This window comes from Astatotilapia calliptera, chromosome 9, assembly GCF_900246225.1.
Source record: "Astatotilapia calliptera chromosome 9, fAstCal1.2, whole genome shotgun sequence".
NCBI classification, from domain to species: domain Eukaryota; kingdom Metazoa; phylum Chordata; class Actinopteri; order Cichliformes; family Cichlidae; genus Astatotilapia; species Astatotilapia calliptera.
In genome coordinates, this window is record NC_039310.1 from 996,918 (window position 1) to 1,069,006 (window position 72,089).

At 43.1% G+C, this 72,089-nt stretch overlaps 1 protein-coding gene and 1 long non-coding RNA gene across 2 annotated transcripts in view; both read left to right on the forward strand.

Annotated features, from left to right (window-relative positions):
• The first annotated feature begins 17,840 nt into the window (after window positions 1-17,840).
• LOC113028709 (uncharacterized) lies at window positions 17,841-19,846 on the forward strand. Its single transcript, XR_003273259.1, has 3 exons — window positions 17,841-17,962; window positions 18,046-18,520; window positions 19,817-19,846. It is a non-coding gene; the product is annotated as an uncharacterized LOC113028709 (long non-coding RNA).
• Window positions 19,847-71,353: 51,507 nt separating this feature from the next.
• LOC113028703 (uncharacterized) overlaps window positions 71,354-72,089 on the forward strand; it is a 4,461-nt gene continuing 3,725 nt past the window's right edge. Inside the window, exon 1 of the mRNA XM_026179086.1 lies at window positions 71,354-72,089. This exon is cut by the window's right edge and continues 3,725 nt beyond it. Within this exon, the coding sequence (XP_026034871.1) occupies window positions 71,603-72,089 (487 nt within the window). The 5' untranslated portion in view covers window positions 71,354-71,602.

The window sequence follows — 72,089 nt, forward strand, 5'->3', positions numbered from 1 at the left end:
ATGTTCAAAAACATTTACTAAATTATCTCCTCTGTGCAAACATCAGCGTGATGCAGGACTGAAATCATTACCATCTCTGGATCACAGTGAATCTGCATACTGGGTCAGTGACCTCCTGACCCAGTATGAACCTTCCAGATCCCTCAGGTCATCTGGATCCGGTCTTTTATCAGTTCCCAGAGTCAGAACCAGACACGGAGAAGCTGCATTCAGCTTTTATGCTCCTTATATCTGGAACAAACTCCCAGAAAGCCTCAGATCAGCTGAAACACTCAGTTTATTTAAATCCAGGTTGAAGACTCACCTGTTCTCAGCTGCATTTGAATAAAGCACCAAATCCACACTTTTAAGCTTAAATTTCAAAACTTACACTAACTACTGATCTTATCTATTTCTGATTTTATCTGTTTTGATTTTATATACTGTTTTGTTTGTTTTGTTTGTTTGTTAAGTGGGTTTAGAGCTCTGGGTAGCTCCCCAACTGGGTCTAGACTGGGTCTACAGAGTATTTTAAATTCAGGGAATTTAAAATAGAAAGTAGCTCGTCCACAGAAGGACTGGTAGCTCCCCTTACGATAAGGGTTCAGATCGCGCGAACAGGTGTGAAATGTGTGTGTTTACTTAGTTTGTTTGTTTGCTTGTTTTAATCCATTTTAAATCATGCTTTTTATTTGTTTTTGTTTCTAATGTCTCTGTAAAGCACTTTGAATCACCTTGTTGTTGAATTGTGCTATACAAATAAATTTGCCTTGCCTTGCCTTGCCTTGCAGAGACAGAAAGATCCTCTTCTGGTTTCAGGGTCAGACTTAAATCTTTGAGATCAGGCTCCACAGAGTTCAGGTGGAGTCTTCTGTAAAGATCTGATTAGGCACCTATGAAAATGTGCCTCTCGTTACATTTTAAGCTTTCTAAACTGTTCTACTGTAGTGTTTGTGTTGAGTGGTTAGCTTTGTTCCAGCAGTTTGATTAAGAAATCTGTTTCCTGTTATATTTTTATTGAATGCATTGATCCATGTGTTCTGCAGTTTTTTTTTTCAGCTTGTTTGTGTAATGAAATCCTGCAACAGTTAAACCAAAATTTTACATGTTAAATAAAGAAATGGTTTACTGACAAAGAGTTTGAGCCGTGATGTCATTTCCTGTATATCAGAGCAACACCTGAAGTGACCAGTGTTTAAAGTCAGAGTCAAATTTTGTGTCAGCATGACCTTGTCAAAACTGCTTGGCGATGCTTCACTATGTTATCTGCTAATTGTTGGGGCGTAGAATGACGAAACTCCCAGGGTGACCAGTGCCAGGAGCTTCCTGATGCAGAGAGTTGAGTGTGGGGGATATAAAAGAGAAGCTCCTGCATTTCAGTGGAGACTGTTTGTAAGATGGGAAGCTGGCTAAAATGAAAGCCATTTTTATTTTCAGCCATTTTCCATCATGAAGGTGTCGTGGAATTTTTCATAAAGTCTGCAAGACTTCCCCTTTCACATCCAAGGCCAGAGCTATTGCTACACTCATATGGAAAACGACTCCATTTACATTTGGGTCTGCGGTCCCCCCTGCACTTTGCTTTAGCTATGGAGCCACTAGCCGTTGCAATTAGTAACTGTGAAACCCATCATAACTTTATATGCAGATCATGTGGTACTAACATTGTCAGATGCCAGCCGTTCATTGCCTGCCCTGCTTCACCCCATCGACAAATTTGGGCATCACTAACCCCTCATATGGAAGCGAATAAGAGATGTGAGATGAACAAAATACAAGAAAAACTCATCCAAATGACTTCATTCTCAGTTAATGGCATGTGAAGAACAAACACATACAGTGGTTCCTTTCCTTCTTACTAGGATGGATGCAGAATTATATTATACAGCTGACACCACCTCAGCATTAAATACTGTTATTTTGTATTTTTTCACAGCCCAGTTAAAGGCTTTGGCTGAATTTACACTTCACACATTTTAATATCAAACTTAGTGTTTGTGTACACCTTGGTCATTATAACCTGACACTGATCAGTGCTGCTCTGACGATCACACTCACATCCATGTAATCATTTAACTCGGTGATCTGGGCCCTGTTTCAGGAAGCCGGTTTGGAAAACTCAGAGTGAAAAACGACACTCACGGTTGAGTAACCCCGAACTGTCCAACTCGGAATATTCCGTTTCAGAAAGGCTGATAACAATTAGTTCAGTCAACGCGGAGTTGCTTTAACCCCAAGTGAAGCGCGCGGACGAGGATACATAAAGCCCTGATAAGCGGAGCACAGATTAAGCGAGTCACCATGGAGACGGAGGGAAAGAAGGCGCGGTCAATGTATTTCACAGCGCTTGAGGCCGAAATTCTGATCGCAGCATATGCCGATAACATGCAAATTCCGCGGAAAAAAGTAACACAGCCACAGCTGCAAAAGCATGCATGGCAAAACAAAGCCGACAGAGTCAATGCGTGAGTGTTAATTTAAACATTGATCTAGGGATTTCCACCCATTTAACACGTTATTTTATCATATGTTATTTTATTTGTTATTTTATACATTTTATTTTGTGATGTGATGTGAGCGCAGGTGCAACCCGACAGGCCCCAAACGTTCCTGGCAGCAAGTAAAAATGAAATATAAAAATATAGTCCAAACAGGTAAGGTGTAATTGTATTATGAGCCATAGTGCTTGGTCTGTTTGTCCTATGTAAATCAATTGCAGTTAGAGGCTACATTAATTTTCTTTCTGTAAGCACTTATTGAAATTATCTGAGCACATTACAAGTACATATTTGCTTACTCTGTATGCTCAAATGTGGCCCGTTATAGCCAACAGAAAAAAAGCGGAGGCCCGAAAAACAGGTGGGGGTCCTCCACCACCACCACTCACAGAGGCTGAGCAGTTGGCCCTCAGCCAAAACAGTGGGCGCCCTGTGGCCGAAGGCATCTCTGCGGGGACATTCTCTGAGTCAATAACCCCGCAAGACACAAGGGCCTACATAGGGGGTAACTTCAAAATAATACATGATGTGCATACATCCTTTCTTCACAGTCACCTTTGCAGTGCTACTCATTCATTTGATAAACTCTTTACCATAATGAATTATTTTGTAGTGAAGTTATTTTCCTACTGATTTTGCCTTCCCTCAGTCTTGGTTGTCTTTGAGAGCATAATGACAATGAAGTGTAAGGTGATTGGTATGTTTGTTAATTGCCATTTGGTCCCTTGTAAGTTATAAGTGACCTGTATAAACCTCATATTCTATCAGTTGATGGTGATGGTGTACTGCATCTGGTGCAGCCTCCTGTTGAGCCAGACCAACATGCAGTTGTGAGTAATACTCCACAGATTATATGAGTTTACAGTAGAACAGCAATGTTGTTTATTTCTTTACTACAGGAAAATAATGAAGAAACATTGACAGCTGTTACAGAGGAGGAAGCAACAGAGACACTTTATGAGGTTTACATCTTTTAATACTTTGTGTACAGGAAATACAGGCGACCAATAAAGCCAGTTGAACAAAAAATCTGTTTATTCTTCTTTCAACATGTTGAGGTGATGGGTCAAAAGAAATGATTGTGACATATGGTGTCTCTGACTGCGCTTCCATCTTGTATGTCCGTGCGAGGGTCAGGATGTTCATGGTTTGGATCACTGCTGATGTTTGGTTCAGAAGAACAGTGTTCTCCTCTAATTGTGGCAATGTTGTGAAGAATCACACATGCCACAATAATGTCACATGCCCTTTCTGGGGTGACCCTGAGTCTTTGCAGGCACTGGAACCGGGCCTTAAGCATTCCGATAGTCATTTCAATTCTGGCTCTTGTCCTGCAATTAGCCAGATTATATCGCTGCTGTGGGCCCGGTTCAGGGTCAGGGTAAGGGGTAAGCAAATAGGGTAAACATGGATACCCCCTATCACCAAGCAAGTAGCCAGTGAACTCTCCTAAGACAGAAGGGTACACTTCAGTTCAAATGTCCCTGAAGCAATTGGTCTTTATATATTTTAAAGTATTCTCAACTCACCATGTCCAAATTTTGTGCTCAGTGTACATTCACGGAATATTTGTGAGTCATGGACAGAGCCTGGCCACTTGGCTTCCACATTTGTGATAATGTTGGCAGCATCACATATGATCTTCACAGTGCAGAGAACACAAATTAGCATCCATTACTATAATGAAATAATTTGTTAGTTTGAAATGCTACAGGGAACTATGTACCTGTACATTAATGCTGTGGAAAGACTTCCTGTTCACATAGTCTCCTTCATTTACTGAAGGAGCAATGATTGGAATGTGAGTGCCATCTATACAGCCAATCACGCCTGGGAACCCTGAAAATAAATGTGCAATTTAAGTAGTAGTCCAAGTATCACCACATCATGAATTAAGTTTCGTTCATCCTGATACCTGCAATTTTGTGGCATCCCTCTTTGATAAATCTTGTGGGTCTGTGACCGGGGAACACCACAGACGAGTACAGGAGACGTTTCAGTGCAACTGTAACATTCCTGACTGCCCGACAGACGGTAGCCTTGGAAACGTGCTCAGCGTCACCAATATTATACAGAAAGCTCCCGTTTGCAAGAAACCGAAGTGCAATACAAATAATATGCAATGAACTGAGAGCATGTCCGCGATGTGTCACATGCGTAATATATGGCCTGAGGATGTTATCCAAATAAATTATAGATTGTGCTGAGAAACGGTAACGTTCGCACAGGAAATCATCAGGAAATGATAAAATGTCCAAACGCGCTCTGATCACTCTCTCCCGGCGGAGAGCTCTGCGGAGAATTTGGGCTTCACGATCTACTGGCTCTTCAAGGAAGTGGCACGCCATGTCCGACACTTCCTACTGTCAGGTTTCCGACAAAGAGGCGGAGACAGTCAGGGTTAGTTGTAGTAAACCTGCTAGGGGGCAGGTTAGCTTCACGGAGTGTGTCGTCATAGTGACTCACTCAGGCTGCAGCTGAACTCGCTTTGTGAAACCGAAAACCCAGAGTTTTCGTTAACTCAGGGTATACTTACTCAGTTTTTCCACTAAACCGGCTTCCTGAAACAGGGCCCTGGATTTACTGCACAATGCTGAATGTGTCCTTACAGTACAGGGAATAACTCTCTCTGTGTTCCTGTAGAGAAACTCTGGGTTTGTGTGCTGACGAGCATCACTCACAGTACGACACAAAGACTCACTCATACCTTTCCACACATGTGACAAATTCAAAAAGCTGCTGAAACCTTTAGAACATCATAAACTACACATTGCTGTACTCTTTTAGGATGGAAAAGCTTTCAGATTTATTTAGTCTTAAAAGGTATACGTTGTTTTGCATTTAGGAGAATGTTTAAATAAGTCATACACACAGGAATTACAAAGTCTGAGGCACACCATTAACCTCAAATTTCACTAAACCTAACACTGAAACAATCTTCTGTATGTTGATGTGTGATTGTTATTGCAGTGTCAACTCCTCACGCTGAGTGTTCAGAGGCGAGTCCTCTCATTGTTCCTCAGTAACACAGTTTTCATCAAACAGAGCAGAAATGAACAGACATGAGCGTCTCTTTTCTCGGCTCTGTGTGCACAGCGAGGGACTTCTCTCTGCTGAATTTGTGACAAAGTGTTAGTGTGTTTAGTTTTTCAGTTGGGTTTTATTTCAATCATAACAACAGTCTCCTTCAAGTACTTTACATGGTAAGGTAGACCCTACAACAGGGATCCCCAATCCCCTGACTCTGGTCCAAATCTGGACCCCAAGAGGGTTTTGTCTGGGCAGCCAAACATTTTTTCATTTAGTATGTAGTTGGAGATTTTATTCCTTCCTGTAGTCTTGTTTTCTAATTCAAACGTGCTTTTACCATTAAAGACCCCCCCCCCCTTTTTTTTAAACCCATGTGTATATTTATAGCATCCTCCTTATGCATTTCATGCATGTGTTATTTTCAGACATATGGGGGTTATGTGACCCCCCTCCTCCTCATCAGTAATGATCTAGTCCGGTATTTACTTGGGCGTGAGCCAATTAACCAATACCTACCTATTATATGTCAGCTGACCTATCTATGAAGTTTTGACTGGTTAATTTGAAATTTTTTTCTGTTTCCTGTCTTGTATTTAAGCAATTTTTACAATGTTTTACTATGACCCTGATGAAGGCCACAAGCCGAAACGCGTTGGTCAATTATTCAAGTTGTTCATCTTCCCTCAAGTGTTGCTGGAGTTCCTGCTTTGTGAATTCGTTCATCCTCTCCATGCACCTTGGAAACAGGTGAAGTTGTGCCAGAAAATTTTTGCGGAGATTTTATTCCTGCCATCTGTGGGCAACTCTTGAACAGGCGTGATGCAGCCTGTAAAATAAATAAATAAAAATAAACATTTAAAAAAGTGATAAGCAGATTGAAATACACAGCGTAGGGTCATGTGTTAGTGGTGGGAACAGTCATACGGTTATTGTTCATGTGTCCAACAGCAGAGGGGAAGAAACTGTTCTTATGGCAAGAGGTTCTGGTGCGAATGGACCGGAGCCTCCTGCCTGAGGGGAGCAGGTCAAACAGACTGTGTCCAGGGTGAGAAAGGTCAGCTGAGATCCGAGCTGCATGCCCCAGTGCCTGGAGGTGTACAGGTCCTGCAGAGATGGGAGTCTGCAGCCAATCACCTTCTCAGCAGAGTGCACAAAACACTGCAGTCTCTGTTTGTAAGAGGTGGCGACTCCAGCGTACCACACGGTGATGGAGGAGGTGAGGATGGACTCGATGATTGCAGTGTAGAATTGCATCATCGTCCGTGTTGGCAGGTTGAATTTCTTCAGCTGCCTCAGGAAGTACATCCTCTGCTGGGCTTTCTTAATGACAGAGGTGATGGTGGGCTCCCACTTCAGATCCGGGTTGATGGTGGTATCCAGGAAGTGGAATGAGTCCACAGTGGTGATGAGGGTGTCAGTCAGGATGATGTGGGGGCTGTGTGCTTCCTGAAGTCCACAATAATTTCCACTGTCATTGTTTAGCACCAGGTTGTTGCGGCTGCACCAGGACACCAGACGTTCAACCTGCTGCTGGTTCAGTCAATTATGTTTGGAGAGTGACAAAACCTGCACCTTCAGAATCTAGCGCCAAAAAAGATGTAAACATAAGAGGCGGACCCGCCGACGCATCAGAATCAGTGAGCTGCCGGCTTTCAGCCCCGGCATCTTTGTTTACGTCTTTGTGCAGAATCCGTGTAACTGCTCTCATTTACTGTTTTAGCTGTTTGGTGGTTGTTGAAATTTTCTGAAGTTTAACCTGAGATTCTGGCGTTTCAGGCAAAATTTATTCATATTTAAAAATCGTTTCAGGATTTTAATGGATCAATATCACGTTATCCAACCTAGAATCGATTTTAATCAATAATCAAAACCCTCCCCCAGTGAAATGCAGTCGTGGAACAAACTGTCATTATTTTTCAACACAGTCTTCTTTGGTGACATCTGCTGGTCAAAATATGAAGCGCAGCTTGAATGGAAAACTATAATGAAGCGCTTCATTATGTTTAATATCATGTGACAGTTCTGTCTGATATCGGGCTGCTGTTGTGGTGCTTTGCACATGTATTTTTTGTGTGATTAAAAAAGTTTTGAAATTTGATGAATAAATAATTTTGATGAATATCCTTATGGTGGTAGACTTCCGCAGGCACAAGCATTCTCCACGGCAACCACTGAACATCCAAGGTATGGACATTGAGGCTGTGGACAGCTACAGGTACCTTGGTGTTCATCTGAACAACAGACTGGACTGGACTCATAACTCAGACGCCCTCTACAGGAAAGGGCAGAGCAGGCTGTACCTGCTGTGGAGACTCAGGTCATTTGGAGTGGAGGGCCCACTCCTGAAGACCTTCTATGACTCTGTGGTGGCCTCTGCTATCTTTTATGGTGTGGTCTGCTGGGGCGGCAGCATCTCTGCTGGGGACAGGAAGAGACTGAACAGGCTGATCTGAAGGGCCAGCTCTGTTCTAGGATGCCCCCTAGACCCAGTGGAGGTGGTGAGTGACAGTGGTGAGTGAGTGGCTAAGCTGTCATCCCTGTTGGACAACATCTCCCACCCCATGCAGGAGACTGTGACAGCACTGAGCAGCTCCTTCAGTGGGAGACTGCGGCACCCACGGTGTGGGACGGAGAGCTTTCGCAGGTCTTTCTTCCCCACTGCTGTCAGACTCCACAACAAAGACTTTAACTGATCAAACACACACATCCACTAATGTGCAATAACACTAATGTGCAATAATCCTTTCTGGCATCGTTGTATTTTTACTCAGTTGTATACAGCATTTGTATTCTATTTTTATCTTATTTTATATTTTATTCTATTTTATTCTACTGTATATAGTATTTTATTCTATTCTATTCTGTACAGTTGTGTACTGTATTTATTCTTATTGTATTCTAATTTTTGCTTCATAACTTTTGCACTGTCCACTTCCTGCTGCGACAAAACAAATTTCCCACGTGTGGGACTAATAAAGGTTATCTTATCTTATCTTATGTAAACATGTGCTATGGTGTGGTCTCCCTTTGCTTGTGACTTCTTGATGTTTGTAAACATAATAGATATAAAATAAAAACATAGCATACAATAAAATACAACACAGTCATATAACAGGTTGGGAGTATGAGAGTTTTAGACGTGACTGATTATTTGGTGAAACTGTGATATTTTCCTCACTGATAGGTTTATAGCTTGAACCCATCCGCTGGAACGTTGAGGACAATATAATTACACAGCAAAGCAAGACACGAGTAGGCAAAGTTCTTCATGTTACTCATGCATGAGGGAGTCCTGCCTGGAGCCAAGTGTCGTTCCACCACTTGACCTCCGTCAGACTCTCAGCCAGGTTCCCCATAGCACTCCTTTTATTGTGGTTACATGAATATGCATAGGGTCATTAACATATAACATCTTACATAGGTATACATGTGAACAAAGAATACTGTGTGTGTGTGTGTGTGTGTGTGTGTGTGTGTGTGTGTGTGTGTGTGTGTGTGTGTGTGTGTGTGTGGGCGTGGTGTTGTCTTCTCCCTCTCCTCCTCCTCCTTCGTTCTGGCCCCTCCCCTTGTCTCTCTCTGCCCCTGCCTTCTCCTTTAGGTCACACCTGCTGCTCATCTGCTCTCGTTACAACCAATTACCCTCAGGGGTGATATAAGCTGGAGTAGAGCAGTGTGGAGGAGGAGGGAGAGGTTTCTGGTGGATTTCCTCTGGGCTGGTCAGAGTGTGCTACTAGCCTAGGTGTGGAACAGCCTGCTGCGTGTGACCAGCCTGCTGCGTGTGACCAGCCTTCTGGGTGTGACCAGCCTTCTGGGCGTGACCAGCCTTCTGGTGTGTGACCAGCCTTCTGGTGTGTGGCTAGCCTTCTGGTGTGTGGCTCTTTGTGAGTAGTGTTTAACTGAGCAGTGATTGCCCATGAGTGACGGCAGCCTTCATTAGTTTGTGTGGCCTGCCTGGATATTGTTTGCTAGCAGCGTTGCTGTCTCTTTCTGTTGAAGCCTTATTGTTGCTTTCTTTGTTGAAGTGGTCATTACCACTTTGGGTTGACCTCCCTGATTTCTCATCAAAGCAGCGGTGCTGTCTCCTTTTGTTGTTGCCATTTGTATGATTATTGAGGTGTTTGCCTACAATAAAGATCTATTTTATGTTAAATACCTCTGCCTAGCGTTCTTTTCATTCCACCTGGATCTAACTGTTACTGTCCCCCACCCTCATCGCCTAGACTTTTAAGTGGGGACGTAACAAAGTGGGGGCTCGTCCCGGAACGGAATGAAAGAAATTGGGTTGATTGCAAGTGTGAACAGGTGTTTGTGTGCTGTGTGAAGGTCATTTGGCTAGCTGCTGCTCTCCCCGGCTAGCACAGGGGAGTGTCTAGCTGAGCATTTGCTCTTCCTTCGGACACTCGTTTTTTGTTTTGCCTTTTTTATTTTCGGAGCAAACCCGGGTGGGGATTAATTCTCTGTTGGGGGTAGGCTTGTCGGTGCCTGTGGCGCTTGATGATTTGCCTTTAAAGTGGCCTCGAGCCTGGTACGCTCCAGAAGCTAGGACAGGCTAGAGTCTGAGGAGGCAGGACTGGGGGGAGTGTGAGTAGGATTTTTCTTTAATGGTTGACTTGACACAACACATTTCTCTTTCGCCTGTGTGTGTAGTTCTATAGTGAAGGCGTTGTGTGTAGCACTTTAGTGATTTGCTTGTGTTTTGCAGGCCGTTTTGAGTTTTCATGGCCACTTTTGATATTGCTGGGTTTACGGCAGAGCCGTCGCTTGCCCTGCTGGATGTTTGTAGGAAGAGGGATCTGCATGAGCTGGCTACATATTACGGGATCAGTGTCTCCACTGGTCTACGCAAAGCCGAGCTGAAAGCCGCTCTGGTGTCCGGGTTGTTGGAGGAGAGGGTGGTTGTACTGCAGGAACCCCTGAGCACACCCGGTCCGGCTGGACCAAGTGTGGCGCCTCACGTTCCAGGCCAGGTTGTAGAACCATCAGTGTCTACACCTATGGACCAGGGGTTGCCCGAGGGGGGGCTAGTGACGCTGCTCCGTTTTGATCCACTCTCCATCCAGTCATCTGAGGGTTCTAAGCAGGATGCTAGGCTCAAAATCCGTCTGGCTCGTCTCCAGCTGGAGAAGGAGCAGCGTGAGAGAGAGTTCCAGCTGAAAAGGGAGCTAGAGCTTAGGCGTTTGGACGCGGAACTGGCTAGGGCTAGGGAGGTTGAGCTGATGAAGGTGGAGGCAGAGACGAAGGTCAAGCTGCGACAGCTAGAACTCCAGCAGGCCTCCTCCCCTCCTGTGGTGGCTTCGCTGTCACAGACAGACGTACAGTTTGATGTAGGACGGAATAGTCGTCTGGTCCCTGCATTTCGTGACACTGAGGTGGAGATTTATTTTGAATCGTTTGAGCAGATAGCAACAGCCTTGCGTTGGCCGCGGGATGCGTGGGCCATCCTGCTACAGTGCAAGCTGGTGGGCAAGGCACAGGAAGTTTGTTCCTCGTTGTCCGCTGACTGCAGCTTGGACTACGACAAACTGAAAAGTGCAATCCTGTTGGCCTATGAGCTAGTCCCCGAGGCTTACAGGCAGCGATTTCGGGGGCTGAAAAAGGTGCAGGGTCAATCCTTCCTGGATTTCGCAAGAGAAAAGAGTGTCCTCTTTGATTGGTGGTGTATGGCCTGTAAAGCTGCAGACCTAGCTTCGGTACGGGAATTAATTCTCATTGAGGAGTTCAAAAATTGCGTCACTGAGCGGATGGCGGTATACCTGAACGAGCAGAAGGTCTCTACGTTGCAGCAGACCGCGACCCTGGCTAACGAGTTTGCACTCGTCCATAAAACCAAATTAAATGGCTTCGGGGTTCCCATACGTTTGGATCGAGACCCCGGAGCTACCCAGAAATCGCAAGGAGGAGGGGTGTGTTTGTATATCAGAAATGGTGTAAAAATGTGACCGTTCGTAGACAAGTGTGTCTGCCTGACATTGAGCTCCTCTCTGTGTCTTTGAGGCCATTTTATCTGCCGAGGGAATTCCCACAGATCAACGTCACCGTCGTTTACTGTACATCCACCCCAAAGCGAATCCTAAGAATGCGACTGACACCATCTCCAATGCGATCCACTCTCTACAATCTCTCTCTCCTGAAGCCCCTAATATTGTTCTTGGGGACTTTAATCGCTGCGACTTGAAGAAAACACTGAGCAGTTTTTATCAGTATGTGCACTGTCCCACTCGCTTCAATAAGACTCTGGATTTATGTTATGGCTCCATAAAAGGTGCGTATACAACTGTGGCTGGCCCCGCCCTCGGATCCTCGGATCACAACACGGTGCATCTTCTGCCAGTCTATAAGACTGTACTGAGAAGAGAGAAAGTGAGGAAACACCGCATAAAGGTTTGGAGTGACGATGCCTCTTTAGCCCTGCAGGGCTGCTTTGACTGTACAGACTGGTCGGTGTTTACCGAATCATGTAGAGACATTAATGAACTCACTGACGTTGTCTGCGGATATATATCCTTTTGTAGAGACATGATTATTCCCTCAAAGGTTGTGAATTCTTTCCCTAATAACAAACCATGGTCCTCTAAAGTTCTTACGAGGCTGATTTACGAAAGGAATAAAGCTTTTACTGAAGGGAATACCTTGAAAGTCAGAGAAATTAGGAAGGAGATTAGATCAGAAATTAAAAAAGCTAAAATAAAATACAAGGATAAGGTAGAGGCGGAGATGGGTAGCAATAACTTAAGGGTGGCTTGGGCTGGCATGAAACACATGACTGGTCACTGTCTCAGTGACTGTAATAAGATAAGTCTCCCTGGTTTTAGTTCAGATTTTCAGTTAGCCAATGAGCTGAACAGATTTTATTCGAGATTTAATGATAACTATATTCCAAGGAATACACTTGATTCCTTAATAGAGAGCACCAGAGGCCCCCCAGTTTTGTTCTTTGATGAAAGAAGGGTGGGAAATCTTTTTAAAATGAGTAAGACTAATAAAAGTCCAGGTCCTGATAATATATGTGGCCAGGTGCTTAGAACATGCGCTGAGCAATTATGTGGTTTTTTTTTTTTATCACATCTTTCTTTTATCTCTTCAGCAACAGAAGGTTCCAGAGGTATGGAAAAAATCAATTATTTCTCCAGTTGCTAAGACCACAAAACCTACATCATTAAATGATTTTAGGCCTGTTGCTCTTACATCTTTAGTGATGAAGTCCTTCGAAAAACTTGTCAGGAAGGAGATCCTGCAGCAAGTAGAGAAGCTGATAGATCCACTACAATTTGCATACAGGCCTTGTAGAGGTGTTGATGATGCAGTGGTCACTCTGTTGAACTTCCTTTATCGCCATCTTGATGGCGCCAAAGCTCATGCTCGGCTTTTATTTATTGATTTTTCTTCTGCTTTTAATACTATCCAGCCACATCTTTTAGTGGACAAGCTTCTTAACCAATTTAAACTTAATTTTAATCTCGTTGGTTGGATCTTAGACTTCTTAACTGATAGATCACAGTGTGTGAGAATAAACGGCTGTTTTTCCAAACAGCTGAACTCTTCCACTGGCTCACCACAAGGTTGTTGTCTCTCTCCTCTTTTGTATATTTTGTACACTAATGACTGTCGCAGCACACAGGCCAATAGGCATTTAATCAAATACGCAAATGACACAGTCATTGTAAGCCTCCTTCATGGTGAAGAGGATTCCCATGGGCCTGTTGTGGAGGAGTTTGTTTCATGGTGTGATCAGTCCTTCTTAATGATTAACACCTTGAAAACCAAGGACATGGTTATAGATTTCAGGAAGTCATCCCCTCATCCTGCGCTTACAGTGGTAAATGGTGCAGCCATTGAAATGGTGGATAGTTACAAGTACTTGGGGGTTGTTCTTGATAAGACCCTGTCCTTTGAGTCACATCTTGCTGCTACAGTGAAAAAGGCCCAACAAAGACTGTACTTTTTAAGGAGGTTGAGAGGTTTTAATGTTTCATCTGAAATGATGACTCTCTTTTATAAAAGTTTTATTGAATCTGTTTTAACTTTCTGTATCATTGCTTGGTACGGTAGTATGTCCATGGATAATAAGACCAGACTTAACAATCTGGTTAAAGTGGCGGGCAAGATTTCAGGGAGGTCTCAGGTCCAGCTTGTGGACTTTTATAACAGGCAGGTGCTGAGGAAGGCCACCTCTCTCCTGTTGTGTTCAGATCATCCTCTCTTTAACGATTTTCAACTGCTTCCATCAGGTCGTCGTTATAAAATGACTGCAGTGAAGACAAAGCGACACAAATTGTCGTTTGTACCTAGTGCTATTATCTTAATTAACAACACTAAATTGTAAGTGTTGTTGCCATTGCACATTGCCCTTTTTTCGATGGAATATCTAGGTTGTTTTATCAGGCTTATATTATATTATAGTATTTTTTTTAATGAGTGTACGTGATGTGTTGGTTGTATGTTTGTTGTTTGTTTTGACATACTGCGAATCAATTTCCCATCAGGGACAATAAAGTTACCATTGACCATTGAGTGTTGTTAAGCATGAGCGACGCGACATACTAGCAAACGCTAGCGGTGCTAGTGGTGAGCAAGACACAAGGAGAGAGGTGCCTGTGCCTCGTCCCAGGTCAGACCGGAAATGTTTCTACTGTTTTAAATCCGGCCATTTAATAGCCGACTGCGAGGCCTACAGGCGGAGACAGCCAGTTTCAACACCACATAAACCAAAAGGGATAGGGCTGATTAAAAACGCTTCTCCTGGTAGCAGACCACTTAGCACTGAAACGCCTGACGAATGTTTTAAACCTTTCATTTTCAAAGGAGCGGTGTCACTCTCTGGTAAGCCTGGAGATGGGCGTACTGTGACCATTCTACGCGACACAGGTGGTTCACAGTCCCTCATACTGGCTAGTGCACTTGCCTTTGATGAAAAGACCGCCAGCGGCACTGATGTTATTGTTAGGGGCATTGGAATGACTTATGTGCCAGCCCCCCTCCATCAAATTTGGGTGCAGAGTGACCTAGTAAGTGGCATTTTTCCTGTAGCTGTGTGTCCTTGTTTCCCGATTGATGGTGTGGACTTCATAATGGGCAATGACATTGCAGGCGGGAAGGTTTATCCTGCCCCAGTGGTCACAAAGACCCCTGACCCAAGCCCCTTGCCAGATGTTTTAAACCGGCAGCACCCGGATGTATTTCCCGTAGGTGTTCTTACCCGGTCACAGGCCCATCGGCAGGGAGAAGTGGTTGACTTGCCAGGGTCAGTGGTCGGCTCTATGCTGGGGATGGATGTGATGCCCTCTGAGGAGGGGGAGGTGGGTCCTGATGCCAAGGAACTCGCTCAAGAAGTGGCTGAGCCTGCTCCTGAACCCGCAGCCCCCCCTCTCCTCACACGGGAGGCCATTATTATCGCTCAGAAAGCAGACCCATCGTTAACCAAATGTTTTGCTGCCGTGATGAGAGTGATCATCTGACAGGAGACAGGAAGCAGACATTTGTTGTATGTGATGGATTGCTAATGCGCAGGTGGACTTCAAAGCCAGGGGAGGACTGGAGTGTAGTCCAACAGATAGTGGTCCTGGCTAGTTTGCGTCAGCACGTGCTACAATTAGCCCATGACCATTCATGGTCAGGACATTTGTGGATAACTAAAACATATGACCGTATTCTGCAGCACTTCTTCTGGCCGGCGATGAAGGCAGATGTTGCGAAGTATTGTAATACTTGTCATACGTGTCAACTGGTGGGCAAACCAAATCAAACTGTGCCCCCCGCCCCACTATGTCCAATACCTGCTGTTGGTGAGCCATTCGAGCATGTTTTGGTCGATTGTGTTGGTCCGTTGCCAAGAACACGAGCAGGCAATCAGTTTTTGTTGACCATAATGTGTTTGTCCACGCGGTTCCCTGAAGCAATTCCTCTGCGGAGGGTCACCACTGCAAACATCACTAAGGCGCTAATCAAGTTTTTCACCACCTTTGTTCTTCCAAAAACAGTGCAAACAGACCAGGGAACTAATTTCTTATCTCGAGCATTTAAATAGACTTTAGCTTCCCTGGGCGTCTCTCATTCTGTGTCTAGTGCTTATCACCCAGAGTCGCAGGGTGCACTTGAGCGTTGGCACCAAACACTTAAGGCCATGCTAAAAAAGTACTGCCATGACACGGGCAGAAGCTGGGATGAGGGTGTCCCCTTTGTACTGTTCGCAATACGCAATGTTAAGCAGGAGTCCTTAGGGTTCAGCCCAGCTACACTTGTGTTTGGCCGCGAGGTGCGGGGCCCGCTAAAGATGTTGAAAGAGAGGTTCCTTAGTGGGGGTGTTCCAAAAACTAACGTGGCAGATTTTGTGAAGACATGTAAGGATTGTTGGCAACGTGCTACCTCATTAGCGAAAGAGGCCCTGTGTACTGCCCAGGCATGCATGAAGACGTGGCATGACAGAAAGCCTGTGAAAAGGCATTTTCAGGCTGGGGACAAGGTTTTAGTGTTGCTACCGGTGCCTGGTTCTGCTCTTACGGCCCGTTTTGCGGGACCGTACGTCATAGTGAGGAAAGTGTCTGAGACGGATTATGTTCTCAGTACCCCAGAGCGCAGGAGGAAAACACGCCTGTGCCACATCAACATGTTAAAACCCTACCATGATAGGGAAACCCATGAGACTGTTGCCAGTGTGGCAACCTCCAGCTCTGTCTCTGCCACCGTGCTGAGTGTAGAGGCCAGTGCTGACGACGGTCTGCATATACTTTCTGAGGGACAACAGTGTAGACGGTTGGCGAATTCAGCTTACTTAGCCGAAGTAACGGCCCACTTGTCTCATCTGTCCCCTTCACAATGCGAAGATGTGCTTAATCTACTGCACTCCTACCCCTTTCTCTTTGGTGATGTGCCCTCGCGTACTAATGTTTGTGAACATGATATCGATGTTGGGGACGCAACCCCAATCAAACGGCACGCGTACCGCTGCCCTATGGGAAAGCGCGAGGTGATGAGGAAGGAGGTCAGTTATCTAGCAGAGAATGGTTTGGTGAGACAGAGTCACAGCCCTTGGAGCTCTCCATGTTTACTTACGCCCCAATCTGGTGGCTGATGCACTCTCACGCAGTGCATAGTGATGAGTTTCTTCTGTGTTTTGTATAGTGTGGATATAGGGTGGGGGGAATGTTACATCCTGGGAGGCTGTGGGAGTGTGTGGGCGTGGTGTTGTCTTCTCCCTCTCCTCCTCCTCCTTCGTTCTGGCCACTCCCCTTGTCTCTCTCTGCCCCTGCCTTCTCCTTTAGGTCACACCTGCTGCTCATCTGCTCTCGTTACAACCAATTACCCTCAGGGGTGATATAAGCTGGAGTAGAGCAGTGTGGAGGAGGAGGGAGAGGTTTCTGGTGGATTTCCTCTGGGCTGGTCAGAGTGTGCTACTAGCCTAGGTGTGGAACAGCCTGCTGCATGTGACCAGCCTTCTGGTGTGTGGCTCTTTGTGAGTAGTGTTTAACTGAGCAGTGATTGCCCATGAGTGACGGCGGCCTTCATTAGTTTGTGTGGCCTGCCTGGATATTGTTTGCTAGCAGCGTTGCTGTCTCTTTCTGTTGAAGCCTTATTGTTGCTTTCTTTGTTGAAGTGGTCATTACCACTTTGGGTTGACCTCCCTGATTTCTCATTAAAGCAGCGGTGCTGTCTCCTTTTGTTGTTGCCATTTGTATGATTATTGAGGTGTTTGCCTACAATAAAGATCTATTTTATGTTAAATACCTCTGCCTGGCGTTCTTTTCATTCCACCTGGATCTAACTGTTACTGTCCCCCACCCTCATCGCCTAGACTTTTAAGTGGGGACGTAACACCACGTCAACGCGATAAAGCGGGCTAACCCGTGTTAGGATTTACTCGGTGTTAAAGCATTATTGTGGCTTAAACGTGTTAATGCCGACATCGCGACTAACGCGATTAACAATTAAACCAGCGCAGTCTGAGTCAAAATCCCTGATGTTGCTGTTAGCTAATTTTGGGCAATTTGTCCAATGTCTGTCCATTCTGCTGACAGCCCTAACATAAAAGCAAGGGGTATAAGTGTATTTAGTCATGTATTTATTTATATGCCTGAAGAAAAAACTTCTTACAGTTTTGATGCCCAAGCTTTCTCAGTACTTGTATCACTCTCTGCAGTCGCCATTACAGAAATGTCACATGTCGTCATTTTGAGTACTAGGCCTTTAACATTTTAAAAGAAGGCATAAATTAGGACTATGAATAAGTCAGCTGTGTTTATGCTGTAAACTACACTACTGCTAGTTCTGCTGCTACTGATGATGATGACAATGATGACGATAATCGTAATACTGTATATGCTTTGGTAATAAAGCCAATCAAAACGTACAGGAGAACATGCGAAGGAGACGCATTCCTCCACGGGAGGATGCAGTCTGTCATGTTTCTGCTGGAAGGGACAAACTGGGACTTGATATCCACTACATAAATGCCTTCAAAGGTAAGTTGGTCTTTAGTTTGGATTAGATTTGGAGTTTGTCACTTTGTCTTTTGTCACTCACTTGGTATGCCTATGCAATTCAGGTCGGGGCATTTTCACGACTGTTCCATTCCAAAAAGGAGACTTCCTTTTGGAATACAGAGGTAAACTCATAACAAAAGAAGAATGTGAGCGGAGACACAGAGTTTATCATGACAGCCTGAAGGTGTTCATGTTTGAATTCAAGTTAGATGGAAAACTCTGGTGGTGCGTATTATATCAGTGTAGTTTGATTAAGATTAAATTACACATTGCTTTTGATTTATGAAAAAAAAGCTTCCTAACAAAAACTAGTTAAGCTAATACTTTTTTGCCTAACCCCACAGTGTGGATGTATCTCAAGAAGATGGGTCATTAGGCAGACTTGTCAACGACAACCACATCAGTCCAAGTGCTAAGATGAAAATATTAAATATCAATGGAAAGCCCCATCTATGCTTATTTGCAAGCAGAGACATAAGTCCAGGCGAAGAAATAGACTATAATTATGGTGACTCGGATTGGCTCTGGAGATGCAAGGTATTTCTACAATTGTACTTTTTGGAACTGATAAATTGCATACCGTAAGCCATTTTTACATTTGTACCTACTCAAATTGGCTTAATGTGACTTAGGGCATCTAGTTTTTCACTGAAATTGAGTATCACCTACTGTGCCTGGGGTCCCTATAGCAATGCAGCCGAGCATCCAGTGATATAAATGCCACAGCAAGCATGGACGTCAAGGTGACAAAATGCCTGCTGCTCAGTCTATACTTTAGTGTTCAATTCAGGGATCACGCTGTTAATTTTGGTCGCTATTTCAAACATTTCAGAGTTTCAAAAATGATGGCTTGGATTTTCACGAAGGAGGCGCACTCATAACTTATCGAGTGACACCATTGACCAGCCACCTGGTGGCATTCAGTCTGTCTATGTCAAATTTTCTGATCACTTTGGATCACTTGGAACCTTGGTGCAGTAGTTACTGAAAAACTACATGGTACTATAACCTACTGGAAAAACAGGGGTAGGTACTAATGGAAAACAGGCAATTGTGATGGCTGCCACATCAAAGCCCTCTAAAAGCACTAAAAAAATATCAGCAGGTATGCAGAAATAAAAAAATGGCTTTCGGTTTCTAAATTTTAACAGTGATTGATGTTTAATGTGATTCTACACAGCAAAATCTCCAGTGTTAAATTAACACTGGAGAGTGTCTATAAGGGTCCACACCTCTGAGTGTTAAATACAACACTGTTGAGTGTTAAATTAACACTTTTGACAGTGTTATATGTTTAAAAGTAACCTAGTCAGTTTTGAAGATTAACAATGGCTAACACTGCACAGTGCTGATTTTCTAACACTGGAAAATAACTCAAAATGTTAGAAATATTCCAGTGTTAGAAAATCAGCACTGCTGACTAGGTTACTTTTAAACATTTAACACTGTCAAAAGTGTTAATTTAACACTCAACAGTGTTGTGTGGACCCATATAGACACTCTCTAGTGTTAATTTAACACTGGAGATTTTGCTGTGTAGCCTCTTTAGTTAGATTCATTTTAAATTTTGGCCCTCGAAGATAAATGGGCCCTAGTGACAGTTCGTTGCTGCTACAGGTGATTGTTTTACTCCTTTAGCAATGGCTTAAAAAATAAAGAAATCACACTGACTATTTGTCTCTTAATCATAGGGCCTTAAATTCTCTATACATGACAGTGAATATTTTAAAGACATTAGCTTGAAACTTATCTTTCTCATACAGTTTATTTAATGTTTCAAAAGCGTCTTCAAAAATGCACTGTATTTTCATTTTCTATCTGTTACACACGAAGACTGAGACCAGCCAGATTCAGAAGACTGTGAGCTGCCTAAAGCCGCAACCAAACAGCTTTCCAAACAATGATCTGGACCTGAAACATCCAGAGCCTGAAAGGGTAAATATAATCCAGTGTACCACTTAATGAACTAATAATTTAATCTATCATCATTCTTTATGGATGCTGTGTGTGTGTGTTTGGCAGTCACCTGGGTGTGATGTGATTTACATGGACCGTGGCTTGTAGGTCCTTTTCATTGTTTCAAAGTGCAAGTCTGGATAACATCTGAGTGTGTGTGTGTGTGTGTGTGTGTGTGTGTGTGTGTGTGTGTGTGTGTGTGTGTGTGTGTGTGTGTGTGTGTGTGTGTGTGTGTGTGTGTGTGTGTTAACCACCCAAATGTGACTTAGGAGGACCACACTGTTATTGGGGGACTCCGTCAAAGTTTGCTTCATGGTGACATCACTCTGGTTTTAGGAGGGGTCTTCTCGTATTTCTTGACAGTTTGACCTACAGCATGTAGAACTGACTGCATGTGCTTTGTTTCTATGTTGAAATTTTTTGAAACTCAGGCTTGAACATTAAGATAGATAGTACTATACAACTTCTTAACTTGTTTTAGGCACTTTTTACTGCTGTAGTGCATGGGTTCTCTCTGGCTGTGTACTCTGGCTTCTTCCCACAGTCCAAAGATGTAGCTTATGGGGTTAGGTTAACTGGTGATTCAAAACTGCCCTTTGGTGTGAATGCAAATGCTTGTCCTTCCATGTTAGACTGGTGATCTGTCCAGGTTGTACTGCCCTATGGTAGCTGGTATAGGCCCCAAACCTGCTACCCCACAATCCTGATAAGGATACGTGGAAGAGGATGGATGATTGCAAAGGAATCAGTTGTTAATTATTGTAGCCAGTATTTTTTTTGAGTGGAAAGCCCCCCCCCACACACACACACACACACATGCAAATTAAAAACAGAAGCACAGGCCTGCCCAGTACAGTTGCAAGAAGAGCACTTGGTCTAATCTTTGTGCCATCTTTTCTTTGTTGCAGGATCTTGATGAAGAAATGCCTCAGCAAGGCTCAGAAGCCATGCATTCTTCCTCAGTGCAAGATTTTGAAGAGGTAACATTGACCTAGGACAGATTTTAATGAATGTTTCTCATGCACGATGTGTACCTTACGCTATTTGCCGATAGTGAAATGGTTTATTCATCCTCTTGAGTGATGCATTTTTAGTAACTGTCAGATTACTGTTCTTTTGTCTTCATTTTCTATCTGTTACACACGAAGACTGAGACCAGCCAGATTCAGAAGACTGTGAGCTGCCTAAAGCCGCAGCCAAACAGCTTTCCAAACAATGATCTGGACCTGAAACATCCAGAGCCTGAAAGGGTAAATATAATCCAGTGTACCACTTAATGAACTAATAATTTAATCTATCATCATTCTTTATGGATGCTGTGTGTGTGTGTTTGGCAGTCACCTGGGTGTGATGTGATTTACATGGACGAAGTTTATTAGTTGATATCTGCAACTGAATTGAAAACACCTCACCTTTCCAACTGTCCAAAACAAATAAATGTTGCAATATTTTGCTAACAGTTTCACAATCATCGTCTGGTGTGCACAACAATATCATCTTTGGACAAGTGCATTCAGTGTGTGGGACCGGTTTCCTCCCTCAAGTGGCTTGGCTATAAGTGCAAAGGTGAGACATTTAGTGAATAGGTACAGTGTATAGTAAAAAGCATTAATAGAGTTCAACAAGTTAAGACTAGCTGAAATGAACACTGCTCCCTTTTTAATTAATGGGTGGTCACGTCTAATTAAAGAAATGTAGTATTACCTCATTGGTGCAGGACCTTGTAAAAATGGTATACTTGGGATTGTCCTCAATTCCCCATTCCATAACATAAACTGCTCAAAATAATAAAGGGAACACTTAAACAATGCGATGTTACTCCAAGTCAGTCACACTCCTTTGAAATCAAACTGTTCACTTAGGAAGTAACACTGACAACCAGTTTCACATGCTGTTTTGCAAATAGAGTAGACAACAAGTGGAAATTATAGTCAATTCACCATAATAAAGGACTGGTTCTGCAGGTGGTGACCACAGACCACTTCTCAGCACCTATGCTTTCTGGCTGATGTTATGGTCACTTTTGAATGCTGGCGGTGATTTCATTTTAGTGGTAGCATGAGACGGTCTACAACCCACACAAGTGGCTCAGGTAGTGCAGCTCATCTAGCGTAGCACATCAATGTGAGCTGTGGCAAGAAGGTTTGCTGTGTCTGTTAGTGTAGTGTCCAGAGCATGGAGGTGCTACCTGGATGTGGAGTAGGCCATAAGAGGGCAACAACCCAGCAGCAGGACCGCTACCTCCACCTTTGTGCAAGGAGGAACAAGAGGAGCCCTGCAAAATGACCTCAAACAGGCCACAAATGGTCAGAAACTGACTTCATGAGGGTGGCTTGAGGGTCCAGCGTCCACAGGTGGGGATTGAGCTTGCAGCCCAACACCATGCAGGATGCTTGGCATTTGCCAGAAAACACAAAGTTTGGCAACTTCGGCACGGGCACCCTATGCTCCTCACAGCTGAAAGGAGGTTCAAACTGAGCACGTGACAGTCTGGAGATGTCGTCGTGGGGAACGTTCTGCTGCCTGCAACATCCTCCAGCATGATCATATTGGCAGTGGGTCAGTAATGGTGAGGGGTGGCATTTCTGTACCTGCCAGAGAGCCTGACTGTCATTGGGTAACAAGATGAGGTCCTCGGACCCTTTGTGAGACCACATGCTGGTGCGTTTGGCCCTGGGGTCCACCTAATGCGAGACGACACTGGACCTCATGTGGCTGGAGTATGTCAGCAGTTCCTCCATGACAAAGGCATTGATGCTATGGACTGGCCCGCCTGTTCCCCAGACCTGAATCCAATTGAGCACATCTGGGACATCATGTCTCACTCCATCCACCACAAACTGTCCAGGGGTTGGCAGATGCTTTAGTCCAGGTCTTGGAGGAGATCCTTCAGGAGACCATCCGCCACCTCATCCCGAGCATGCCCAGGCATTGTAGGGAAGTCATACAGGCATCTGGAGGCCACACACATTCAACTACACACTTTCATGCCATTCAACTACCTAAAGAACAAAGTATTTAATAAGAATAATTCCTTCATTCACATCTGGGATGTCCTTTTTTTTGGGGGGGGGGGGGGATTAGCAGTGTATGTGTAGTCATTAAAATATCCTTAAGTGTGAACAGTTTGGGTTTTTTTTTTTCAGCATCTGACATAACTGCAATGCTTTGACAAAAAACTACTTCACTTAAATAGAACTGCAAAGCTAAATTAAGTCTATCAAAATGTGTTTCAGTTTGTTTAGGGGTCTGGCACAAATCTTGCCTTGCAAAATTGGCAAATCAGAATTGCCACCAGTCAACACAGGTGTGTATCCCATTCATATTTGGCTTGACTTTGTTTTTCAGTTTATTTTTTTACCTGTCTAAAGTATTGATCAATTAAAATAACTTTTGTTCTTACATTCCAGAAAGAAGAAATTTCTGAATATTCAGGGGAGGATGGATTGCCACATTCAGTTCTGGATCAAATATCAAGCGATGATGATGGCAACCACAGCATATCAGAAGAAGAATATGTGCCAGATTCAGAGTCATATGATGAAGATTCAGATGACGACATCTCATTATTGCCAAGCACATCAAAAGGTCTGCTATGCCAAAATGACATCTCCAGAGCGCATGAACAATCAGATTCAACGAATTTAATCCACAACTTGACAAAGGACAAGCCACAAGATAAAAGTGAGCTTTGCAAAACTGAATCAGAAAAAATGACTTTAAGTAAAAGATTACTGCTATTTTTGTGGCAAACCACAAGCTAAAATTTCCCGCCACCTGAAAACACACAAAACGGCTCCTGATGTTGTGCATGCATTTTCCCTGCCTAGAGACTCAAACGAGCGTAAAAGTCTGTTAGAGAAATTGAGAAATAAGGGAAATTTTAAGCATAATGCTGCAGTTTTGCATGGTGGAGTGGGACCACTGAAAGTGAAGAGAAGACCCAAGATTAAAGCAGTAGAGGGAAAGTTCGCTCATTGCTTTTATTGTCAAGGGATGTATGTTCGCAAGGATCTTTGGAGACATGTCCGCAGATGTCCGAACAAACCAAAAGATGACACGGATAAAGAACCTGGAAGAACCAAAGTACTCGGCCTGGCTTTAACTCTGGAGTCTCAGTGTTATCCGCAGGTGTCAAGTGGAGTCTGGAAGGTTCTTGCTGTTATGAAACAAGATGAGATTGCCTCAGCTGTGCGAAATGACTTTACTGTTATTCAGTTTGCCCAGTCCCTCTACAATAAACATGGACAAGACCCTACAAAGTATGATTATATACGACAGAAGCTTCGTGAAGCGGGACGTTTGTTGTTGTGTCTGCGCACAGAATTCTCAGTGCATAACATGGAAGAAGCTATTAAGCCTGCTAATTTCCAGAGAGTTGTGCAAGCAGTAAAGAAAGTTTCAGGTTTTGATGAAGAGACACTGTGATACAAAACTCCAAGCCTTGCGCTGAAACTGGGACATACACTGCATAAAATGTCTGACATTATCCATAATCGTGCCCTCATGACAGAGGATGAAGCCCTAATCAAGTCCACTGATGCGTTCAAGAAGTTGTATGTCTCCAAATGGTCCGAGATGGTGTCTCACCGTGCCTTGAACACATTGAGTGAGGCAAAGTTTAACAAGCCATCAACATTGCCCTTTACAGAAGATGTTCGGATTCTCCATCACTACCTTCAAAAATCTGCAGAAAGTGCCTTTTGCAGCTTGGAGAATGAAGCCACAGCTTAGAATTATGCCCAACTTGCACAAGTTACACTCTCACAAATCATTGTGTTCAACCGAAGACGTTCTGGAGAGGTTTCAAAGATGCGCCTCAAAAGTTTTCTTGAAAGAGACAAAACAGCACTCCACACAGATGTTGCCATGGGGCTCTCAGAAATGGAACAGAGACTCTGTAACTATTTCTGTAGAATAGAAATAATGGGAAAAAGGGACAGAAATGTTCCAGTTCTGCTAACACCAAGCATGCTGGATGCTCTGTCACTACTGGTTAGTAGGAGGCCTGACTGTGGTATTTGTGCCACTAATATCTACCTCTTTGCAAGACCCCGTTCAATGAGTCATTACAGAGGAATGGACTCCTTGCGTGTTCATGCACACCAGTGTGGAGCAAAGCAGCCTGAGTATCTAAGATCGACACAGCTCAGAAAACATGTTGACACACTCTCACAAGTCCTTAATTTGAAAAACAACGAACTTGATCAGGTTGCAGATTTCCTGGGTCATAATATACGCGTTCACTGCGAATTCTACAGATTACCAGTTCCCACAACACAGCTGGCCAAGATTTCCAAACTGCTTTTAACACTGGAAAAAGGACATCTTTCCCAGATCCAGGGGAAATCACTGGATGAGATCAAAATAGAAGGTTTGTATTGAAAGGAGCAAATATTAGGGCAGTAGTTGAATATTATGCTTTATCAACAGAATTAAAACCTAAAAGCACAGACCATTCTGTTAAATGTCCATGATTTAAGGTTCTTGAAGTCTATTGTTTCATCACTTTGCAACATATGGCAAACTGCAGAGTGGTGGCAAAAAGTCACTTGGATGAGTGACAAAATGTTTCTCCCACTGAAAACGCTACGTCCAGATTAACAGAATCAACGTTTTGGGATTTACTTACCTGGATGATTGAGCATGCATCAAGAGACTTTTATTCAACTTTTTATTCAGTCTTTTATTCACAGCGGAACACTAAATGTCTCATTTTAGAAATTTGATCAATTTTCAAAGAGAATTTTTGCTCGTTTTGATATTGATGGTAGCAACACATTTCAGAAGTTAGTACAGGGTAGCATCCATTCTTTTAGCAAGCAAATGTTTTTTGTTTTTTTTGTTTGGTTTTTTGTTTGTTTTAACTGCTACTACTTTATATATCTTCCAGAGAAAAATGCTGCTCAATCCCACAATTCCCGAAGAGCTCCCAAAAACATGTGGTCCAAGGCTGAGGTTGCTGCAGTGATGAGGCATTTTAAAGACCACATAAACGAAGGGAAACTAGCCACCAAAAATGAATGCAGTCATTGCAAATTGGTAGAAGATCCGGTGTTGGCAGGAAGAACAGTTCAAAACATAAGAGATTTCTTAAGAAACAGAGGATTAACTGCAAAAAGGCAGGAAAAAAATGAACTAAAATAACTGTTTAGCCAGATGTGGTTTTACATCTTGGTCAGATTGCCAATTGTTGTTAACACTGATGTTCTGTTTAAAGAAAAAAAAAGTTCTTGTTAATTACAGAAGTAGTTTGTATTTCATAATTTTTACATTTAATTTATTTAGGGTTTTTTTTTGACAGGTTATATTTAAAATAAAAAATTATAAATGCATATTTTCTCCCCTTAATATTTACCTTTAAACTATTAAAATTCATTTTAAATGTTTTTAATTTTTCTGTTTTCTATATTTTTATATTTCTGTGGGAAGCGTGGGCATTTTTGTCCATAGATTTCTTTTTTTTATTTATGGTTAAAATTAATGTTCAGATCCAAGAACACTAATAAAATGATGTTCCAGTAATCCTGTGTCCTGTCAGATGTGTATTCATGGTAATGATGAGCTATTTAAATATTACATCATTGTCCCTTTAAAGACCCAATATTGGTTTTTTTGGACCTCATAAAACACATTGTTGTCAAGTGGACAATGTCTCCAGAAAACACAATAGAGTCTGGTTGATGTATATCAGTGTATCTAGACTTCTATAGGGAGTGTATGAGGTCTGAAGTGACCCAAATTTTTTTCAGATTTTTTCGAACACTTTAACCTCGCTCCCTTGGCTCTAAGTCCTTTGAAAAGGGTAGTCCACTTAAACCACCACCGGGCGGATTGACGTAGGATAGTCCCTCCATACCACATAGACCCGTGTGTGTGTGTGTGTGTGTGTGTGTGTGTGTGTGTGTGTGTGTGTGATTTGTGTGAGGTCAAGATGTGACCCTGTGAAGACTCCCCAAAGGCTGGTGCCAGGAGTCTAGGGCTCCATCTGAACAAAAGGCTCTTATACTTAAAGAAATATACGTGTGTTTGCTAAACCATATATCAGCAAGAGAAGATACGACCTCTCCTAGGAGGTGTGTGATCTTATGCTACAGAGACTTGTTACAGGATGAGACATTCTTTCAATCTACAAATGATTATATACTTCTAAGCATATATGAGTAAATATTTCTAAGCATAAATGGCAATGAACAATACAAAACCTAACACTCACCTCCTGTGTTGAGCTCATTGTTTCCTCTGTAGTGACTCAGCTGAGTCCAGATGGCTGAAAATGTTCCTCTGCTCTTCTCCTCCTGTTGATCAGCTGGGACACAAAACAGATCTTTGTTACCTCCACACTGCACCGAAGAGTCAAAGTGTCTCATATGGTCATCTGACAACACAAAGTACAAATTTCACTCTGATTGGTTGTAGAAATCTTGTGAGACGTGTTGTGCTGCAAAGTGAGGAAACTCTCTCACTCACTTATACTTCAGGAGTAACTTTGTGACATTGGCTCTAATATTCTAAGCAGCCCTTTACTATGACAGGGCCAGAATGTCCTATTTGAAGGTTTGGGAGAAGGACCATGTTAAAGGTGGATTGGGGTTTATACACTTTGTTGTGATACAGGTAAAGCTGTAAGAGCCTGAGAAGGTGTCCTGAGTGAACCTCTAAAACCAGTTTTCAGCTAACGACTCTGCTTCAGTCTGGAAAACAGCAACTACAAGTTTAAAGACTCCATCAACAATTCACACCCAGCAACAGCCTGAACAGCTCCTCCTGTGGTTTCCACAAACAGGGACAGACCTGTTACTCCCCCACCCCACACTTTCAACTCCTTCAGCCCCCCACCATTCATAATAACAGGGGCCCATACCTGATCACCACTTCACAAGTCTCTCCAGCCCCCATGATGCCTCTCTCCAAACTCCACCATCCCCCAAAGTTTGATTCTGTTCATCTGGACGTTTTCAGTGGGAGAAATGTTCATCACTCATCCAGGTGACTTCTTCAGTCTCAGCTGACTCCAACCTTATAAACACTACATTTACATAATGACTGAAACTAGCACCACTGAAGGAACAATGGGCTGGGAGGTCAGTTCCTTCATCATTTATATGCAAATTCTCATGAACATTGATCAACAACCAGCTATTTGACAAATGCTGTGATTGCAGCCATTCCCCAAACTGTTCGTGAAAGATACTCATGGTCATTGATCAATGAGCTTTTATCAGTGAAAAGACTTTTCTGCTCCAACTTCTCCCAGCATGCTGAGCTAATGATTAGTTGGTGTTTTTCTCCAAACACTCTCTCACTCTTCTCTCAACGTGTTCACAATAAACTGTGAACAGACACCAAGGAGAGCAGCAGAAGACCTCATTCATACGGTGTACATTTTAGGACATCGTCAGGTCTCAAGAAAAAATTTGTCAGGTATCAGAAAAAAAAACTGTCAGGTCTCAGTTCTCAAGAAAAAAGTTGTGTTACACTCAAAACATGAAGAAGGAACTGATGAAAGTGCAAGAAGAACTTGCAGAAGAGAAAATTGAGGTGAAGGCATTCAAGAAAGACATGACTGGCTCTGCGGTGACCAAGAAAGACTGCAAAGACGCACTTAAAGAAATACGCAAGCACAAAAAGGAAGCTAAAGAGTTCCTCAAACACAAAGTGAAACTGGCCAAACAGCAGTTGAAAGAAAAATTTAAAGATGCCGTGGAGCAGCTCAACAAAACCTTAAAAGAACTGAAGGCAAAAGAAAAAGAAAAGCAAGCAGAGGACAGCAGGGAATTCTGGAGCAGACTGCTGAGAAAGAAGTGACCCAGCAGCATCGAGTTTGAGGACATCAATAGTTTCTTCCTCCTCTCTCCACCTTTCTTTCACCCCATCCTTCTTCTTGGGACATTTGTTTGTTTTTTAAAAACTCTAATCTAAATACATGTACTGAAATACATAAATAAAATTGCCATTACTTGACCTCATGTTGCCTGCTTCTTTTCTTGTGTGTCTGTGGATGTAAAACAGTAACACACTTTCTGCTCTGTGTCTTTAATTTTAAATAAATGCAATATGTTTTCATTTTAAAATGCAGTGCAAAAAACTTCTGCTCTAAATCTTTTTTTTTAGCAAAAAGCTTTTTTTTTTGCCTGTTGTGGAAGTTTTCCATTTAAATAAAGCCTGCAGACGAGTGGTGAGCGGTAGCTAACATTCTTTAATCAAAACACACAAAGAACAGACAACCAAGCATGATGAAGTCCCTGCATGACCGCGGGACAGACGGTCAGCAGAGTCTCCCTGAGCCTAGCATGGCTCTCAGTTAAATACCTTCTCCAGGAACAAAAGGCAGTACACAGCTGTTTCACACCTTAAGGTTCACACTAACTCCGCCATGGACGGTCCCAAGCCCGGCTGTGAAAGGAGGAGGGTGGTCGCCCTGCCAAGGCGACCAGAACCGATTAATTGGGGAAACTTGGCTCGAAACCAATGGAATCTCAACGATCAGCTTTATCAACCAATGCTACCGCATCCGGGGCAGCCGATGCGCCAGCGCTGGGGACCCAGGGCCATCAATTCCATCGTCTCACGCCCAAGACGCCGATCAACATTGGAGCATGGAATGTCAGAACTGGTCACCATGTTGGGCAGAAGGAGATCATCGCCCGTGAACTTTCAAAACTCAACATCTCGATAACGGCCCTATCTCCGTCTCCGTCGAAGTGTCGGCCATGGACAAAAAGATGACGTTGTATTACTCGGGCGGCGACAAAAGAGAAGCCGGAGTCGGCTTCATGGTACACCATCGGTTCTCTGCGAGCGTCGTGGCCTTCCAACCTATATCTGACCGTATCGCTGTTCTAACTGTCAACGGTACAATCAAGCTACATATCATCGCGGTCTATGCACCGACCGAAATGAACTCCGACGCAACAAAAGATGATTTCTATGATTGCCTGCAAGACGTCATGGACTCCCTACCTCAAACCGGCATGATCATGATCGCCGGCGACATGAACGCCCATGTCGGAGAAGACCGCACTGGCTGGGAATCGACGATGGGAAAGTTCGGCCATGCAAAAATGAACGACAATGGGCTACGATTGCTGTCATTCGCCGCCACCAACAAACTGGTCCTCTGGAACACGCTATTCCAACACTCGCTCAAGCACCGTCTGACATGGCGCAACCCAAGAGGAAACGACTTAGCGCTACTCGACTATGTGCTCATCAACACCCGGTTCCGATCATCCTTGCAAGATGTCCGGGCGATGCGCGGACCCGACTGCGGCTCTGATCACTATCTTGTCCATGCCAGAGTGCGCCTGAAGCTCCAACGAGCGAAGAGGCCGACACCCAAGCCGCCCAGGCTGGGCTAGCATCACCTTAACAACAATGACCGCCGTCAAGAATTCCAGATCACATTATCGAACCGCTTCGCCCTACTCCCCCTGAGCGACGATGCCAACAAAGAAGAGCAAACAATATCGGAAGCCATCTTGGACTGCGCCAAGCCGCTGTGCCCACCCGCCCAGCGTCGCACACAACCGTGGATCTCGGACGAGTGTCTCGACTTGGTCGTTGAACGCAAGAAGGCCAAGCTAACCAACTTTGAAAAGTATCGTCGGCTAAACCGTGAGGTGCGGCTGCAGATGAAAGCAGACCGTGAGGCGTACTGGAACAAAGTCACTGAGGAACTTGAAAATACAGCCGAACGACAAGACTACAGGGTGTTGTACCAGACCATACGTAGTCTCAGTGGCAAGTGCAAGATGATGAATGATAACATCAGGAAGGTGGATGGCTCGTTTGTAAAGTCAACTGCGGAGCGCCTGCAATGGTGGAAAGAATACTTCAATGAACTCTACAATCACGATCCGCCCCAAGGTCCGGCTGCAGCGCCGCCCATCATCGACCCTCCTACGGTGCCGATGTCTGATGCAGAACCAACGGTAGAAGAAGTCAAACTCGCAATACATTCGCTGGCCCTGATCATGTGGCAGCAGAAGCCCTCAAAGCTGGAGGAGAAGTCTTCGTCATACGTCTACACTCATTATTCAAACTGATCTGGACATCAAATGTGATACCAGCAAATTGGAAGAAGGCGGCTGTCATTCCTATCCTAAAGAAATGCGACAACCGAGAATGTAAAAACTACCGGGGCATCAGCTTACTGTCCATCGTCGGCAAGGTCCTTATGAAAACAATTCAATCACGCCTTCAAAAGCACTGTGAGATGACCAGCCGGGAAGAACAGGCCGGGTTCTGACCCGGACGAGGCTGCAGCAACCTGATCTTCACCCTACGTCGACTCATGGAGGAACGGATCAGATGCGGACGCCGAACAGTCATCATCTTCATTGATTTCAAGTCTGCGTTTGATTGCATCGACCGGCCAGCCTTGTGGAGGGCTTTGGCAGCCGAACACATACCCGTGAAGATCATCGAGCTACTACAAACCGCCTACGATGGCTCGACCAGCCAGGTACGTATTCATGACGAAGTGTCCGAAGAATTCCCCATCATGACAGGGGTCCGGCAGGGCGATGTGGTGTCACCGCTGTTGTTCAACATCGTCATCGATGCGATAATGCGCAAAGCATTCGAGGGCCGCCGCAGAGTCCAAGCCTCGACCGATCAATTTATCACCAATCTAATGTTCGCTGACGATAGCGCCATTTTTGCCGAAGACGACACCGAGGCAACTCACATCCTCTATGACATCGCCCGGCACTCCAAACTGTACGGTCTCAAGGTTAACGCCGAGAAGACCAAAGTCCTGACCCTGCGCTGGTGCGTCTGGAAGAAGAAGAACATCTCACTAGAAAGCGAAAATTTCTGAAGAAATTTTAAGTGTGCCTATGCCGCCGCTAATCAGTGTAGTTTGCCATTCAAACGGCTACAGAGAGCAAAACTCAGCAGAGCAGCCATTCTCCACCATGAACTATGGTAAAACCAAACACCGCTCGCGCCTCACAGATGACAGCTTACAGTTTTGTGTAAAGATGAAGTGACGTCGTACAGCCCCGATTTGTAGACGCTGTGTGCAGAGGTTCATAAGCAAACCCGACAATGTTTGCATGAACACGCTTTGAAGCATTACGTTATGGACCACTTTTCACACATAGTTGCTGTCTAATCTACTTGCTTTCATCTTACAGCCCGACACATACAAAAAAAAAAAAAAAAAGAAACAGCCGAGAGAGCACAGACTTTACACCTGAGAGGCGTGATTGCAGATGCCGTTGAGGTGGGTCCACCTCCCCTGCAGCGGCACTGCAGACCACGCCCTGCCACACACATCAAACACGTAAAATAAATATTTATGCACTTTTGCATTCACTTTTTGTTTTTTGTTATTTTTACACAGTGTTCTGAATGATTAACAATGGTCTACAGCCAATCTTGTGTATTATTATACAAACTTTGGTTGTAAGATTCAGATAACTATTTAATAAAAGCTAAATATTTTATATGAGAGTAAGAAAGAAAAGTATATATTTGTGTCCCCCTCTCCCTGTTAATGCCCTACCTGGCCCCCTGGCAAAAGCTGTGCTAGATCTGCCCCTGCACAGTTACCAGCTGTCAGCTACATAAAAAAGGAGCTTGGTGTTATTTGTCTCTCAGAAACAGTTCATAACTTCCCTTCAACTCATTCATGTCACCTAAAAGGTAAACCTGTTTCTCCATCACCAGTTCAGCTCTGATGACTCAGTAAGGACATCTCATGGTTAGGACCAGCCCTTTTTTTTCAGCTGTGGCTCCATCAAACATCAGCTGATACTAGAAATTAAAATCAAATGAATTCTAACAACAGCTGATCAAGCTTAAACTGCTGCTGTTGTTTAGCGCGATAAACAAACAAGAGAGAAAAGCCGATCATTGATCAGTTTCACGATTGAAGTTGCAACAGGCGAGAGAATGACAGGGGAGCCTGAGTAACGACAGAATAAATCCAGCTTTGTGTCTTCTTCCATTCTACCTGAAGTACGGGACAAACTGTGTTCCTTTTCAGCTCAATACGAAACGCGTAATATTTTCTCTGAATGCGGGATGATTTCGTTTGCACGGGGCGGTTGGCAACCCAATAACTAACCTTATGAATACAATAAAGTTCACCATCAGCACCCACCCAGCTGTACGACTTATTGGTCGTGTCCAAATTCATGGGCTGCATCCTCCTGAGGCCGCACTTGTAGACCGATTACGTCATGGCGCGGCCCAGCCAAACTCCAGTTTCCAGCAATGGCGGCCGCTACTAAGTTTTAAAATTACTCTTACTAATCTTTCTGGGTCACAAAATAAACTTTTAACATATTTTCATGCGAGAAAGTAGCTGTGTAAACATCAAATATCTGCTCGGTTTATCAAGATATCGCATATTTGCCAAAGTGCTTCGATGTTTTCGGAGACGTCTGCTACCCACCAGCTCGACAGCTAGCCGGGAGCTCGAGGGTTACTGATGCGGCCGAGAACGGCACAACTCCCGGCACATCATTTTCAGATCATCGCGGACTTTCGCTACTCGGGTTAAACGTAATATATAATTCACTTAGTCAACCTACAAATGTTATTGTTGGGCTTTTTTCAGTGTTTTGTTTGTTCGTGAGTAAATCGGTTTGGCTGAGATTAAAGTTATTAGATTAGATTAGATAAAATAAAACTTTATTAATCCCCCTCCTCCTTGGTTTTTACACAGCTGACTAAACGTCAAACAGAAACCTGATTAAACATAAGTATGAGACAGTCGAGAATTTACGCCAGTGTCCTGTTATATTTTAGATAGCAAGGAGCAGACGGCTGAGTTTATTAAACTCCACCGAGACAGCGGCGACGCTAATCTGAAGGCTAGACCGTCCAATTTCCCCAGTCGTTTACTTCCAGCCTACCCAACCTTCTGAGGAGGATGCAGCCCATGAATTTGGACACGACCAGTGTAACTGATTGTAAAAAGTCAGCACAACGAAAATATACATAACGTCTTACCTGACATTCAGTTCACTGGACACTCGTACCGGCGGCGTGAGGGGGAGGGGGGTGAAACCAGACAGAGAACCGCTCTCGGTGTAAGCCAGGGCCAGTCGCTTGGCGGCCGCCTCGCATCTCTCTTTTTCCCCATCTCCTTTCTGTCATACACCGCTGCCCTCCGTTGTAGCTCCGCGTTAGCAAGCCGCGCTATCCAGCTAGCTGGCTAGCTGCCATGCGGCGCTAGCAGTAACATCGTGAGAGAACTAATATGGGACTTCTTGATAAAATGAGCAGATATTTGAAGTTTACACACCTACTTTCTCGCCTGAAAATATCTTAAAAGTTTATTTTGTGACCTAGAAACACGAATAAAAGCACTATAAAATCGAAGTAGTGGCCGCCATTGTTTGACTCCATAGAGGCGTGCTAGGAATTGTGGGATATAGAGTTTTCCACCAAGCATACACCCTTGCGGTTACCGTAACTATTCAATGGTTCGCGCAACCTTAAAAATTCCAATGGCTCCTTAAAGCAGCGACGCTGTTGTGCGCTGTTGATATTGTTGTCATTACGGTAATCCAAATAAGGGTAGACAGGCCGTACTACTGCTGGCATAAGTTTCACTTTCCGTCCCATTCATTTCAATGGGAAAAAACTTGCATTAAAATATTCATATTTAAAAAACTATAGAAGTAATAAACACCAAAAGTCATAGCACACCATTCCTGATCCAGCCGCACAAAATGATATAACATATATGAAGCTTGTGTCAAAACTGTGGGATGAGTTACGCTGTAAAATTTCAGGCGGAAAAAGGAAAATAATAATAAGAACTAGAAAGCGAAAATTTCTGAAGAAATTTTAAGTGTGCCTATGCCGCCGCTAATCAGTATAGTTTGCCATTCAAACGGCTACAGAGAGCAAAACTCAGCAGAGCAGCCATTCTCCACCATGAACTATGGTAAAACCAAACACCGCTCGCGCCTCACAGATGACAGCTTACAGTTTTGTGTAAAGATGAGGTGACTTCGTACAGCCCCAATTTGTAGACGCTGTGCGCAGAGGTTCATAAGCAGACCCGACAATGTTTGCATGAACACACTTTGAAGCATTACCTTATGGACCACTTTTCACACATAGTTGCTGTACCCACACAGCCGGCTGTAGCTTTTCATCTCACAGCCCGACACATACAAAAAAAAAAAAAAAAAAAAAAAAGCAGAGAGAGCACAGACTTTACACCTGAGAGGCGTGATTGCAGATATCGCTGAGGTGGGTCCACCTCCCCTGCAGCGGCACTGCAGACCACGCCCTGCCACACACATCAAACACGTAAAATAAATATTTATGCACTTTTCATTCACTTTTTGTTTTTTGTTATTTTTACACAGTGTTCTGAATGATTAACAATGGTCTACAGCCAATCTTGTGTATTATTATACAAACTTTGGTTGTAAGATTCAGATAACTATTTAATAAAAGCTAAATATTTTATATGAGAGTAAGAAAGAAAAGTATATCTTTGTCTCATACTCTCATCAGACAATACATGCCTGTGGCCATCTGCCTGTACAACGCATCCACTTAACACACTGTTTGCTGCTACAGCTACACATGTTTCTTTTCCAAATATTTATTTATAAGTGACTTATGTATGTATGTATGTATATATATGTATATATTGTACTATTCTTAGTTAGCGTATTGTCTGTCTTGTCTTAATGTTGGTTTAAAATGGAGCACTGTAACAAAAAATAATTTCCCCCAGGGATCAATAAAGTATTCTGATTCTGATTCTGATGAACCTCTCAATAAACAAAATATATGCTCGGCTTAAATGACAAACCGCTATTTTACACAGTGGAACACTTATTTTTAAACAAAACCAATGCAGTTCGCCACTGACAGTGCTTACCTTTGCACATCACAGTAAACACTGAACCAAGATGGCGCCCACGCGAACGAGAAATCTGAACTACGGTGTCCTGCAGAGGACAAATGGTCAAAATTGCTAAAATTTACAACATATATGCAGCTCAACAGCGACACCTTGTGACTTATTCCAGTCACTACCTTAAATATACATAACGTCTTACCTGACATTCAGTTCACCGGACACTCATACCGAATCACCAGCCCATATAAATGAAAAATAAGTCCAGCAGTCAACCAAGAGTCATCACGAAAGACTAGGGGTGACACGAGAGCGTGAGCGGGCCTGGGTGTCAGCCAGCCCAGCCTGGGTGTCAGCCAGCCCGACCTGGGTGGCAGCCAAGCCGCGCTAGCCGGCTAGCTGCCATGCGGCGGTGAAACGAGAGCGTGAGCCGGCCTGGGTATCAGTCAGCCCGGCCTTGGTGTCAGCCAAGCCGCCCTAGCCAGCTAGCTGCCATGCGGTGCTAGCAGTAACATCGTGAGAGATATGGGACTTCTTGATAAAATATGGGACTTCTTGATAAAACGAGCAGATATTTGAAGTTTACACCCCTACATTCTCGCCTGAAAATAGGGGAGGCTGTCATAAAGTTCAACATCAGTAACTTAGCGCGCACAGCTGTATAGAAACTCCGTCGTGCTAGCTAGCACGCAGTACAGTTATTGTAACTGTCAGCACAACGAAAATAAACTACACCTAAACTCGGTTTATATCTGACCCAAATAGAGTGCAGTTAATAACGTCTTACCTGAAATTCAGTTCACCAGCCGCCTGCTTCTCCTGCATTGGGTTTCCCTTATCCACGATTGAGCTCCGCGTTAGCCACCACCGGTCGATCTGTGTTTCTTGTCTCAAAACTGTGGGGCGAGTTACGCGCGGAAATTTCAGGCTGAAAAAGGAAAATAATAATAATAAGAAGAATAATAAATCCGAGCAATAGTAATAAGTGTGCCTTTTGGCATAGGCACACTTAATAAGAATAATAAATCCGAGCAATAGTAATAAGTGTGCCTTTTGGCATAGGCACACTTAATAATAAGAATAATAAATCCGAGCAATAGTAATAAGTGTGCCTTTTGGCATAGGCACACTTAATAAATCCGAGCAATAGTAATAAGTGTGCCTTTTGGCATAGGCACACTTAATAATAAATCCGAGCAATAGTAATAAGTGTGCCTTTTGGCATAGGCACACTTAATAAGAATAATAAGAATAATAAGAATAATAAATCCGAGCAATAGTAATAAGTGTGCCTTTTGGCATAGGCACACTTAATTAGCGACAAAGATCCGCCTTTACCGAACCCTGATCCTGCTCGTTCTACTTTACAGTGCAGAGACGTGGACAATGCTCAAACACGACCTGAGCAAGCTCGAAGTTTTCCAAATGCGTTGCCTTAGATGCATGCTCGGGGTTTCCCTTCGCGACCGTCATTCGAATGACACCATCCTCACCAGCTGCGGCAGCCAACCGACGATCAGCGACCTAATCCAGCGCCGTCGACTCCGTTGGTTTGGCCACATTTGTCAAATGGACCCGAGCCGCTACCCCCATGGCCTACTCTGGTTGACCCGCCCCACCGATTGGAGGGTGCATCGAAATGCACCAAAGAAGACATGGATGAAACAAATCCAGGATGATTTGAAGGCCCTTCGACTTGACCTCGAGCAGGCAAGAATCATCGCCTTAGATCGAAAAGCGTGGAAGATAATCGTTGGTCAAGCAAGAGAACCTGCGGCACCTACAGCAGCGTACTGGTTGCGTGGCAGACCACCGCCGCTGGTCGCCCGCTAAGGATAAGAAGAAGGTTCACACCCCCTTGCTACCTCCCAGAGTCCTCAAAGAGACAAAAGACTCTTCCTGTGGAGCTGTCTGCTTCCCCCAACTTCCTTACTAGACCCCAACCATTTGTCTTACTGTATGAGTGTGAGACATGTTAAAATCCAGTGGCACCAAGGTATCATACAATAAAATAATGTGATTAATACATAAGTAAAAGAAGTTCCTATACATGCCCCTTCCTGATTTCTTATGTTTTAACGTGTTTGTTACACTTACATGTTTCCAATTTCAAATGTTAACACAGATGTTCAGAGTAAATACAGATTGTAGTTTTTTAAATGATGATTTCATTTAGTTTGGGGAAACAGCTCCAACTTTACCTCATGTAGAAAAAGTCATTTCCTTCTAAACCTAATAAGTGGTTTTGTCATCTAGCAAGAACTGTAATCAAGCATTTGCAATAACTAATAAAAAAAAGCACTTGGGACAATTGTGTTGGTGACAGCTTTTGTTATAATATCAATAATATTTATATGAATATGGGATACTGTTACATGTTTGTATAGACTTTTGTGAAATATGGAGACACTCCTGGCATTATATGAGCAAAGTGAGACTCATTTTTTAGGGTTGGTGGAGATGAGTGTGAAGATCCAAACAATCCCTGTCAGTGATGGAGAAGCTTTGATGAAATATTTGGTAAAAAGTTCACCAGCATGAAGGAAATGAAGTTTCAAACTTTCCTTAGGAGGAGCCCAGCACGCCTGCTTAAAGAAAAGTGAGTGTGGCAATGTGGATGCTTGCAGCGACTGCTGTATAGAGGCCATCCTGCTACACATGAAACACATCAGAGTCATAATTGTTATTTTAGTCACGTGTTTGTTTATTATCCTTATTGTTTTATCTGGGACTGTTTGCAGACATCTCAGAGAGAGGAGACACCAGCATCTGAACAGAGACTCAAACCAGCAACCTGCAGCTCCCTGCTTGGCTGCTCCAGTTTTCTCCTCACTCATGTTGCCCACCAGTGATTTCTAGCTGCCCACCCACACAGCAGGCTAGAATATGCGCTGAGCCTCAGCACCCAATACTTGGACATGTTTTCTTTATTAAACAATGAACCAGACCCCAAAAAGTAAACAGCTGTTATTGCTAGGCAACGGGAGCAGCATTTGGTGATGCAGCACCTGACATTCCCGACCATGTGGGCGGAGCATGCATGGAATGGAATGTTTAGTAGAACTGTGCAACACAAGCACTTAGTTACAGCATGTTTCATTGTATCCAGACACAGCTAGAGACACATCTACAGCAGCATCTCTGTGCAGGACAAACGACAGTTGACGAAGAAACATCGAAAACTTCACTTCACTCCTCTACAATACGTTGGCTCCTTTGTTTAAAAGGCCAAAATGAATCGAGGGAGAACGAGAAGAGGATCGGCGAGTGATTCACCATACAATACAGTACAGCTGATTAACCTGCAAGAAGAATTTCAAATGATACAGGCTGAAAATGTCAAATTAAAAGAAGAGGCAGAAGAATCAAGAGGAGAAGCTAAAAATTTACAGTTTGAAACTGAAGTTTCAGCCTCCCTGGGAAAGTCTATGCCAGGGTGCTGGAAAGGAGAGTTCGTCCGCTAGTCGAACCTCGGATACAGGAGGAACAATGCGGTTTTCGTCTTGGTCGCGGAACACTGGACCAGCTCTTTATCCTCTCGAGGATACTTGAGGGTGCATGGGAGTTTGCCCAACCAGTCTACATGTGTTTTGTGGACTTGGAGAAGGCATTCGACCGTGTCCCTCGGGGTGTCCTGTGGGAGGTGTTGCGGGAGTATGGGGTGTCTGGCCCATTCGATCCCTATACAACCGTTGCAAGAGCTTGTTTCGCATTGCCGGCAATAAGTCTGACTCATTCCCGGTGGGTGATGGGCTTCGCCAGGGATGCCCTTTGTCTCCGGTTCTGTTCATAATTTTTATGGATAGGATTTCTAGGTGCAGCCGAGTAGCAGAGGGCTTTCGCTTTGGTGGCCTCAGAATCTCATCTCTGATTTTTGCGGATGATGTGGTTCTGTTGGCTTCATCGGGTGAGGGCCTCCAGCTCGCACTGGAACGGTTCGCAGCCGAGTGTGAAGCAGCAGGAATGAGGATCAGCACCTCCAAATCTGAGGCCATGGTTCCCAGCCGGAAAAGGGTGGAGTGCCCACTCCGGGTCGGGGATGAGTTCCTGCCCCAAGTGGAGGAGTTCAAGTATCTCGGGGTCTTGTTCGCGAGTGATGGGAGAAGGGAGCCGGAGATCGACGGACGGATTGGGGCTGCAGCTGCAGTAATGCGGACGCTGCACCGGTCCGTCGTGGTGAAGAGGGAGCTGAGTGTAAAAGCGAAGCTCTCAATTTACCGGTCGATCTACGTCCCTACCCTCACCTATGGCCACAAGCTGTGGGTAGTGACCGAAAGAACGAGATCGCGGATACAAGCGGCAGAAATGAGCTTCCTCCGAAGGGTGGCTGGCCTCTCCCTTAGAGATAGGGTGAGAAGTTCGGCCATCCGGGAGGGGCTCAGAGTAGAGCACCTGCTGCTCCACATCGAAAGGAGCCAGCTGAGGTGGTTCGGGCATCTGACAAGGATGCCCCCTGGGCGCCTCCTGGGTGAGGTGTTCCAGGCATGTCCCACCGGGAGGAGGCCCCGGGGCAGACCCAGGACACGCTGGAGAGATTATATCTCTCAGCTGGCCTGGGAACGCCTGGTATTCCCCCGGATAAGCTGGAGGAGGTAGCTGGGGAGAGGGAGGTCTGGGCCTCTTTGCTTAGGCTGCTGCCCCCGCGACCCGGCCTCGGATAAAGCGGATGAAGATGGATGGATGGATGGATGAAACTGAAGTAGTATTCCAGGAATTACTGCATGTGGGTCTCAAACTTAAAGGAGAGAAAATGGGAAAACAACAGTGTCATGATTCGAATTTGAGGAAGAGACAAACGACTGCATGGTCCTCAGTAGATGTCAAAATAGTGGTTTTTTATTATACATATGTACATATGGGGAAGATGAGCATCACAAGCCTTTTAGAGCTGATCTCCCCCGAACAACCCTATCACAAGGCTTTTATTGCAATGATGACGTCAAGACACATGATAAGTATCAGTCAGTTCTCAGAACTCAGGAAGTTCCCCTTATATGGCCTCCAGATGTTTCCACTCAGTCCAGCACTCAGAGAAAACCAGGGTGTGTGGTGTGTATATCTATTCGTGTCGATTGTGAGTGTGTGTGTGTGTCAAACAGGGAGCATGTCCTGAGACGCCCTCACAGTTCTCCATAAGTGTGTTTGTGAACGTGCGTGTTTTACATAACTACGTGCATGTTGTTATTCGCCTGAATATGTCCAAGTGACTGGAACAGGCCCTGCTGGACCCACCAGATCGAGAGGTGTAAATACACTAATGGACAACAGCTTAAGCAGATAGAAAGAATAATACAGACCAACAATAGACTGAATTAAAGTGATGATAATCTATATACATTAATATCTTGCTCAGATTAACAAGGACATAATTAAACCTGGAATGCAGGATTCTTCTATAACCATAAATGATAAACCATAAGTGATGCAAAAGCAATAATACTAAGTGTGAATAACACCACAGAGACACTGAAATAATATTCCACCTGATAATCCCTCCTCTTGGCCTTGAAAAAGGCCAACATTCTCCAGGTGTGTCTCATCAATATACCTATAAGAGTAACAAAAGGAAACATGGCAGACATAAACACCCTTCCATTGCCCAAAAACAGACGTCATCCAATCCTCCAGCGCCGTGTTCACACCTGAATGTACATGCATTGTTAAAGTGTTTTTCATCACGTCCGTCGCAAATTCAAGACGTGTAAATATTTCGTTTAGGCGTGGATCGACGTGTTTACGTACGTTTGTCAATTTGCGGATATAAACCTGATAAGGTGGTGCAGTTACCTGTGTCCACAGCCTCTCTAGTTAATTTCAAAATGCACTGATAACCCCAGTCATCCTCTGGATACAGAGCCGCAGGCTCAGTAAACAGACGAGGCCTGAGAATAGCACAAGCAACACAATCATCTACTTGCTCTCCCTTAGCAATTTGAGCCATCCCATCCAGCGACTCAATCAATTTGGACTCTCGAGCGGGTAGACCTCTGCGTCTGGGCAATTCACCCGTCTGTCAAAAAACAAACAAACATGTAATAACACTCATACATGTCAACACCCCCTTTATTTTCCAATTTCCCCACAACCCAGCTGTCCTTTTAGCTTCAGACTCGAGTTTCAGCCTGTCACGCTTCAGGCCTCCTTGCCACCTCCTCTTGGAGTGAAGAAACGCCCTCAGATTCTTCTTTCTTCAACTCGCCCAGGTGGACTACTGAGTGAGCCAGCCACGTTGCAGAGGATTATCCTGCCTCTGTTTACCACCCGTGTTGTGACTTGGAATGCGCCTTTCCCTGAGCTCCCCTCTGCTCATTCACCTTGAGACCACTGGAAGCAGAGCTATTACTTCCGGAGCTTGGCACGCTCCCTCCATCCTTCCGGTTTTCACGTTCCAATGCTGCTGAAGGTTTGAGGCAGAGCAGGTTACTCCTCTCCATCCCCTGGAAGCTCAGTAGCACAGCTCTCGGTGCCATTTCCGCTCACGTCTCATCCACGCACTCCTCGAGACCTCATTGTTCTGGTGTCTACTCCTTTCTCTGCAAGAGACAGAAGCCAACCCATCTCCCTCGCTGGCTCTCCTAACCTAATGTTGTTGACTTTATGTATTCCAATCCTATGCTATGCCTATGTGTGTAAGAGTGCATGCATTTAACCCTCTGCACTTGAAGTCAATACCTCCAATATATCAATCCGATCCGTTGTCGGATGAAGCTTTTGACCTTGAGAGACTAAGTGCCAGCTCCTTATAAGCACATTTGCAGTGTGTGTGTATAAAAGTGAACAACAGACATCAAAACAAATTGGGCATTCTTAATTCTAACTTCCATTTAAATGTAGTACTCAGTTTCTGATCATCTAATTATGCTTCTCACTGGTTCTCTAAATTGTCTAGAAACCTTTAATTTTGCCATACCTAAATTATTAAAACACAAACGAAATCATAGACCCTTTATATAGCTTGTTGCCTTTATGAGCACAATTCTATAATGAGCAACAACCTGCAATCTGTACCAAAAATCTTCATGGTTACCCCTGCAATTAAAGATCAGATGCATTTTATATCCGTTTTAATTCTTCCTTATCTAAAACCTCCTCAGTTTCAGGTTAGTTTTGATTAGTCTCAATTAATAGTTCTAGTTGTATTTGCAATCTCCCCACTGCAAACTGCACAAGAACATTACACATCCTCTCTAAAACACTCTCCCGCCAACCTGTAACCCTGTGTAAAAAACATTAGTCAGCAGTTACCTGTTAAGCTCCTTTAACTCCCAATTCACCTAAAAAGCAAATCTGTTAAATCAAACAGCTTATTTACAACCACCTGTAAATCATAGAGTAATAAAAGATTCAGCACAACAGACAAGTATCATGTTCAGGTTTTCTCCGATCATTAAATCACTATTATTGCCGCAATTTGTCTTATTCACACTTGGGCAATGTTACTCCACTAGTTTATCACTCAGAGCCCCCTAATGGCCAGTTAGTGAGCTCTACGTCAAACTGTCCCCAAATTTGTTATTTGTTATTATTACTTGTTTTATTATTATTCTTTGTTTTCATGTCACTTGTCTGTTTTCTACTGCACCCTCCTCACGCGTCCTTACCAAAGCAAAGCAAACATTAGCAGCACACTGACCGCAGTCAGCCATCCACATTCCAGAGGTGCTATAAAAAGAAAACATTAAGAACTGTAACGCTGTAGAGAAGAAAATGTAAATGCTAACACTGCGCAGTTACCTCTGTAAGCAACACACGACACAAAAATGGCAATTAAAAGTTCACTCATCCTCGAATATTTTGTCATCCTTCTACTCCTGTAAAAAGAAACACACATAAATTCATCCACCCTCTTGTTCTATCTAGGTGGAGGTTAACCTTGAGTCGTAGTCAAGTCTTGTCATCCTTTACCAGTCAGTCCGTTTGTTTTTATTTCCAGTCTTTCATCCATTCATTCATTCATTCTTTTCTTTGCTGATAGTGGAAACCATCGCCGCATTTAGATTTCCGCCCTCAGCAAGATGACATCATCTCAAAAAGAAAAACAAGAACTTGAGATCGGATTACCTCGCTGAATCCTTTTTTAGGCAGGGACTCTCATTTCTAATTGTCCCCATAAGTGTTTCCTCCAGAGCCCATTTCAATGCGGAGAAACTCACTTACAACAATCTTCTCGCCGACGTGTAATGCTTGTAATTTCCGATGTGCAGATCTGCTTAAAGAAAAGATTCAGAAACAAAAATCAGTGCACTGTTCAAAATATAGAACAAAATAAAATGAAAGATAACAAAAACAAAAATGCAGACGCCCGGGTCTTAGGACTTGTCACTGAATATTCCTCCTATCAATAAAAAGCCAAACCTAAACCTACACAGAGTCAAATCAACACCACCTCAACCTTTTCATATTCATAAACCTAGATATTTTGCGTTCGTGAAACAAAATTGAACCGTTTCCATATTAAGTAATTTGAGCTCTTGAAATGTTTTAGTTCTCTTAATTCTGCCAGTTTGTCTCAACACTTATTCAATAACTTTTATTCAACTGCTACTTGGTCACTCAAATCTTACCTGTTCAAATTGCCTAGGGTTCACCAAAGTCTAGATCCCAGTTATCATGAAACTTGAACGGGTCTACAATGATTTACTTACAATAATATAGAATCATCACTCAACCTAGCTCTACTACTGGCACTGCGTGACTTTTCTCACACTGGAAACCAGAATTTAGTATATATCTTTAATACCTCAGGCAATCGTGGTCAAAGGCTGCCCCCCCCTTTCTCTTCTTCTTTGTCCGTGTGTTCCTCCTTTTATTAAATCTCCATCACAATGATGTGGCGCTCTGAAATAAGACTCACACTGTTAATTCATCTTTTTCACTCTGCACCACTGCTCAGGCTGTTTTCTTTTCTTCTTTTTTAGTGTACAGCAAACAATTAAGTTGAGGCCTTAAGCCCCAGATATCTCACACAGGCATCGTTTTCATACCCAAACCGCTCCTGAGTCTGCTCCCCAGACCACACAAATGCCCTCTGGGCTTATTATTGTAGCAGATTCTGTATTTGAATTTGTTGTGTGCAGCATTAAGCCTTTGTCAGTAAAGCATTCTTCATTGCAGCAGCTGGAGCATTGTGTGTCACTTCTTAGTGAATTTAATCAACATTTTGATTTTGGTGCATGGGTGTGTATCAGTTTTCACTCACTCAACGAGTGCATAAGTGTTCATGTGTGTGTTTCTCTTCATTCTAAGTTGGCGCATGCAGAAGTGTGTGTTTGTGTGTTGGTGTATGTTTGTGTTCATCACCTTCCTGTTCTGTTGTTTAGGTAAACCAGCGGCCTGAAGCCTGCCCTGGGGTCCTGCCCTCCTCTTTGGGTCTGTTTGCATCCGTTGTTGCAGCTGCCTGCATCTTCTCCTTGTAACTTGACCCTTTTGCTTCTGTAGCTCCTTCAGGGCTTGCTCCTGCTGTTGGAGCTTTGCGTCAGGTCTGGCGACCTCCTGCTCTAGCAAGCTTCCGCCTGATTTCAAGTCCTGTACGTGAAACTCCAAGTCTGACTGATGAGTTCAATTAGCAGCCAGCTCCTCCGGAGCCATGCTCAATTTCTGTTCTGATGCCTTGAGCTCTTACTGAGGGCAAAAACCTCAGAGTCTTTTCCTTCCACGTCAGATTGGAGTCTATTGATGTTGTCCTTACTTTGGTCCACGGCCTTCTGCAGCTCTGCTGTTCGGCTCTTCTCAGAGGTCAGCATTCTTTTGCTCACCCTCCCTTTTCCTCCGGGCTTAATGCGCGTCTCGTCACAGCTCTGTCAGCTGAAGCTTTAGCATTCTCCGCTGCATGAGATTGCTTTCTGCAGCACTGTTGACATCTTCAAGTTGTTGTTGTGAGTCCAGCTGCTGTGGCCTTCAGGGGTCAAAGGGTCAAAGATGGTAGTGGAGAGGGCAACGATGGTAGAGGGGAGGGTAGGAGTCCAGGTCAGCTTCGGCTTTCAGAAAAAACAAAAACAAAACAACCACAGGCGAACAGGAAAATGATGTTGTGTTGTAAAACAATGATGATGTTGGCTGTGTTATCCAGAGAGGGGAGAAACAACGGGGCCTCCTCACCCCCCCTTTTTGTTTTTTCTCACCATATAATCAACTCATAACCCCCCAAGACGAGCTCTACAGAGGGTTGTGCGGTCAGCTGAGCGCACCATCCGCTCCGAGCTCCCTGACCTGCACTCAATCTACAGCAGGCGGTGCTGGACCAAGGCCAGGAAGATCGTGAAGGACCTCAGCCATCCCAACAACAGACTGTTCTCTCTGTTGAGGTCAGGAAAGCGATTCCGCTCCCTGAAGACCAACACAGAGAGACTGAGGAGGAGCTTCTTCCCGCAGGCGATACGGTCTCTCAATCACACCACCACACAGTACTGACCCACACATATGGTTCTTACACACACTGGACTTTCTGGACTTTGGTTTTGCACAACACTGGTCACTATATTCTTCATTTCCGGTTAATACTTGTACAGCTGCTGTTATTGTGTATATATTTATTTATATTTAGATTTCTTCATACATTCTTATATAGTTCTATATTGTGTATTGTGTATTTTGTTGTACAGTTATTTTATTTTCAACTTTAATTTATATATTTATCTTATTCTTCCCAGTTAAATTTACCTTTCATTCTAATTTGTGTTGTACAGTTATTTCATTTTTAACCTTAATTTATATTTTATTCCTTCCTAGTTAAATTTACCCTTTTTAATTTTTCATATTTATTTCCTATCTTATTCATAGCCTTTTCCTTTTTTGTTCTCTTTAGGTCACGAGCAGTTGTCCAAGCATTTCACTACATATCGTACTGTGTATGACTGTGTACGTGACAAATAAAATTTGAATTTGAATTTGAATTTGAAGTTGGCAGGACAACACAGGTACGTGTTAAAATTCTTACAATCATGCCTAAAAACCTAAAAAGGAATTTTCTGTCATTCAGTAATCATTTGTCTTAAGCAATCAACAAAAACATATCACAATTTGACTCCTTTAACCACTAACTTTGTCATGTCATCACTGGATGGTCAGACCAGTGTCTTTTCTTTCGAAGTTAAGCTGTTGTCCTGCAACCCAGAGAGTTAATTTGTCAGTAGTGGATAAACTATATCATTTAAAAACAGGTGTATGTTAAGTGTCGCTACTTTAACCTTGCTTGTACGTGCACATGTATGTAAGCTGTTTCTTCATTGCATGTGTGGGTGCGTCTGTATGTGGGTTAATTTAACTTTTTCTCAAACGAGGCATTTCTCTAACACGCACCTGTGTCTGTTCCACACACTTCTCATACCTTTATCTGGTTGTGTGTGGTTTTATTTGTTTCAGTCATTTACCAGGAACATCTTTTCCTTTTCTCCATGTCTTCCGCCAGAGGTTAACACTGGTGAGATCCAGGAACACAGCACCAGGAGCAGTTCAGCGAGAGAAACTTGCCTAAAACTTGCCTTCCCTCTTTTTCCCGGGTGGGGTGGGGACAACTCTGGTGTCCAGCCGTGAATTTTTGAGCCAAAGCTTGGCCTGTCTCCTGCTGCCATACTCAGGTTTCCAGGTTAAGAAAAAACCACCTGTATGAAGACACTAAACATACATTTAGTATTTGTATAAACATAACTGCCTATATTATTGAACTGAACCAAGGGTCAGTTGAAGACCTTATAAATCCTGCTTCATTTCCTTTTTTTTTTTTTTTTTTTTTTTTGGCCTGTCCCGTTTGGCTCTTTTGCCATCAGAATTGTTGTCTAAAGGCAAAGAAAGATGCCCAACGGATTTACTTTACCAAACTGACCATCCCAGCCTTGCCGTAATGGTCCATTTGATTCACCTTTTATTGTTTATTTTATTTTCACTTACTGAATACGGGACAGACTTGACTGGGGGAAAAAAGGGGAGAAAGAAAGAGGGAAAGAGAAACAGCTGAGAAGAGGGACGGGGGAGAAGGGCAAAAGACAAAAACCAACAGAACGGGCAGAGAAAAAAAATGCATATATCAATCACCTGGATGCTGAGAAAGAAAAAAGAAAACAAGCAGAAGAGAACAAGAGTAATAGAATAAACAACATCACAATGATATATGGGAATATGACAGTAAATACTAAATGTTAAACATTATTGTGCAGCACATAAGATCAACAGAACACAGTGTGCTTTGAGGTAGGAGCCAAAAAGGGTGTAGTTTGTGGGTGTGATCACCCGTGTGTACACCTGTGAGCATGGACGCGCTTGTTTTTTGTTTTTTTAAAAGGTTCCTTCATGTAATAATCTGCTAGAGGGTGTGGGGGGGCCACAGCCCCGTCCTCCAGGGCGTGAAGCAGGTGTGGAGGAGATCAAAACTCCAGACATCCAGAGGCCCTCAGAACACAAGAGACCAAGGAAGACCAACAGAGGGGCAGCTGCGCCACTGTCCCGGAAAGAGCTGAGGAGAGTCCCAGATGAGGGCTCACTCAGCAGCCGCGGAGCAGAAGCCAGGGGGAGTTGCAGTGACGCGCCCGTGAGCTCCGCCGGCAGCCAGCTGCGCCTGAGTGACCGAGCCCCAGGCCGAGAGGCCGGGGGCACCCCACCTCCGAAGTGGCCCGAGCGAGCCCCAGGCTCCAGGCCCCGATAAGCGGCCGCCAAGGAGTGAGCCGGTGTGTACCTGGACGCCCATCCCCGGACACAAAGAACCACCAATGCACCGATGTCTGAGGGGGTCCGCCACTGGCAGGGGAAGTGGTGGTAGGGGGAGATAGGCCTCCAAACCTTGGAGGGCCTGAGATGTCCCCAGAGAGGTGGCGCCTGACACCCAACCTGACATATAGACACAGACATACAGGCACACACAGATACAAACATCCATTCCCACCCTCATGCTCTCATATGCACTTACTCCACACTCAACCAACGTGGAGACAGACATAAAGAGACGTTGTACACACGATCACACTCCCCAAGCGTACTCTACAAACCGGGTCTAGGTGCCCCCGCCCCTGGAGGGGGGAACTGCACCCAGACCCAGGTGGTGTTTCCCTTTTCCCTGCAGTGGGGGGAGGCAGACCGCCCCGACTCCGCAGCAGCAGGAAGGCTCCACACTCCAGACCGCAGTCGGACGGCCAACTCCTCCTCCTAGTCCTAGCCCCCCTGCTCCAGCAGGTCGCAGAGAACGGGGGTGAGAGAAGACTCCGAACCTCCCTCCACCCGCTCATTGTAATGTTGATGCATGTGTGTTCTAAGGTGCATTTAAAACCCAGGAGGGCATGGAGCTACCTGCCAGAGAGCAGCAGGTAAGCGCATGGTCCCTCCTGCTAGCCCTCAATGTCTACGTGTATTTAAAATTGAGAGGTGGGCAACGATGCCAGGGGTGGGGTGTACACCCTGATGGTACTTTGGACTCCGTGTATCGTGCCCACCCCCAAGATCCTATATGTATGTGTAATGAGAGTGTGAGTAATGTGAATGTCTAAGTTGTGGGATAAAATTGAGGCAGAGGCAGCCAGAAGGGGACAGGGGGGGGGGGGGGGTAGCCTCCTCTGCACCCTGGTGACATACCCCTACCCCAAGGCCCTGCATGTGTGGGTGGTTGTGGTGGAGCGGGAAGAGGGAGGCAGCTGGAGATGGGGAGGGAAGGAAGGGAGGGGCAAGTGACCCCTCCCTGGGGCCAGCTCCCCCGCTGACCCCAGTAGGCACCCCCATACTCCGCGACCCGCCAGGGAAAGGGGGCCCAGGCCCATCCAGACCGGGCCCAGTGCAGCAGCGCCGCCCGGCCCCACAGAGCCCGGGACAGTCCACCCAACCCCACCACAGAGAAAACTGCACCCACCCCACCATCCACTCATCTTCCAGACTACATAAGACAATAAACACCCAGGCTGAGATCTTCCTCCACCTCTCCTGTATCTCCCCCTCCTGCAGAGGCAGCTCCTGAGGAGAGGAAAGCTCCTGCAAGATGTGACAATCTCCCCCACCAGTTGAAGAGCCCCCCAGGTGGCTCGACGCACCGGCGGCACCCTGCTCCAGGGCTGGGCCCCCATGCACCCACCCGCCCACAACCCCGGCAACACACCAACCAGGACCCAAGCCCCCGAGGCCCGGTCCGGGTCCCAGCCCAGAGACGGAGCGCCCCCAGAACCTCACGCCCATCCCGGACCCACCCAGGGGCAGCCAGGCTACCAGGTCAGTAACCCACGTCCGTCAGCACAGACCCTCCCCTAGCCCCGCTGCACGCAGCCGCGAGGAAACAGTCACCAGAGAGCCAACAGAGCCCCTAACCGGACATGACCGCTACCCCGGGTTGAGCCCCCCAAGGAAGATGCCTCCGGGGAACCCCCCGACGCCCTAAGCCTGTCCCTACCCCCACACCAATCACAACAGTGAAGGCGGGACCAAACTATGACCCCCCACCCCCACTAGGTGATGGAGCTGATCAAAGGAGCCCAGAGCAATTGATCTGATGTGGTGGCAGAGGCTGCATCAAGACTAATGTAATCTAATAGATAATTTCTATATTGGTTAGAATTAAGATTATTTTTATTTTTCCAGTTCATGAGGACTGTTTTCTTGGCTATGCATAGGGCAGTGAAAACCATATGGGCGATATTCTTTTCTGAAGTGACATTATCTAAGCTGCCCAACAAACACACTAAGGGGGAAGTTGGAATGTTACATTTCAGACACTTCGATAAGTCTTCACATATCTCGCGCCAAAACTTCTGAACTGGTGGACAGAACCAAAGAGCGTGGATATAATTGTCCGGTGAATTGGTTTGGCAGTGTGAGCAGTTGTTGGTAGACGTAAAGCCCATCTTGAACATCCGATGACCTGTATAGTGCACTCTATGTAATATTTTGTATTGAATTAATTGAAGACTGGGATTTCTAATTAGATGAAAGGTTTTTAAGCAAATCTGAGACCAGAAGTTTAGGTCTAAGTTAACTGATAAATCCGCTTCCCATTTTGCAATAGGAAGTGATATTGATTCATCTGTTTTAGAAAGCATTCTGTATATTTTGGATAGTAATTTGGGGGTTTTAAGAGTAAGAAATTGAACCACACTTGGTGGTGTTTGTAGTTCAACTTGACCCGGTTTAAATTTCTTTTTTACTATGGATTTAATTTGTTGATATTCTAAAAATCTTTTCTTGTTGATCCCATATTGTGTAACTAGTCCGTCAAATGAAATAAATTCTGTTCCTTCTAGTATATGTTCTAAATATTTGATTCCTTTATCACTCCAATCTGAAAAGTTTATCATATTATTGTTTTGTAATATGTCAGGGTTGTTCCAGATAGGTGTACGTTTGCATGGGATTAATGAAGACGCCGTCAATTTTAGAAACTCCCACCATGCTGTCAGAGAAGAGCTGATGTTGATGCTTTTAAAGCATTCATGTCGTTGGATGTTTGAGCTGATAAATGGTAGGTCTGAGATCTCTAGATCCTGCTTCATTTCCCGTATTTATCACTCACTCCTACTCTTGAGGAGGGTTGATTTAACTCTTTACTAACTTTAAACCCCACAAGTAAAAATTTTATATGTTCTTGACTGCAAACACAAAAACTGCTTGATGTTGTTACTAATTATTTTCCTCCGCAACACTCCAAATCATGTTTTCTCTTGTGTCCAGCAGGGGAAGAAGGTGACCTCCACTATCACTGCTCCCCTTCTTGGAGACAATTTCTCACTCACAAACTCCTATGCATCAATTCAAACATGGGAAGTCAGCAAAAATTCACACTCATACACCTACAGCAAAGCTTTAACATAACAATAATCCAACTCCTCCCTCAAACGGGAGAAATCACCCAACCAACTCCCTTCTATATACAACGTCAAACAAAGATAAACCACAGACATTTCTACACTTCTGTGTCTTCCACACTGCACAACAGGCAGAAAATCACCGATTAATCACAGTCTATTCAATTTATACTTAACATCACAACAAGAGAAAAACCTGCTCTTTTCACAGCTCTCACACCTAAAGTCACCAACTCCAAAACCACAGAAACCAATCAATATAGTCAAAACTCTTACACACAGCCTCTGAAATAATAAAAATCACCAAACACTCGGTTACTCTTTTCACCCGCTCTTTCTCACTCCCTTCTTCCTCATTCTTTCCCCATGCACGCTCGCTCCCGCGGACCCGCTCGGCCCCCACCTTTTTTCTCTCACAGACAGAGAGAGAGACCCTTTTCCTTTTTTCTCCAGCACACATACACACACAGAATCCCTTCTGAGAGAAAGAGGGAGAGAAAAGAAAAGAGTTTGTAGAGAGGAAGTTCCAGGTTTAACAGGATGACAGTCTATAGAACTAATTTACACTTTAATTACACACCCACGTAATTTATATTCTATTTACACACGGGCCCGTATAAACGTAAGAAAACACCGTATGCCAGAACAGCTTATCTTCTTTATTTCTCTCTATTTCTATACCGGTATTCCTGACTTTTAGACCAATTTAAAAGCTCTAAGCCCAGGCCGCGCCTTGCTGGTCAATACCCCGCGTCGGGAACGCCCTCGCCGGCCGCGGTCAGATTTCTAAACACTAATTAATTTATACCTGCTCCCCGTCAGGAAACCAGGAGCTCCACCTGCCACGTAACCTATCACAGATCACGCTTTTGGCTTTACTTAAAGTTGACAGGTCCTTGACGTTAACAGGGGCAGGCGGGTCTGACTCTGTCGATCAAAAAATGCAGTATAAGGCAATCACCCATAGATTGCATAGCCTGTTAACGAGGCGTCCCAAGTGCCCCACGGAAGGCCAACTCCGGGCTAAAACCTAACCACGCGTCCGCGATTAGGGGTCAGTGCCACCTGCTGAACGAAAACTGCATTCCTAGGGGCCGCGCCCTCGTTCTAAACAACTTTACTCAATATATTATAAGCATCACTGCGAGGTCTCCGCCCCCAGTTTAATTACCTGACGCCCGAATCCGCGTTTCTGCTGATCAATAAAACCAAATTCCCTACACTACCGATTTACTGTCTGGCATTAAACACTTTAAACCGTATTGTCTTAAACATATATAACCTCTTAGCTCAAAATTCACCCCCAAAATAAACAGCAATAAATTTAGACAGAGCAATATTCAATATTCCCTGTTTTTAACACTAATTACCAAGATCACCACGGACAGAACAGAAGCTCCACTGAGTGAACATTTAATTTATCTTAATTTCCAATTTAGCACCTTTGGACGTTAACAGGCGGTGCTTACCTCTCCTATTCCGGGGCCCATCACTCAGTCGACCTCCTGGCTGTCCGTCTGACACCACTAGAACGTCAGCCAAGCTCCATTAGTTTCCTCCTCAAACCGGTTTCGGCACCAAAAATGTCATGATTCGAATTTGAGGAAGAGACAAACGACTGCATGGTCCTCAGTAGATGTCAAAATAGTGGTTTTTTATTATACATATGTACATATGGGGAAGATGAGCATCACAAGCCTTTTAGAGCTGATCTCCCCCGAACAACCCTATCACAAGGCTTTTATTGCAATGATGACGTCAAGACACATGATAAGTATCAGTCAGTTCTCAGAACTCAGGAAGTTCCCCTTATATGGCCTCCAGATGTTTCCACTCAGTCCAGCACTCAGAGAAAACCAGGGTGTGTGGTGTGTATATCTATTCGTGTCGATTGTGAGTGTGTGTGTGTGTCAAACAGGGAGCATGTCCTGAGACGCCCTCACAGTTCTCCATAAGTGTGTTTGTGAACGTGCGTGTTTTACATAACTACGTGCATGTTGTTATTCGCCTGAATATGTCCAAGTGACTGGAACAGGCCCTGCTGGACCCACCAGATCGAGAGGTGTAAATACACTAATGGACAACAGCTTAAGCAGATAGAAAGAATAATACAGACCAACAATAGACTGAATTAAAGTGATGATAATCTATATACATTAATATCTTGCTCAGATTAACAAGGATATAATTAAACCTGGAATGCAGGATTCTTCTATAACCATAAATGATAAATGATAAACCATAAGTGATGCAAAAGCAATAATACTAAGTGTGAATAATACCACAGAGACACTGAAATAATATTCCACCTGATAACAGGCAGAAAACGAGAATGAAAACATGAAGAAAGAACTGTTGGAAGCTCAAAAAGCATTGGAGGAAGAGAAAAGCACAGCACAAGAAGCCAAAAATAAATATCAAACTGCAAAGAAGGAGGCAGAAAATGCGATGCAGGAATTACAGGAGGTGCAGGAAGCTTTTGAAGAGGAAAAAAAGAAAATGCAGTTGGCAACACAAGAAGCTGCAAATGTAATGGCTGAAGCTGAAATACTAAGGAAGAAATTACTGCATGTAAAGCAACAACTTGAAGAGGAGAAAAAACGTAAACACGAGGCAGTAAATGAGATTGAAAATTTGAAGAAAGAATTGTTGGAAGCTCAAAAAGTGTTGGAGGAAGAGAAAATTAAAATACAGGGAGCAAAGAAAGAAATGGAAGATACAAAGAGTTACACTCAAAACATGAAGAAGGAACTGATGAAAGTGCAAGAAGAACTTGCAGAAGAGAAAATTGAGGTGAAGGTATTGAAGAAAGAAATGACGGTGACCAAGAAAGGCTGCAAAGACGCACTGAAAGAAATACGCAAGCACAAAAAGGAAGCTAAAGAGCTCCTCAAACACAAAGGGAAACTGGCCAAACAGCAGCTGAAAGAAAAATTTAAAGATGCTGAGGAGCAGCTCAACAAAACCCTAAAAGAACTGAAGGTAAAAGAAGAGCAAGCCGAGGACAGGAGGGGATTCTGGAGCAGACTGCTGAGAAAGAAGTGACCCAACAGCATCAAGTTTGAGGACATCAATAGTTTCTTCCTCCTCTCTCCACCTTTCTTTCTCCCCATCCTTCTTCTTGGGACGTTTGTTTGTTTTTTAAAAACTCTAATCTAAATACATGTACTGAAATACACAAATAAAATTGCCATTACTTGACCTCATGTTGCCTGCTTCTTTTCTTGTGTGTCTGTGGATGTAAAACAGTAACACACTTCCTGCTCTGTGTCTTTAATTGTAAATAAATGCAATGTTTTCATTTTAAGATGCAGTGCAAAAATCTTCTGCTCTAAATCTTTTTTTTTTAGCAAAAAGCTTTTTTTTTGCCTGTTGTGGAAGTTTTGCATTTAAATAAAGCCTGCAGACGAGCGGTGAGCGGTAGCTAACATTCTTTAATCAAACACACAAAGAACAGACAACCAAGCTTGATGAAGTCCCTGCATGACCGCGGGACAGACGGTCAGCAGAGTCTCCCTGAGCCTAGCATGGCTCTCAGTTAAATACCTTCTCCAGGAACAAAAGGCAGTACACACAGGGCTGGACTGGGACAAAAAATCGGCCCGGGCATTTTGACTAGAGACCGGCCCACCAAAAATGTGACATCATTCAGGGGTAAAACCGCAAAGGATTCTGGGAACTTGTGGCAAGAGGTACTAGCGCATGCAGGCTTTCAATTGAGCTCAGTTACACAGTGATAAAACAACACGTTCTCACTCCCAACTCGGCCAACGTGTGACGCATGGTCAGGCTCCCTCTGCTTTACTTATGGACGCGCAGGGTACCCCCCCTCGCGTCGGGAATTGACGTGAAGGGTCATCCGATTGAAGAGATTGCCGCGGAAGTGCCTGTTGTCGGTATATTTAGACATTTTCCAAATCACATTGTAGTGACGTATACAGAACACAATAAATTATATAATGTAAGCAACTACCTGAGAAACAGCAGATACAGCAGATATATTAATTATAGGCTATTACTTTTGTATCGTTTATTGCATTTATGGAGGGAGTGGTGTATGCTGGGTAATGGCACAGCTAGCGACTGGGTGACTTTATTCACCCGTTTCGGCTGTTATTAGTCCATACAATGGGCGTTATTAGCACAAATCAGTCCCATAGATATGGGCCATCTCCTGCTAGATTGTTCAGAAGGTTGTTCTCATCCATCCAGATGGATCACTAACAGGAGCGTGGAAGACTCCAGAATCCACTCTGGCTGGAATCCGGTGGATATGCAGTGTGTAAGACCATTTAAACGGACAGCATTTATAGAATGACTATTAAAAGTCAGCTAGTGTCAATAATGTGGTTATCTTAGTAATACACAGAGTGCTAATATAACAGCTTTAAGATGCATTTGTAGATATTATTACGTGTTTTACCGTCTTTATGGTGCTAGCTTAAAGTTACGGTGTAAACGCTAGCTTATATTACTGGTGTCAAGCCAGCCTCCAATTCGAGACTTGCAGTCAAGCCAGCCTCCAGTTTGTTTTACGTTCCCTGTGTATTCAAAGTATTACGGGAATGGATGTGGAAACCGGATTTCAAAATAAAAGCCAACTTCGAGTGAATTAACAGATGTTTTTTTGTTTTGTTTTTTCTTTTCTACTTTCTTTTCGTTCTATTTTTACTGCACTTTACATACGTCAACATGTCAAATTGTTTGCAATCTATCTAAAAAGAAACCAATTCAAAGCACGGGCATGGAGGACTTCCTGGAAAGTTAGCTGGGAATTTTTTGGCTTCAATTTCACACATATTTGAAGTGCTTTGAGGAAGTTGTGCATTTACTGTCTTTTAAGTAACTCACTCTTGGGATCCGCTTGAATGTATGCTAGTTTCTTTCCTAATTAAATCATGTGAATGTCACCTTGTGGCTTGGTATTCTCAGCAAAACCATGAAGGTAGGTGTTGTGGAAAGGACAGAGGGGAGCAGCATTATAAACAGTAGGTGCTGTAATAGGTGGTGTTTGGCAGGTGAGTCAGTGGCTCCTAATATAGAGCCAAGTAGTAGTTGTGGGTGTTAAGTGTTGGAGGTGTGACTGGACTTTTTTTTTTTTCTTCTTTTTTTTTTGCCTGTCCCGTTTGGCTCTTTTGCCATCAGAATTGTCTAAAGGCAAAGAAAGATGCCCAACGGATTTACTTTACCAAATTGACCATCCCAGCCTTGCCGTAATGGTCCATTTGATTCACCTTTTATTGTTTATTTTATTTTCACTTGCTGAAAACGGGACAGACTTGACTGGGGGAAAGAAGGGGAGAAAGAAAGAGGGAAAGAGAAACAGCTGAGAAGAGGGACGGGGAGAAGGGCAAAAAAAACCAAAAACCAACAGAATGAGCAGAAAGAAAAAAAAATGCATCTAATTAACAATTAACAGATATGTTAAGAACATAATAACATATAATTTAGGCTTTTTTATTTTATTTTACAAACTCTAATGAACAATCTATATGACACAGCCTTGTACCCTAATTGTGCCCTGTCACTATCAAGGCCATCTTATTTTGGATTTCAAAGTAAAAGCCCTGTGAATCTTCATTTTTGAACTACTCTTTCAATGACTTCATAATGCTCTTAAAAGCAGAAGTCGTATTTCCAAATACTATTTGAACTTTGTATCAACACTTTCCAACCGCAGTCTTTTTCACAGTAATACCATATCAATATCAAGTCAGTCTGGTTTTGCCTTTCATAGTAATGGCCCTTTGAAATTGCCGATATTTGACTTGCTCTAAAATGAAAAATTCTTGTTTCCACAGGGTAATTCCACTTTAGATCAACAGTATACAACCCCACAGTGATACCATATCAATATCAAGTCATTCTGATTTTTCTTTCAAAAATAAAAGCCCTTTCAAATTGTCCATAATTGACCTACCTTTCAGTGATTTCAAAATGCTCTAAAATGGAAAATTCCTGTTTCCACAGGGTAATTCCACCTTAGATCAACAGTATACAGCCCCACGGTGATACCATATCAATATCAAGTCATTCTGATTTTGCTTTCAAAAATAAAAGCCCTTTCAAATTGTCCATAATTGACCTAACTTTCAGTGATTTCAAAATGCTCTAAAATGGAAAATTCCTGTTTCCACAGGGTAATTCCACCTTAGATCAACAGTATACAGCCCCACAGTGATACCATATCAATATCAAGTCATTCTGATTATGCCTTCCAAAATAAAAGACTTTTCAAATTGTCCATAATTGACCTACCTTTCAGTGATTTCGAAATGCTCCAAAATGGAAGATTCCTGTTTCCACAGGGTAATTCCACCTTAGATCAACAGTATACAGCCCCACAGTGATACCATATCAATATCAAGTCATTCTGATTTTGCTTTCAAAAATAAAAGCCCTTTCAAATTGTCCATAATTGACCTACCTTTCAGTGATTTCAAAATGCTCTAAAATGAAAAATTCCTGTTTCCACAGGGTAATTACACTTTAGACCAACAGTATACAGCCCCACAGTGATACCATATAAATATCAAGTCATTCTGATTTTATTTATTAAAATTTACTGAAGTGGATTTCTTGTCATTACATATTAATGACACAATCTTTTCTTTGTATTTGTAATGTTATGAAATATAACTATTTTCATAAAAGTAACATAGGTAAATCTGTTTATCTTGGAAAACAAAACCCAGAAAAAGGGAACAGCTCGATACAAGGAGAATAAATTGTAAATTACAAAAGGTGCAGTCATGATAACATTAAAGGTGCTTTAAAGGTAAATGAAAACATCAGGGAAATGTGAATGAAATATGTATGAAAACATTTCACCGTATTATGTTGCTCAAATTATCACTTTGGTGGAGACAACAGAGTACGTCTTCAAATATTTTGACACAAGCATCCAATAAGTCTGTGGTTTAACAGCACAGGAGACAATTCCACGGTTCTTCCTTTGCTTTTTGAAAGTCATTGTTGGTCATGTCAAGGCACTGTTCATGGTACCATCTTTGACAGGCGTCACATTGTATCTATTTAAAGTTAAACAGACAAAGCAAAAAAACCCATTTATAGTCAAAGTCTTTTACACATTTTTGAGAAATTCAAATTCCCTCCAACTCACCCAGTTCATCATTGAAGGTCCTGATCCAGGTGGCTTGGTCAGCGAACACATGGCACAGTTGCTGTTAGTGTCAAAAACTAAAATACAGGATCAAAACACATTATATAGACATTCGTTTGAAGGCCAATTTATGCATATGTTAAACAGTGTACTTAAAAATTTCTATCGATTAGACCACAGCATAAAGTGCCATTGTGCACTATAATAATACTACTAACAGAATAATACATTTCAATCTACACACACACACATATACATTCAAATACATATATATATACACACACACATTTTCTCTCTTATTCACCCCCAAACCAACCTGATGCTTGTAGTATCTCCACAGCCATCAATTTTCTTTCCTCTGCCATTTTCTCTTTTGATGTTTTAAATTTCATGACGGGCAAATCTGGAAATACTTTCATCACTGCCCGTGCCATCTACCGAGAAATACTCAAAATTTTAATTGTGAAAAAAACCCCCACAATTCTGCTCAATATAAAATTTCTGATGTTTATAATCTTGCATAAACAGTATGAAAAACAAAGAGCAATAAATAGATTTAAGTCTTTATGAACACCAGGTAACTTCTAACACTCAGTTGTTGAAATGGACATCGTGGATGAATAACTATGTGATATACCTTGTAAACATAGAGAACAAAATGGACAGGGTTAAAAATAACACTCCACTCTACAGTAATGGCCAGAGGGCCAGTATATTCTTAGATGCTGATGAATAACTGAAATAGGGAACATCTCTAGTTACTAGTTATTAGATATAGTCTGCTTCCAATGTGTGGGCAGCTGACTTCTTTTAACATCTGTTGGGCAATACTCAGTATATTCTATAAAAATGGTGTGGAGAGTCGCAACCTGTGTTATGCTAGTGCCACAGAGACTCAATAAAGTGAGTCCACAGGGTGGCCCTACAGTCTCGTAAGGTTCTGTCAGAGATGTGGATGTTTTCCAAGTTAACCACAATGCTGGACAATACATACCACCTGCATCATGATGTGCTAGCCATTCACCAGAGGGTGCTCAGTGAGAGAATGAGATTACTGATAATGCACCATTATGACACAGGAAATAATTGCTTACGGTGACTTGCTCTCTTTAAAGTATAAGTACTATCTGCAATCGCTGTGCAGCCTTAATATTTGCAAATCCTAAAAAGAGTATGTCACAAAATCTGCATGACTTAGGGCACCAAAGTATTAACCATATACTTAATTTGTGCAGTATACTGTGAAATTTAGAATTAAGATGTATTCATATCTATTACAGCTACTGTTATGGATGTGGATATTCTTCTGACCATGGCATGATGGCATGGCAAACAAGTAAGAAATTATATACAAATGTATATTATCATCACTTACCATCACCACTAATACTCCACAGCTGAAGCCATCCTTCAGCACTGGATGGGTCAAGACACCTCCCTTCCATTTAATGTCGACCCATTCTGTTTTTGCGTGGCGGGTTCTCCTCATTTTTAAGTAATCACTGCACATTATTACAAAGCAGAATACAATTTGGTATATGTCATATTTCCTAATTTAAAAAAAAAGATATTTTACAGAATTAAAGAGAATTTTATTTATTTTTTATTTATTTATCTTTTGGCCTGTCTCGTTTGGCTCTTTTGCCATCAGAATTATTGTCTTAATAATTTGTTCACCTGATAATTTTTATTTAACCGTACTGATTTATTTTGCAAATGAGACCTGGCCAAGAGGATGCCAACAGAGAAACACGCATTGTGGGGCCAGGTACAAAAAGCTTCTACAAAAATGCAGTTGTAGTAAACTAACTTGTAAAGCCTATTTGCATATAACAAAATGTGTTGAAGCCTAAGTACCTGAATTTACGTGCAGCGAGTTTAGAGTCTTCCTCCTCTGATGAACTTGGGGAAGGATCAAGGAGATAAACAGTGTGATTCACTGCATTGATGAACTGTAGCAAAGATAAATAATTAAAACAATATTAATATATCGTCATTAAAAAAATACACAGACTTTAAAGTTATAATATTGTTGCTTACCAGAAACTTCCAGTGTACATTTTTAATGTTAACAAACGTGACAATGGCCTGGTACTGATCGAAGTTTACCTGTCAGAAAAAATTTATGTATTTCTTACAGTTTGTGGAATTCTATTAGCATTCAATCAGTAATTCTTTCTAAATGTATTTGAACATAATTATATGGACATTGGACAGTCATCTTATGTTCCGCAAGCTTTGGCGAGAAAGCTGTGTCCGATCACCAAAGAAAATCAAGCCCGCTGTGTAATGGTTCATAATGTAGATCCCCTTTTGCTCCTTTTTTGCCAGACAATGAAAAAGCCTTTCAATTACCTACGTAAAGAATTTTCATAAACACAAAGCTATGTAATTTATATAATTTAAATTGTGTTAATGATAAATAATTACATGATAATGTCCTTTTAATTGAATTACATTACACAGTCGAATTATTGTGGTTATGAGTGCTTAAATTAATCATTGATATACCTCGCCTGTTAGCCACAGGTGTGGTCGAAGGGTTCGCAAATCACTGTGGCGTATAATTATGGACGTACCATGGTTTGTTGAGGGAAGCACAGAAACCACAACCTCTGTGTCTCTTTTCTTCCACAAAGACAGGACCTCCTCATTAAAGAAAAACACACTTAACATACGATCTTACCAGCTATTGAACATGATTTTGTTATTTCTAACAAAGGTTTATGGACTGTTATTAACAATATGTCTTTGGAAAATTAATTCAAAATGTATCACTCCAAGTCTTGAATGGTAAATGAACTGGTTCTTATAAAGCGCTTTTCTACTCTTCTGAGCACTCAAAGCGATTTACACAACTGTGCATTCACCCAAGCAGATTTTTCTAAGTGTGTTCTAAGTAACATTCACACACAATCAATGGATGCACTGGAGAGCAATTTATGGTTAGTATCTTGGATTTTTGGTATGCAGACTAGGAGAAGCCAGTAATCAAACCAACAAACTTCAAATCAGTAGATGACCTGCTCTACCACCTGAGCTACAGCCACCCTTGAGCATTGGTAACTATATAAACTCAAAGCTGTAATGGCAACACTTGCAAAGTTAATTTTCCCATACTCTAACTATGTTCCCGAATGCTTTTTCCCATTCAGTTTCTACTGAGGAAAAAATATTTATTTATTTAGTTATTCCCAAAATTTACCATGTGATCACTGCATTCATTTTGAATTTTGGTGCCTCCCACTTAAGTTAAGGTTACAACTAGTCAACCAAAATCCTGGATATTCACATCGAATGAGTTGAACATGAATATCAACATGTAACTACATAAGATTTGACCTTCATACACGTGTCCATGACTGATTACTGTGTCATGGAAAGGATCTTCTATGGAAAAAGAAGGCATAACTATTACTTTGATGAATCCTTTATGTTAGCAGTTGTCAATCCTACCTGTAATTCTGGATTTTCTAAGGTGACATCCTCAACTTTAGCAGTCTGCACAGGGGAACTCGGGGCCATAGAGGAAGCAACCTATATAAATATTGTGTACAAGAAATACAAAAAATGTTATGCAAGATATTGGTCTTTATATATGAACGATAAATTTGCGCAACATTTTATACCATCTTTGAAGATCTCCTGAAAGGAAATGGCTTGCGTAGTACTGTTACATATCTCCCCTTCTTTTTTTGGCGACGTCTTCGTCCACTCTAAATTTCTGAACCAAAAATATGAGTCATTGAACATTGTTTAGGAATTACAAGTGAAATGCTGTGACAACATTTTCCTTAATTTACAATACACCAAAACACACAAAAATGTCCAGTAAGACACACAGGTGCAAACAAGCTATAACATCACAATGTGGGGCACCTCAATATCCCACCACATCAAGAACACTTTTTTTTAATGTTCCATTTTGAAACGGCAAAGCATTGATGGACATCAGCCAGTCATTTTGCAAACCTTTCTTTGAAGCATTCTTTTTGAGTCTTCGTACTCCTTCAGCAGCGCTGTGTGACTGATTTGATACTGGACAACAAAGTCATCCAGCCTGGTGAGCCTTCCCGAACGTAGACGGATATGTTTCAGATCCCACTGGCTCTTCTCCATTATCCCCTGCGTTTTATTATTCTCAGTAATATTCTGAAAAATCAAATTAAGAAATCATTAAATGTGATTTTTTTTTAAAGATACACATTGTTGTTGTGTGCAATGTTGTATGATCTGCAATACAGATGACTCCTCTGGACCCGCCGTTTCTCAATCACACCACACAAATATGTATATATACTAAAAATCATGTGTCTTACTTGTCTCTTGATCTTTCTTAATAATAATAATAATAATAATGGATACTTTATTGATCCCCATGGGGAAATTACTTGTTTTTCTCTGCATTTGACCCATTCACTCAGTGAAGCAGTGGGCAGCCCACTAAGCAGGCGCCCGGGGAGCAGTGTGTAGGGACGGTACCTTGCTCAGGGGTACCTCAGGGTAGCCGTTAAGTGGATTCGAACCGCCGACCTTCCGATCATGGGGCGACCACTTTACCTACTGAGCTATCCCTGCCCCCAAGGCATTGTATTTGTTGTGGTACTGCTCATACATTTTCCCAGTGCCATGTCTTCCAAGGTCACCTTTGGATTTTGAAGATTAGAATAATATTGATGTGTGTAATTTCATTTTATAAACTAATTACTTGTCTACTTTAAAATGGCTTACCTAACATTATTGCAGACCATAATCCAGAAAAAGGAAGAAGATATTTGCTAATGTGCTCCATGAGCCCCTTGCTGTAGTAAGGGTTTGCCTCACCATCCATCTCCAATGATGTGTTGGAAATGAGCTTCTTAAAATGTCTCCCAAAGAGGTTGTTTCCCTTGACTCCCTAGCCAACAGACAAAACAGAATAATTATGTGATTTGAACATTGTGTGCACTCATCTTTCATATCTATAATCTAAAAACCCAACATTATGTTGTATAAAACATTTAAAATTACTTGTGACTTGTGATTATTATGCTATTCCAAAGTATTTAAAAAGATATATAAGAGGCAAAAGTTTAGCCTTTAGTTTTAATAAAAATTGACTTCAGTTTACCTTCAGGTCCTCATCAGCTTTTGAGTTTCTGGCATTGCCATCAACATCAACATTGGCTTTCTGCATGAACAACTGAAGGTTGTGAAAATGTTTTTCGACATTCTCACCACTACATGGACTCCCAAAAACAACTGCTGCACTTTGCACCATGTCAGTGAGGTCTTTCAATGAAGTCGCAGTAGTGAACACTCCAAAAGTGTGCATTGCAAGATGGTAGTTCTTTGGTGCACTGCAGTTAAAGAAAAAATTGTCTTTAAGTGTTTCCAAAACAGTAATAATGTTTTCCCAAATTGAAAAATGAAATGCCATGTCACATGTCATAATAAAAAAACAAACAAGTGAATACCGTATTAAAAGGACTACACTTACTACTTTTTACAGATCTCCTTAGCATTCTTCATAACATGACTAAGGCATCTGTGAAGAATTGGAACCTCGAAGTCTTCCTTGTTTCCTTTCCCCGAAGCGATGTTATAATAATCATTTATTGTGTCTATCCTAATGCATAGATCCATCACACATAAGCATTAAAGGTGAACGCATGGCTTTGCGCCCAAAGGCCTGTTAAGGTTCAAAAATTGAGGAAGGAGAGTACAAACCACCCATGGTCCAGAAGCTCTTGGTCAAACACTGATTTTAATGACTACACACGTGTGGGAAGACACTCTGTGCGCAGACAGCAAGTGGTCTTCGACTTCCTCAAAGCATACACAGATTTTATACCGTCAGGGCTTGATTTACTGACGCCCCTTCATGCGTCACAGACAGGATATATACATACGTCAATATCAAAACCACAACGACTTTTGACACAATTTAAAAGAACAATTGTCTTCTATCTTCATAACAGGTGCTTCCTGTCACTGCCGGATGCTCGCTTGTCATCTTGACACCTCAGCAGCAGTTCTGCTACAAACTGCTCTTTTTGCAACCCCAAGCAAAACATAATTAAACTTCCCCTATAAATGATTCTCTCTAACTGAGTGTGTGTGTGTCTGTGTGCTAACCACAATTGCACCCTGTTTCACCTCGCCGACTAGCTCCTGACCTCTAGACAGAGAGACAGAAGCCACTCTGTAATAACCGAACTGAAACTATAGATATGTGTCATCTACTAAATAAATGTTTTAATCAAGAACCCCTACTAAAAGCTTAATACAAGAATATGAACATATAAAAGATATTAAAATGAACTGTTGTGTAAGCATGTATTGCAATTCCTTCTATGTTCTAGTTTTCCCTCAGCATGGATCATCTAGACACTCTCACTAGTGAAGCTTTGGACCCTTAATGAACCTGAACATCAACTCAAATAAGCACAGATATGCATTGTGTATAAAATAGTTATAACTGCACCTGGAATACAAAGTTAACATTATCATAAACATCTTAAGGCCATCTTAAAGCTATCTGTTACATTGTTAAAGCAATGATCGTCTTAGCCTGCTGCTCAAAATAACCTAAGACTGGTTTCACTTCTGCAAACTCTCTGCAAGCCTGTTTCCTGTCAGCCTGTGACTTAGTCTTTCTGAAAGACACACACTGTTCAACCTCTGAATGCAATATAAACTACAGATTATATTATTAATGCAATGGTGATGATGATTATTCTTTAACAATAGCAGTAAAATAATTTCCCTGCTCCACACTCCCTCTCTCGACCTCTGGAACACCAGAGGTCGCAATACATTGTGTCCTTGCTCAGCAAATCAGACAACCTCATGTCATCTAATTGGTCCAGTAATAAACACCAGCTCCCCTTCGAGAACACTCCATGTGTAAGCTTTGGTTTTCTCGGTCCCTCTCTTGTGGTTCATCAGGCCTCGGACCTCCCTGTGGTCGTCGAGATCTTCTGCAAAGGAAACAAAACACCTTTTCCTGCACCTCCCTAACTTATCCTATCTGGGACTCTTTAATCAAAAGCCTGATCCTAATTATGTTCTTAACTTATTGACTTGTATTTATATATATTCTTCAACGTTACTCATCACTTTGAAACTCTTTAAGCACTGCTTTCACGTCCGGTTGCTTGCTCTATTTTCCCTTATCTGATCATCAACATCCTGTACACACAAACTGTCGCTGCTGCAAGTGCCCCCACTCTAATCTTAAGTCACCTTTTTAACAAGAAAATCATTATAAGCGCATATTCTACTAAAAGCTCCAAAAGAAAACAACCACTTTAATCAATTAAGTTTAAGCATATAAGCAATTACTCCTGTATACATTTCATCATAGTTAAATGCTGCCTAGAAACAACTCCTGTGTGTTAACACTAACTTCATTTTAACCTCACATTTCCTATGTTATAACCCGTTTTTGGTATAGCCTTTTTATTTCATTTGCTCCTTTTAATGTAACAATACCTTCCAATTCTAGTTTATCAGACTTAACCAAAATATATGCTTTCCTTCCTCTTTGGTCCTTCTTTAAGTTCAGTTAAAAGCTAAATGAATTTGAGGCCTTTTGCCTGGAATCAATACTGTTATGTGTGTTTCTGTGTAATATCTGTGTCTGTAAGTGTGTGCAATCCTTCAATAACTCATATCAAAAAATGCAATATGTATAAAAATCATTTCTATTTATAAGCTCTCCCCTTTATCAAAAGAAATCAAACCTGTTCTCCTCCTTCAACCCTCACTAATTTTTCCCCCTAAGATTTATTCACAGCTTTGAAAAACCGGCATTGTATCTTCTAAACAGGATTTAATCCTTTAACCTTAACATAAAAATAACAGTTTCAGTTTTACCATACCCAAATGACCAAAAAACCCCAAAAAGTCCTGAAATAATCCTAAATTATTAAACCCTAAATTCCCCCTTTTATTTTTGACACATTTCATGTGTCAAAAATACTATACAACCACAATACCATACAAAACTTAAAATGCTCAGTTTTCCCCACTCATGTTCCAATCTATGTCATAAAAATAAACTTAAAACAGAACAATTATCAGTCATGTGTTCCTCCAATTAATGGTAACTGAGTCATAACCGAAAATGTTTCCCCTTTAACATTTGGCATTCTCCCAACAATATACTATAATCCCATAATCTAACCCCAGTCAACAAAACAGAAATTTTCTCTGGTAGAAGCCAATTGTTTGTCCACATTTATTCATTCCCCCACCTTCATCCAGTCACACACATTCACTCACATGCAGTCACACCATATATTTGCTAATAGTGGAGCTTCAGATCAGATTCTCCACCCTCGGCAAAATGAGCTCATTTTTTATTTTCCATAGGAAAATATTTCTTTATGCTTTTGGACTGGATTGAATCGCCACAATCCTTTTTACAGGGACTTAGACCTGATCACAGGTAGCTTTCTCCTTAGCCAGTTGTAATCTGGAAAGCCCCCCTTACATTTGCTCTTCCCGAAAATTTTCAGCGCCATTATTCACTGTTGCAGTCCTGCTTAAAACAAAAATGAGAAAAAATAGAGCTGATTATTAGCTCACAAAACACAAAACAAAATCGCCTGACAGGTTTTCTTTAAGTGCACTGTTACAAAATAATGGGCCCCTCAAACATGTCCATGTTTCCAAAACCCCTCTATTAAAAACAAAAACAACCCAAACCTAACTGACAAAATCAACCCATCACCCCAACAACCTTAAACACACAAGTTTTGCCACCACATAATGTCACCTCCTCAATACACCGAAAGTCTCGTTAAAACCACACAATTTGCACACAAAAATCACCCCCTTTATGCACTTCAACATACTTGGATTCAACATAAAACACAACCCCCCTTACAACAACATATCACTAAACTATAAATTTCCTACCCCAATCTGCACTTCTCTTCTCTGCTATGCTTCCTCTTCTGAAAGCCTCAGTCACACACACACACACACACACAGGAAGTTCCTTCGTCACCACTCACTCCAGCTAATTTGCATACTGAGTCATATCTCAATGAGTTGCTGTAACAACAGAAACATATGTATAAACATTACCACTGAAGAAAATATAATCTGATCAAACATTATTCAGCTTTAAATATTGTTCAGCTTTAAAGTTACTGTGCAACTGTGTAATAAAAATGTGCTCACGACTTTGGCCTTGAGAGCGATAAGAAGCGATCGCCTCATCCTGCAGGTGCAAGATATCTGCAAGCGAAGAGACTAGAACACCCAAGGCCGATTTCCTTTTATGGAGTTGTTTTTCTGCTAATGCAGCACTTTCCTCACAACCCCCTCCTGTAAGTTTTAGAGAATATATACCCATCCTCACAGCAAATCTTCGGAATCTCCTGATGTGAGCTGTGTTGAGAGGTTGTCTCTGTCTCAATAAAAGTTCACTGATTCCCCATCTGCCGCAGGTGTCCGGTTGTCTTCATTCTCCGCCAGCCTGGTTAAGTCAATTCCTCCTTAACATCTAAAAGAACCTATTTAATGAAGGAAGACGGGTTCACTTTGTGTTTAATATTATTCTATTGCTGTTGTTGTTTTTTTTGTATCCTTCAATTGGCGTCACGAACAGGATCCGCTCCAGGTCAACTGGAACGGATGGGAGGACTTCGGCCGTGGTCTGAGTGAACGGAGTTTGGACAAAAGCTGTGTGCACACAAAAACAAGGTAAGCAGACCTTTTATTTCTGCTATATTGAACATTATAAAAATACTTAGTGTCCAAACTCCTAGTAATTCATAACCAAAATTGTCTGGCTTACTTAAGGCTTGTTGAGAATCAGACAAGTGAATAAGAAATAAGTGAATAAGAGATAAGTGAATAAGAAATAAGTGAATAAGTGAATAAAGATAAGAGTGAACTGAGGTCTGACCACGGTTGCAGCCGACGGGTTGCTCTCCGGTGTCGGATACATACCTCAGTGCAGGTCTGGGACCTTGAAAGGGTTTATTAGTAACGCCTTTCTAAACAAATTAAAAGGTTAAAGGCCTTGAGAATATTTTTTAGTAATATTCTCTAAACTACAGAAGGGTTAGGAAGGCCCAGAGGACTTTATTAGAAAAGATCCTCTAAAACTTAAAAAGGAGAAGTACTGGTTGGAGTCCAAAGGAGGGGTCCCTTTGATCAATAGGAGAAAACGGATCTCTTCTTAAAACCCCGATGATTTTAGTGTTTTAAATGTTTTGATGTTCTGTTTGATATTGGACACACATAAATACACGCTGAATGCTTGCTGTGGAACACTGGGCAGGACAGTTTGGTTCTCCGTTGTTCACAGATTACACAATTAAAGGAACTAGGTTCCTCTTTTGGTTAAAATAATACACCACACATAGAATTTTTTTTACACATTTATTACATACATAAGGAGGGTAATGAGTGACTGCAGGTAATGTATGAAGTGTGAATGAGACGTGTGAACAAGGTGACAACCAACTAGCACCCCTATCAGGAAGCTCTAGGCAAGGTTACCCGCCAGACTCCGGTTTGGTAGAAGCTTGGTAACACCTGAAGGGATATTTCAGTGCTGACTCACCTTTAAAGCAGCGCCCCAGCTGTTAGTGCCTAACAGAGGCAGAAACCCAGCTGGCCCAAATTCTCCTTTAAAATCAATAAAAGAACACTCCTCCATTGACAGTAAAATGGATGGAGAATTAGATCGAGAAACTAATGATGATGGTTGGGGTCCCGGTGTTATTCTTAGCACATTGGGAGAACAATTAACATGTGTTGAGACAGTCATCAACTCCACACACCAGCCTAAAGAAGCAAAAAAGCAGAAAGAGTCATTGAGGAAAACAGCTGAAAGGTTAATGAAAGAAAAGGGAAAGGACGAGGGGAGTAGTGGTAACTGGGGAATAATTTGGCAGAATAAGGCTATGCAGGCAAAAGAGAAAGAGGAAGAAGCCAACTCAGCAGCAGCAGGTGCAGGTGTGATGAGCGGGGTGAGACACAGAAAGGAAGCAGATAAGCACGCAGGCCGCAAAGCTAAATTTAATCACTGGGTGTGTTTATGGGAAACTGCAAAACCACACATGAAGAAAAATAGGTCTCAGCCACCTCCCTATTCTGCCTCAACTCCTCCCTCAGCAGGCATATATCCGGTACTTAATATCTCTGGTGGAATAATGACTACTGGAGAAGAACCGCCCGTAGCTCCAACTCCCATAGATACCAAGCATTTTTGCCCAGGAAGCTCCTCTCTGTCGGCGACATCCTCAGCTAGTAGTAGAGCCCCCTCTTCTATGTCCCATTGTTTTGGAACCGGATCTGAGGGCCTAACTGACCCCCCTGCGAGCGCACCATTTGCGGTTCGAATGAACAGACAGGAACCCACTGAACAACAATTAACTGATCAAGAAGCAGCATTACGCCGCTGCTTAAATGAACATAGGTCAGTGGTCCAGGTGAATAATCGTGTTGCGTCAGCCCCTCTTTCCCGGTCCAACCCCTTTGCCAGCACTCCTGTCGCTGTTAAAGGAGATCTGACCGCTACTGCAAAAACTGAGCCTGGCACTTCACCAAATGTCACAGTTACCATGTCTTTGGTGGGCCGTCAGGATCCGGAAACACAGATGAGTTTAGCCCACGTTTTTGCTGACACTGCTACCCCACCAGGCGGGGAAGAAACTGAGGATACTGATGATGAACTCAGTGACCTTAACAATACACCCCCCTCTACCCCTCCCAGTTTAGGATATCAGACTAGATCTAAGGGCCCTGTGCCTCAGCCTCCAGGCATATTTCCCCTGGTCCAGACTAAAGCGCAACGTAGACCAGTGTATCAACCTTATTCATTCGGAGATGTCCAGGCCCTAGTGGACAAACTCCCTGACATAACGGAGGGAGGGAATGCCTGGTTGGCTGGTTTGGATAAATACACAGCTGGACAGGACCTCGCACTGGGAGATTTTAGAGCTATTATAACTAGGTGCACATCCCGATCTCAGGCAGCGGACCTGGAACAAAATGCGGGTACTACCATGCATGAGAACGAGGTGCCACTAATGCAGGCCTTGAGGTTTATTGGACCGGCCCTGCGCAAACAATTCCCACCCAAAAATCAAGGCACCTTACAGAAATTTAAATGGGAGGGAAAGCAAAATCCCACCCATTATCTAAATCAGGCTGTTGAAGACTGGGTGAACCATACAGGTCATCACCCCAGTAGGACTTGTTCACAGAGCATGTGGTTTAGAAGGGCGGTGCTGAGGGGCATTCCGGAGTCAGTAAGCCAGAAAATGGAGGATAATCCTGATTTGCAGGACTGTGACTTTGCAATCTGGAAGAAACATTTGATTTTTAATCTTAACAAAGTGCAGATTAAGTCTGATGATAAAGCGGAGAGCGTCGAAGATTTACAGTTGCAACTGTTGAAGGTTCAGCTGCAGAAAGCTAAAAACGACCTGGGTGGAAAAGGTGACAAGCCTAAAAAGCAGCTTGTGGCCGCTGCGGCTCCCCCTCCTGGTCCAGTTGCCCCTGATTTGTATCCGAACCCATGGCCAACTGATCCACAGCCCCGCCAGTATGGTGCTTATCACTCTCCGGCCCCTTATGGGCAGAGAGGTTCCCCATTTGGAGGAAACGGAGGTGGTTTCAGGGGAAGGGGTCAGATGGGAGGTGGTAGGGGAGGCCAGATGTAGGTTTGTTTCCGGTGTGGACAACCTGGACACTGGGCTAAAGCGTGCCCTTTGAACCCGGCTGCTGGAAGAGGCAGGGGAGCCCGTGGTGGGCCCTATCAGCATCCTGGCCACAGAGGTGGACCTCGTGGTGCTGTAGTTGGAGTGCCCCCGGCCCCACAGATGCCTGTGATGGGGTGGGAGTACTACGAGGGTGGTCCCCAGCTATAGGACACCCCACAGACTGCCCAGGACGGTGAAGGGACAACGGCGGACCCTATGCTGTCCATAACTGTAGATAGAAGAAGAAGCAGCTTTTTAGTGGACACTGGAGCTACGTACTCCACCATTAAGGATGTTGCTCGTGAAAGACTTACTGACAGAGTGATTACAGTGGTGGGCATATCTGGGGAACCTAAAACTCTGCCTTACACCGTGCCCCTCCCCACAACGGTTGGAGATCAGACCTTGTTACACAGCTATGTTTGTTCAAAACAGGCGCCTGTGAATTTACTGGGAAGAGACTTGTTGATTAAATTAGGAGCCACAATACTCTGCTCTTCACAAGGCCTAACTGTGACTCTCCCTACTGGGGTTGTACTTCCCTGCTCTGATGGGCCAGAGGGAGGTGGTCAGTTTCTGCTGCAACCCTCCTCCTGTTTGGCGGACTCTGCTGACATCTACTGGGCATTATTGGAAGTTGAAACACCTGCTGAACCAGGAGTTTGGACTGCTTTTCAGCAATGGCGGCCGTGGCTCGCACTCC